This window comes from Canis lupus, chromosome 16, assembly GCF_003254725.2.
Source record: "Canis lupus dingo isolate Sandy chromosome 16, ASM325472v2, whole genome shotgun sequence".
NCBI lineage: Eukaryota > Metazoa > Chordata > Mammalia > Carnivora > Canidae > Canis > Canis lupus.
In genome coordinates this window covers 48,415,841-48,486,803 of record NC_064258.1, presented here as the reverse complement: position 1 = coordinate 48,486,803, position 70,963 = coordinate 48,415,841, and the positions used below count along the sequence as shown (strand labels likewise).

The 70,963-nt window shown below is 47.0% G+C and overlaps 2 protein-coding genes and 1 pseudogene across 6 annotated transcripts; 1 reads left to right on the top strand and 2 right to left on the bottom strand.

Moving 5' to 3' along the window:
- The first annotated feature begins 9,596 nt into the window (after positions 1-9,596).
- Positions 9,597-9,824, top strand: LOC112675256 (NADH dehydrogenase [ubiquinone] 1 subunit C1, mitochondrial-like; annotated as a pseudogene).
- Positions 9,825-12,326: 2,502 nt separating this feature from the next.
- On the bottom strand, positions 12,327-39,603 carry DCTD (dCMP deaminase). Of its 5 annotated transcripts, none has more exons than XM_025471856.3 (7): positions 39,456-39,603; positions 38,024-38,138; positions 37,507-37,642; positions 16,703-16,819; positions 15,225-15,321; positions 13,767-13,872; positions 12,327-13,687 (listed from the first exon to the last, which is right to left on the bottom strand). In XM_025471856.3, exons 2-7 carry the CDS (start codon positions 38,129-38,131, stop codon positions 13,652-13,654), a joined length of 600 nt encoding a protein of 199 aa, XP_025327641.1. In that variant the 5' UTR covers positions 38,132-38,138; positions 39,456-39,603; the 3' UTR covers positions 12,327-13,651. The 5 variants fall into 5 exon arrangements, with proteins under 5 accessions (XP_025327641.1, XP_025327642.1, XP_025327643.1 ...); XM_025471857.3 differs by lacking the exon at positions 39,456-39,603 and adding an exon at positions 38,677-38,845; XM_025471858.3 differs by lacking the exon at positions 13,767-13,872.
- A 19,053-nt stretch (positions 39,604-58,656) lies between these two features.
- On the bottom strand, positions 58,657-62,803 carry LOC112675253 (ral guanine nucleotide dissociation stimulator-like). The gene is made up of 6 exons (XM_025471855.3): positions 62,609-62,803; positions 62,111-62,221; positions 61,381-61,574; positions 60,805-60,864; positions 59,709-59,902; positions 58,657-59,470 (listed from the first exon to the last, which is right to left on the bottom strand). The coding sequence occupies exons 1-6, from the start codon at positions 62,744-62,746 to the stop codon at positions 58,920-58,922; spliced, it is 1,248 nt and encodes a 415-aa protein (XP_025327640.1). The 5' UTR covers positions 62,747-62,803; the 3' UTR covers positions 58,657-58,919.
- Between the last annotated feature and the right edge of the window lie 8,160 nt (positions 62,804-70,963).

Genomic DNA, 70,963 nt, shown 5'->3' with positions numbered 1-70,963 from the left:
CCTGGTAACCACTTTCTACTTCCTGTCGCTATGGATTTTAAGAGACCTTGTATAAGGGCAATCATACGGTGTGTGTCTCCTGGTGACTGGCTTGCTTCACTTAGCCAAATACTCCCGAGGTTCATCCACATTGTAACGTGCATCAGGATAGCCTTCCTTTTTTAGGGCTGAATAATATTCCACTATATATGTATGTATATATGCAGAATATTTTACACTTTGTTTATTTGTAGATGGCCTCTTGGGTGGATTCCATTTCTTGGCCATTGCACATGGCTCTCCTGTATCGAGGACACACATCAGACATTACAGCAGCACCCAGGTGGGTCCATCTGCCCCATCCAGCTCCTCCTAAAAAATTGGCCACTCTCTTCTCCTAAGATTTCCTGTCCTTGACACCTAGCTCCCTACACTCTGATCAGCGTTGTCCTGGCTTCTTACTTTCCAAGACTCCTCTCCCTCCAAATGTCTTCATTTTGCTCTCCTTCTGGCCTTCAAGAATACCTCTTTTTTTTTTTTTCCATTTCTTTCTCAGCCTCAAAACTACCCACCACCCTTAGCTTGTTTCACCACCAAGTCCTTCTGCTGAATTTCACCAAGCACTAGGCTTTCCTCTCCCAAGATTTTCCTCAAATGATCTCAACTGCAAGATCCTCTTCTAAATATACTAGAAAGGTTAGACTTGTCTAACTTTTATCTATTTCATACCCAGGGACAAACGGATCCCAACAGACAAAAAGAAAATAGAATTTCTGGTGACCCTGATATTTATTTTGGTGATTTGGGGATTTCTTTTCAGAAATTTGTAAACCTTATCCCCCTTAGAAGAGTCATAACTCATGATGACTGCCATCCTGCAAAAACATGGAGGCTTTCTCACCTGAGCAAACTTCATCTAAACCTGTGTCCTCCCTAACAATAAAAAGTAGCAAAGTGAGGAGCATGTGGGTTTCTCTCCCACCCCTCTGAACTTTTCTGAGCAGCTTCTGGCTCAAATTGCTCACTGTGGCACCAGCCACATTTTTTTTTTTTTCAGATTTTTCTTTTCTTTTCTTTTCTTTTAATTAGCAGACTTTAGTTTTTAGAGCAGTTTTAAGTTTACAGGAAGTTCCCACATTCTCCCCTGAGTTTTCTACCCCACACCCCCAGAAATTCTATTATTAACATCTTGCATTAGTGTGGTGCATCTGTTACAACTGCTGATCGAATACTGATACGTTAGTATGAACTGAAGCCTAGAGGTTGCGTCAGGGTTCACTCTGTGTTGTACGTGCCATGTGTTGTGACGTATGTATAATGACATGTGTCCCACATTATGCCACGGAATAGTTTCGCGGCCCTGAAAATCAGCCGTGCTCCATATATTCATGCCTCCCTCCCCCTGAAGCCCTGACACCAGGCAAATTTAAAATCACTTTGGACCAATTTTCATGAGAACTGAGAGTCTCTGATATGTTTGGCCTCATGTGTCCTTGCTCAAATCCGAAGGAAGGGAGGGAGCATTGATAGGACGCAGTGAACTCTAGTTCTGCCTGAGAGGCCACACACCGGGAGACTGGAGCAGAGGGCTGACTTACAAAACCTTTCTTCTGTGTCATTGTGCAAAAGATTTTTAATTGCAAAAAAAAGAGGGGGTATGTATTCTTCTGACACACTGTTCCAAAACAATGCAAGGAAATAAATGTTCGTTAAGTGGGAAATGATTGTATTTAAGTTACTAGATGATCTGTTTTTTGTTTTGTTTTGTTTTCTCTGTATAGTTCTCAGTCGTGGTCAGCTCTCTCCGTGCCTTCCTGGGACTTCCTGGGTCCCGAGTCCAAGCCCTGCTGGTTTCTTTCCCCTGAGCGGCAGCTCCATGACACCCTGGCAGGTGTCTCTACCCTGCTACCTTGGGACCAGACCCAGCTCTGGGCCCCAACAAGTTGGGGGTTTACCCTGCCCACTCTCAGTCCTGGCGATCACGTTACCATGGCTCTCCTTCCCATCCATCATTACTGAAACCCAATGACTGGGAGCCCTCACTTACTACCTGATTCTGACTCTGGGGCTGGCCCTGTCTCCAAAGCTGTAGCTGACCTGTCCCCCCCACCACCTACCACCCCCAGCTGTCCCACTCCAGGACAGGATCACAGGCCAGGGTCCAGAACGTCAGTCTGGCTCTGCTGTAACTGGCCTGACCACAATCAGCCCTGCTCTAAGATAAGAAAGCCTCTGAGGAACACGGCAGGGGCATCCTTCATAGAGAAACCATAGGACGGTACTCCCAGGAGCTGCACGATGCCAAGCGGACGCCAAGCAGCCACCGAGGGTGGAATCACAAATGCCTCTCTGGGAAACACATTGTATGTGACAAGCAGAATCCATTTACACCACCCCTCCCACTGTGGTTTCTCCCCTCAGCCCTTACAGGTGGAAAAGAGAGTCTGCCTGAATTACAGAGAGCGGGTCTGACCAAGACTTCCAGAGGCAAGTTCATCCCTTCACTCCATTAGTCATATAATACCTATTCAGAACTGCTCCCCACCCAGGCACCTAGTGCCTGTTCTTGGCACTAGGGAGTCAACAGAGCATAAGAGAGACTTGGCTCCCATCTTGGGGGGAGACAAGGAGAAAACAAAAACATAAACAGAATAGTGACGGTGGAAGGCAACTGGGTGTCCTAATAGAGACCGGGGCCCAGGGGCTGCTGGGAGGGCAGGGAGTCAAGGTAGGCATCTCGGAGGAGGAGGATCTAGAGAAGTGTGGAGATGGGAAGGGCCAGGGAGGGAGCTCCCGTCCAGGAAGGAGAAATATTAAGTGCAGTAGCCTTGACCTACCTGAGAAAAAGTGCTCAAGAAACAAAGCAGCTGGGAGACCTGGTGGCTCAGTCGGTGCCTTTGGCTCAGGTCATGACCCCGGGGTCCTGGGATGAAGCCCCACAGCAGGGTTCTGCTTCTCCCTCTCCCTCTGCCTCTCCTTCTCCACCACGGTGTGCTCTCGCTTACTCTCTCACTCTCAATTAAATAACATCTTTTAAAAAATAGAAAAGAAAAAGAAATGAAACAGCAAGGTTGGAGCATCCAGAACAGGAGGGTAGAGAGGAGGCTGGATCTCCCCCGTGGTGGAAAGCCACAGTGTGGTGCCCTCATGCCCGCTTGAGCTGCAGACCCAGCTTCACCCCACGGTACTTAGCCCTGTGACCCCGTCGGGGCACTGGCCTCCAAGGCGGGACACCTGTGTTCTGGTCCCGATTCTACCTCTCAGGCTGTGGAAGCCTGGGTAAGCCCCTTAACTGCACACCCCTCATCCACAGAGAAAAACCACAAGACCAGCTGGCTGTAAATTCTAATATTCTCCAGGGTCTCTAACATCCTCCGGGGGCTCTAACATTCTCCGGGGTCAGCTGCACCATGCTGCCCACCCACCAATGCGACTCGCAAACAGCACCTGGGCTCCTGATGTGGAGGCGCCGAGCTTGCATTTTAAGAGCCCAGGATCTTCCGTACAAACCCTGCTGCCATTCCTGAGACAGTGGAACCCTGCCAACCCTAGTCCAGGGACTAACAACTCACTTGGCCGGTGAGTGGTGTCACCGTGGTGTCCAAGAGAGGACAGGCAGGACGCCCACTCCTAGACAATGAGCCTCTTCAGAGTCCTGACTGAGCAGGGCTCTAAATGGAAACATCACCCCAGTTGAGCCGAGTGATGGCTCTAAAGCAAGTTGGCAGTACATCGGATGGCAGGGAACGGGGCTGCCTGCGCCCGAGGTTCCAGCTGACTCCCTAACCGGCCGCAGCACCTTGAGGGCCCGAAGCACCCAGTTTGCCTGGCACCGCCACTGGGGCTGAAACAACTAATCCTTTCCTCAATTAAACTGGGCTCCCACGCTTCTCATCTGCTCTGGCCTCGAGACCCACATCCAGGCTGCAAACCCGGGGAGCCCAGGCTTCCACCTGCTTGGCCTGGGCGCCCTGCACCCCCCTACCTACACCGCAGGGGACCAGCTTAACCCGAGTGTCCCGTGCTGGGGGAGGCCCACCCCACAGCCAGTCCTTCCTGTAGCCACTCCTCTAGCACCCAGTGAGAAGGCCCCAGCTGCTCTGAAATCAGGGTGCCCCTGGGTTTGATAAAGAGCCCAGGACACCTGGGTGGCTCAGTTTAGCACCTGCCTTCGGCCCAGGGTGTGACCCCAGGGTCCTGGGATCGAGTCCCGCATCGGGCTCCCTGCAGGGAGCCTGCTTCTCCCTTTGCCTCTCTCTGTGTCTCTCATGAATAAATAAATAAAAGCTTAAAAACTATATTAGTAGTGGCTCCATCAAAATATGCCAGGCAGCACAGGGCTGGATTCGTGCTCATGTGTACTTCTGCACGGCACTTTGCTGGAAGGCAGACTGGACCTTCCACCTGCCCTGGGTGTGACGTGGGGCCAGCCTGCCACGCACGGTCAGCATCCCGGGGATGTGGTACAGGGAGGTGATCCGACACGGAGACCTGGGCATTGGACTGTGGGATCTGCACCATGCCCTTCCCCAGCCCCTGCTTCCCTCTCAGAAGCCAGTGCTTTCCCCTGGGGGAGGTCAGGTGGGGACCCTGAATCCGCTCCCTGCTCCCCTCCGTTTCTGACTCCTCCAATAGTACGAAGGAATCGAGGTCACAAAACATGCTGAGAACACGCTCAGTGTGGAGTTTCTTCCAAGTAATACTTTTCTGATTCATTTCATTAAGAAATTAAATAGTTGATCCATTTGAACTCTCATTAATAGATATTAAATGTTGCTTGTTATAAAAATGCTAATAAATCATTAGGTTTTTTAAAAATTAACCACCAAATGGCTAACAAATTAAATTTGAATAATTAAGTCTGATATTCCTAGAGAGGGATCACAGGGGGTGGTACATTAGAGAACCTGTTTTTTATTTTGTTTGGTTTTTAAACAAAAGGAGTCCGTGCTGACTGCTGGCTGGTGGCTCCCTGGCCCCCTTCCAGAAGGCCATGAGCATCTGCGAGGCAGCTGCCTGGGCGGGGACTGCAGTTTGCAGGGTGGCAGGGCTACCTGGGCTGCCGGGCCGCGTCCGTGACCTCGGCCTCATTAGTCCTCGCTCTAACCAGCCGCGCTAATCAGCGCCGACACGTGTTGTTCAAGTGTTGATGGCTGTGTTGCTTATCGCCTCTTCTCGGGCTGCCAGAGATAATTAAAAGCTCCAACTCTACTATGAAGATGGCCAATCAGCCTCATCTGCAGTTAGAAAGAACAACTCAGTGAAAAGGAAGTAGGAAAGAAGGCCCCACCAGGCGGACCGAGTTTTCATTAGAACTCAGAGCCCGTCTTGCCAACAGCCTGCCTGGGTGGCTGATGTGCCACCGCTGAACACTCCATCCTCTTAAAATATAACGCGGTTACTTGATTCATTCACTGTCTTTTATTAACATTTTAACACAGGGGCATTAAATAAGAAGAGAGTCTGTGATATTCTAATTTGCGAAACCATAATGGACTGTTTCATTTGTTCATCTGCAGCAAGCCAAGCTAGCCTGTATGTATCTATATCTATATATAGACGTACATATATATAGGTTTGGTCTCTTTTTTCTTAAAGTGAAGACATTCATCATACCTTGCACACTCACTATGATATTAGGGGAGATAAAATTACAGGTGAAGGGGGAATGATAAACCCTTTAAAAAAAATCTCAGGCCACATCACCAGGCCACGAAGCACATAAATACAAAGGGGCAGAGCCGACAGTGAACAGACAGCTCCAAGTGCCCGTCAGGCTGGCACCACACTTGTCGAGGGCAGTGGTTCTCAAAGCATGGTCCCTCAGGCTCTTTCAGGGATTCCACATGGTCAAAACTACTTTCATTAAACTACTGAAATGAAATGTGATTTGCCCTTTTCATTGTGTTGATATTTGCATGGATGACAAAGCAAGTGGTGGGTAAAGTGTTGCTGAATCAAGGTGGAGCACCAACTTGTGCTAGTACCATTTACCACTACACACTGGGGGCAAAAGAGAAGAAAACAGACCCATTTCACTTAAAAATGTCCTTGGTGAAGCCTGAAAAAGGCTTGTATTAAATCTTAATTGTATTAAATCTTAACCCTTGAGTCGTTCTAACATTCCCTGGATGAGATGGGGGAACAGACACAAAGCGCCCATAGTGCATACCCAAGAACGGCGATGGTCTCCAGAAAGAGCACTTGCTCAGTTGTTTGAGTTGCAACCCAAACTAGCTTCTTGGCTCATGAAACATGTTCACCAGAAAGAAAGACTAAGAGACTGTGGTTACTCAGGTTTGGGTACATGGCAAACCTTTTCTTGAAAATGAACAAAGTAAGCCTATCACTTCAAGGAAAATGAACTGATAAAACTCAAGCTTTCAAGATAAAAGAGTCTTAGAAAACTTGCCACGGTGAGGTTGACAGTTCCCCAATGCTTAAAGGACTTTTCTAATGAGATCTGCTGTGATATTTATAGAAATGTGATTTGGGGATACTGTATAATGAAATGCGGTCAGCACTTGGAAGAGCTATGTAGCACAGTGAACCGGCATTCTCCAAATGACCAATGTTGTATCACACAAGGGTAAAATATCAATTCAACGTCAAAAGTAAACCACTGGATTTTACTGTAAGATAATAGGAAATGTTCACTGATGTGGTTTCGGATTTCACATAGCAACTCATCTTAAAGAAAGTACCATTTATCAAGTCATGGTGTGGTATCCAAGAATATTTACAATTTTCTGAAAAGGCTATTAAAATACTCCTCCCTTTCCCAGCTATATAGCTGCAAGTAGCCAGATGTTCTTCACATACTTCAGCTAAAATATCCCCCAGACAACAAGCACTCAGAAACGAGAATCTATTTTCTGTTAAAACTTATTTAAAAAGAGTTGTAAGACAATGCTTACAATTTAACATTCTCATTAAATATCTTTCATTGTTTCAGAAAATGGTTATTTTTCAAAGACATATTTATGTTAACATGTAAAGGGTTTATTACTGTTACTTGAAATGAATTGAAACATTAAAAAAATGTGTTTGAATCTCTAACGTGGTACATATTGATAGCTATAACCTACATAGATAGAAGTGCTTTGGAGTAAATTTCTTTTAAAAACAAGGAATATTTTTATTTTCTTCCCTTCTGATAAGAACTCTTAAAATTTACTTTCTTTGCAACTTTCCTATATATCATACAGCAGTGTTACCTGTGGTCATTAGGCTACACATTATATCCTTAGTACTTATTTATCTTGCCCAATAGTTTTTTTTTTTTTTTTTAATCTTGCCTGATAATTTTTAAGAGTAGCAAGTCCCATGTGGGGCTCCCAGCACGGAGCCTGCTTCTCCCTCTGCCTGTGTCTCTGCCTCTCTCTCTCTCCTTCTCATAAATAAATAAAATCTTTTAAAAAATAAAATAAAAATTTAAAAAAGCCTAGCCCTTGCTGACCTCACTGAGCAGCTAGCCAAGGTCCCCGTACGCTTACGTCTGGATCTCTTCGGACGCGAGAGGATGACCTAGGGGCTGGGCCGCCGGGGGTCAGGGGTGGAGAGCGCGGGCGCGGCTGACACCTGCTGATCCGGAGGCCGTGGGGGGCGGCCGTGCCGCACGCCGCTGTGCAGAGAAGTGAAGTCCCAGAGCAACAGACCCATGAGAAACGTGGGCCAAATGGCACTATTAACGATACCAAAGATGTAACAGTTTTCATTAACAAAAGTTCGAAAATAACCCGTGCAGCAGCGGGCGTTCTGTAGTGATGGAAGATCTCAAAAAGGCCAAGACATCCTGTAATCAGATGGGTCTAAGTGGAAACATCATCTCTGGGTGTTCCGCCCGGAGTGTGTATTATGGCCAAGTCCCTAATTCAAAACCATATGTAAGAATGCTTTATCTGAGACACTGAAGTTAAAAATAAGACATTTAAATAGTAATCTCCGTTCTCTCTCGAAAGATAAATGTGCCCATTAACCCTGGATGCTAACAGGAGGATTTCTTACGCTCTCTTTGACTATTTTTTTTTCCCCAAGACCTTCACGAGGAAATCAGTACAGAAAAAAATAATTTAGGAAGTTGGCTCCTGATCAGCTACTTCACTGAATTAAAGTGCAATCAGGCTCATGACTTTGAAAAAGAAATATTAAGCATGCGTATCACATAACTCTGTGAGGTGCGGTGCAAACACGCAGGTGGGATGGGAAGCGGTGGGGCACAAAGGTACACAAGACACAACACCTGCTCTTGTGGAGTTACTCATCTAGTTGGAGCAGGAAGAGAGCAACTTGAAAAGTTAAATGAAGTGTTTCAATAACAGTTCTAGACAGTAGAAGAGATGTCATAAAACAGTGCACGATTCATTGCCAAAAAGATTGTTGCTGACAATAACTGCTGCAGGATTTCAAAGAAAAAGGTCGTTTTGAGCTGAGAAAGGCCTGGGGAGACTTTACTGAGAAGGCAGGATTGCAGCTCAATGTGAGAGACGTAGAGGAGGCTGTGGGTGGGTAAAGGAGGCACATTATGAGCCTCTTAGAAAGACTTTTTAAAAAATGTATATATATATATATAGAGACAGAGACATATACATATATATAAATATAAATACACTCTTCCAGGATGTTTAGGTGACTAGTCTAGGAAGGGAGGCATTCAGGGACCCAGGTGGATGGTGCCTGGTTGTAAAGAAATACTGGGACATTCAAAAGAAAATTTGGCCAAAAGCCAGAAACAATACAAATGTCCAACAAATGAATGCACAAAATATGGTGTATGGTGGAATATTATTCAGCCTTCAAAAGGAAGGTTCTGACACACACTACAACATGGACAAATGCTGAAGGCATTATTGGCTAAAGGAAATAAGCCAGTCACAAAGAAAAAATTCTGTATGACTCCACTTTGATGACATACCTAAGGGAGTTGAATTCACAAAGACAGAGAGTGGAATGATGGTTGCCAGGGGCTGAGAGGAGGGAGGAATGGGGTTAGCTGGTTAATGGGGACAGAACTTCAGTGTTGCAAAAGGAAAAGAGTTCTGCAGATGGAGGGTGGTGTTTGTTGCCAGACACGAATGTACTTAAAACAGTGAACTGTACACTTTAAAATGGTGAAGATGGTAACTTTTATGTGCATTATACATTAAGAAGTCTATTTAAAAGTGGAAAGAGAGAACAGCAGCAAGCAAAGGTACAGACTGGGGCTCAAGGGGCACAGAGTGAGAGAGAAGAGACTTGGCAGTTGGCCACCACAAGCAAGGGCAGCACCTTTCCCAGGCTCTAGACCCATAAGCCCCATCGGCTCCACCTAGGAATTCAACTGAGTGGTGAGCAAGTGGTACAGAGAACCCCTCTCCCAATTTTCTTTGGAAATATTGAACTCAATTTAATGAAGGGCCTTTAAAATCTCTTAAAATTTCTGACCTTGGAAATGGACACCTGCAGACATTCACCTCCGCCCCCTGCCTGTTCCCCACTAGCCTTTACACAGAGGATGTGGACACTAAAAGTAGACAATTCAATCCCAGAGAAAGTGCAGGTGGCCTCTGCAGGGCACCAGCACACGGACAGTGTTTTATTAAGCTTAGCAAAGAGGTAGGCAGAGCCAGCTCGGCATGATGGCTCCATCCGTCCGCACTATGCACCTGTTGGGGCTGCGGCCTGTCAGGGTCCTGAGTGGCTCCTCAATAAGGTCAATGTTCTGTATTTGAGAGTCACCACATGACAAACCTGACCGGCTGGAAGTTGGACTGACCTTGGGTACCTCTGTCTTCTTGTGGATCCATCTCATCAAACAACATAATGAAGATGTCTCAGAGTATAAAAGAAGAAATGGGTTGGAATAAACTTTGGCAATACTAATCTAGTATGCTCCATAAAGTCATTATAGCAGTTCCTTTGGATTCACCAATAATTTGAGCTAAACGAGAGAGAAAAAAATTTTGTATGAATGTATGTCAAGTCAGCATTTTGTGTTTCTCATCATTACATGAAAAAAATAAAAATATTTCTATATTCTTCAGATTGTGTATATTGGGGACAAGGTGTAGAAAATGTCAATCCTGAGGCTCATTATGATAATTATTTCAATGTGGAAGTTGCCATCTGGTAACAAGGGCCAGTGGTAATTAAGGACACATTGATAAGAAAACTCTTTAGGAGATAGATTTTTTTTTTCAATCACTGCTTAAGGATTTACTCCTTTTATCAACTCTTAATTTCTACTCAAAATAGTCTGTAGTGGATCAGGGTGTAGAACTACTTTATTTCTTAAAACGCATACTTTTTTCTTCTAGAGGAGCCATTTTGGTAAGTCAGAAAGTAATGACAAATCCAATTATCAGACCAAAAAAAAAAAAATAAAAAGTTGGCAAAACTGAGCTTTACAAAAGAACAATTCTATTACCTAGCCATCTAGGTCACCTCTAGCTGAAAACTAGGAAGCAACAGAGAATCCACCTGATGCACAGCAGACATTCAATAATTATTTGGAGATGCATATACTCTCACGGTGAAATGGCTTGAGATCCCTCCAACAGTTACAAAGGGGAAATTGGGCTAGCTCTAGGTCTTTTCAGAATTCATGGGAACCCATCAGTTGGTCTAAACGTGACAAGGTTTTTCCTGTAAATGTGATCCTGGATCCCAAATGCCCTGGGCCTGGGGATCTTTTGCCTGCCCCCACGAACGGTGGCCTGTAATTCTATACTCATCAGGGGACGCTGGCCCCTTGAACTCTGGTCCTCCCACCGAGTCTTAGGCAAGGTCTCCTGGCTAATGACTTGCCGAAACTGCCATTTTTTAAGTGGCCTACTTCAAAAACAGAAACAACTGAGTATTAAACCTTCTTACCAGTGTCACAAATAGAACTACCTCCTCTGCATCCTTGGGCCCTTCTGCAACCATCTATTCTTGGACCTAAATATTTTTCATCGGCAGGTGGATAAAGATGTTGGAAGATCTGAAATTACGCCTGGCCCACGGGAAGTTTAGATCACTGGTCGTACAAGCCTACGTTTTTATTCAAGCTCCTTTTAGTTTTTATTTTCTTCATTTGTAATTTAGGAAGAGATGAAAGATGGCTAATACATGGGTCTAGTTGGGCTTCGGGAGTCTTTAAGGACAGATTTGTAAAAACAAAATAAAACAAAAAAAAAAAAACAAAAAGAAGAAACGCATAAAATGTGTCAGGGAAATGGAGTTCCTATCATTTCACTCACAAATTTTGCCTTTTAAATGTAGTTCTCCTGCCAACAGTTCAGTGAAAGATGGTTTCCTTATTGTCATTTATTAGCCGTGACAGGTAGCAACACTGCTCTCAGATAGAGTCTCCCTTTGCCACAATTATCTAGTAATGCCTGCAAGGCAGACGACTGCTCAAAACTCCTTCCTTCTGGAATGCTGCTCCCAAAGGCAACAGTTCAAAGCAAACCTCTATTAACTGGAACACTGGCTTCTGCAAAATCCTCTGGACAGGAAGATCCCACCACTCCTGTAGCGATACCAGAAACTAAGACATGATTGCCTACACGCCAGTCCCAGAAAATCAAGTTCAGCAACCGCTCTGTACATGGAAGCCCCAGATACCCGCACGGCGAGGATCACCACCGCCACATCAAGCACCCAACCACAGGCTGTCGGTAGAGGTGCTTCCTTCTCAGCAAGGATCTTTCCATTAACCTCCTCCCAACAGGGAAAAGAATACCCCCCCCCGATAAAATTCAATATAACCAATGGAATAGAATGTAAGATGGTACCAACATGAAATAAATGAGATGCACTACTGGCTTATTAGCCCCTAGACGTATTTACAAACGTGACATCAAAATTACACAGTCCTTGCTAACAGGGCTCGTGACTCATAATGTGCAGCCACATAAAAATCTGATATATTTTTTATCTTTAAGTATCTTTACTGATTTCTTCCTTCTATAGTCCTTTTGTTTCTATGCATCTTAGAGCAGGGGGCAAGTGGTGGGGAGGGCAGATAAGAGAGGGGGGGAAAAGAGAGATTTAGAAAGAGAGTAAGGTGACGGAGCAGTAGGAGAAGCCAGACCCAGAGTGTCACTGGGGCCCATCGGATGGCCGAGATGACCCAACAGATGGCCCGCACCTGTCACATGCGCAGGGCACGTGGAAGTTAGAGACCCTTCCTTACCCCCTCAACCCTTCCACAGAGAAGCATCACCGCCCATCAGCCCTGCGGAAAGCGCACGGCCCCCATCCCTCAAACTGTTCTCTGAGCCTGAAAACACATGTAACGTGTTTCACAGACAATACAGAAATGACAGAAATGGAGAGTTAAGCATACAATTAGGATATAAAAAAAAGAACACACTTCACTGTGGTAGATTTTAATAAGGTTTTAATAATCTTGGTAAGGAGCCACATTACAAAACGCCCCAGAATACGGAGTACAAAACCGCGAGGAAAAAAATAAAAAGGATTCATGAAAATGTTAAGAGCACTTTAAAACGGTAATCATCTTTAGGATAAAGAACCCATTTTCTTCTCAACAAAGCTACTGAGCGTGTTTAATAAAAATGAGAGGCGATGAGCGACGAGGTGCACAGGCGCGTCCCCCGTCGCAGTGACTGGGAGGCAGGTGAGCTCCGCCGCGCTGAGGCACAGCGCCAGGAGCACAGATGAGCCCCGTTACCGACAGATCTGGAATAAACCACCTCGAGGCAGGCTGGATTTCCTCACATTGCACGTACAAGGGAGGAATTAATTTACTCCCCGGTTGCAGAGCGGCCTTGGACGTGAACCATGCTGGCACATGGAGGAGCGGCGACTCCTCGACACGGGAGCAGAAGCAGGTGCGTGTGCCCCCTCCGTCCACACGGCCCTGCGGCCCCAGCAGGCAGGGTCTTGGGGGTGACAAGGGGACACAGGCTGTCTCCTCTGGAAACAACTCATTACTCAGATGAACGGAAAAGCTCCCTGTGAGGCACAAACCAGAAGGAAGAGGCGAAACCAACAGGGGTCCCCACTCCTGGAAGGACAATGTGCCACCGCCCCTGGGGGCGGGGGGGGGGGGGGCAGCAGGCCGGCAGATGCAGAGAAAATGCTCCCAGTTCACCTGTGCCATCCCGTTTAGGATTTGGGGGTGGCTGGGTGGGGGTTCCCCTCAACTCCCTAAAGCAAACACTTCTGCATTAGCTACTGTCATGTGGGCCCTATTTTTCTCTTTCCAAGGGCACTACACATTATGCTTCACTTGGGCCAGATGTTCACATCAGTGTGTCTGTTCATCCTGCCAGAAACACAGCGACAATTATTTATTTGTCCTTTCAGCACCTGTAGCAGCGAGGAGCGGCTGTCTAAAGCAGCAGAGCCACCAGCATCCCAGCAAACCCGGAGACCAAGGGGGAGGCGCCCCACTCCAGCCCTGTGCAACAGGCCATCCACAGACTCCTTTATTTTAAACCCTAAATCAATAGTTTAAACAGATGCAGATTCCATGTGACAAGAGAGACAGTGAGGAAGATTTGAGGCTTTACATTCTTTAGATGTCTACTTTTGCTGTACTGGCTATTAAAAAGTTATGTGTAACTGCAAGATGAAAGGCATTAGCAGCTTCTTAGAAGAGGATAATCCCAATCTTTTGGAGATTTAATGAGATGTAACTCACTGAAGCTTCTGGCTTGGCATGTTGTTAATTGAATCAAAGTCAATGACAATCTTGCTGCACTTTGGTGTGAATTTCCTAAACATAAGGAACAAAATATATCAAGATATTATCCAGCGAGTAGTTAAAGCAATTTGTTTACTTTGGCTTAACCTACATTTTCCGTGGGGAGGAAAAAAATTTCCCGGGATTCACTTGATATCTTATCTCTATAGGAGCCAATTATAGTGCACCATACCGAGAGGAACAGGAACCAGAAACGACTAAGACAAAAAAAAAAAAAAAAAAAAAAAAGATGCATGGGGTGGCTCGGTTTGTATGTTCTCCAGCGAGCTGAGTTCATGAATTATCAGGGAGTCAAAGGATTTCTAACAAGTTAGCTGCACAACATGACACTCGATTACTAGTTTTCCCACCAGATTTATCTTCCTTCCTAAGAAATTTCTGCAGCCAACTTGAAATCGCTGGAAAGCAAGAGTAAATTTTCTTTTGCTTTTTGTACACGCCGCAAAAAACAAAACAAAACAAAAACAAACAAAAAAAACCAGCAAACTAGCTTTAGCAAGGAGTAATTTTTAAAGTCACATTCTAAGAATGCAGACATAAAATAAACCCATCATGTATTTTTACTCATTAGGGTACCTTCTGCAAACAGTTAAAAGGACAATACCTGGGGACTAATGGTATTCTTTTAAAAATAAGTAAAAGTTAATATCTAATTATTATTATTATTATGTAAACAATCTGGATTTGGAAGTCTCATAAGACACAAGAGCTCAAGAGATTCATTACACGTAACCTCTATCCCCGGGGGTGAACACGAGGGGCTGGGTGCGTCGCCAATTGCAGAACCCCACTGCTGACTGCAAATACCGTCAACAAATTGCTTTGAAAGCTTTCAGTCCCCAAAGAAGTTTCCACCATGAATCGAAGTGGCTGAACGTACCTGCAAGTAAACATACCTCCCAACCTTGGCCTGGCAAAGATAATCATAAAGGTCGCAATGGCTTCAAATCTCAATCTAAAACGTTGCTGTCGAAAGAATTCCTGGTGTCTCAACCTAGCAGGTTTCATCCTAAATTCTCAATGCCTGGCTTGTTGTACGTTTGCAAAATTCACAAAGGCTTAATGTTAATAGTACAGAACTTGTGAATTTTACTATTTCTCGCGACCAGAATCATTTAGTCCCAGCCCCCGGAAAGCTTCTAATATTTAAGTACAACATCATCAGTCAGACTGTCTTCAGGTACTTCTGTCCCTGCTATTAAAAACCCACCCCCCACATCATCTTGAGATCCCGTCACATGTAAAAAGATGCTTCCGAGTGTGGGAGTCAGATATCACGAGTAGAAATTAGACATCAGGGATCCCTGGGTGGCGCAGCGGTTTGGCGCCTGCCTTTGGCCCAGGGCGTGATCCTGGAGACCCAGGATCGAATCCCACATCAGGCTCCCGGTGCATGGGGCCTGCTTCTCCCTCTGCCTATGTCTCTGCCTCTCTCTCTCTCTGTGACTATCATAAAAAAAAAAAAAAAAAGAAATTAGACATCAGCCAAGGTCAAGGACGCTTCTTCATAGGCCTTCACCCGCCTTCTCCCGACGCTGCCCCTGCTTACCTGAAGGCCACCCCAGCCATATCGAACAAGAGCCTTGCAGCCGTCATCTCGTCACTATCGTGGTATTTATCAGACATGAAAATAACTTCTTTTATACCTTCAAAGGCAACAACAGGAGCAGCCCCATTAGTGTACACACATAGCTACGGCAACAGACGCACAGGAGCAGATGGAGCCTGTAGTGTCCGCGATTCATCACCTCTTCCGAGTGCGCTCGCACACAACGTCCACTTGCTGAAATACATATCTGCCCCTTCCGATACAGCAGACGATGGATTATATTTAATCTGCCCTCCAGTCTTTATGGATTTCTTTTTTAACAAATGCAAAGTGAAAACATGTCAAGTAGTCAAGCCTTGATCCGATTAACAATTTTTTTTTTTTTTTTTTACTGCAGGCAATCAAATTTCTTTATTCATAAGGCACACAAGGCAACTACTCTTCACTTAAGAGGCTGATGGTTGGGAGGGAAGGTGCGGGGCGAGCGGCGTGTGCTGGGGAAAATCACAGGTAAGTGCCACCATGCTTCCAAAAATGGCTCTGCGGACCCATGCAGCCGGCTGCAGGGCCAGCGGGACAGCAGATCTGTTTTCTTCTCCTGTCCCACGGGCCGTGTTATCTGGAGGGCCAGGAGTCTGGAGGGCACTTGATACACCACCTTGCTCCTCCACCAGCCTCCAAAGGGTCTACAGGACGCTGGGGTCCGACCTGGCCAAGGAAGACTCCTGGAGGGCCACGCACCACCGGGGAGGGAGCCCACGACCTCCTTCGACAGGAGCCTACCCTGGATTCAGATCCACCCGACCTCTTCCCCTCCGAGACCCATGGGCTCGTGATAAACAGCCCCTTTAAACCACACATCTGGCTAACATGGTAAGTCTTTAAATCTCAAGCTGAGAGTTTTATGGAGATAAAGTGTAGCTGAATCTTAGATGTGACAGTATGAAAAAGGTGAAATATTCAGAATACAATGGTGTAGATTTATGGTAACTGTAACGTAAGGAAAACTTAAAGTGGTACCATTCGAGTCTCATGACATTTATATGCAAAGATATGTTTAGGTCCTCAAACACCTACCATATATTAATACAAATTAAAATTTCATATACGGACTCCCAGCTGACCTTGCCTCTGACAGAAGTTCATTTCTCTCCCTCTCCCCCTAATCTATGCACAGTATGTCAGAGAATAGTAAATTGACAGTAATTATATGCAATGCCTGTGTTGTTTTTTGGCAGCTTGCAGTTTAAGAAGTTGCAAACTAAATTAAAAACATGCTAGGAATCACGGAGGATGCAATTAGTCTTAGAATACCTGGCAGCATTCAAAACCAAAACACAGGAAATCTCTTGCAAAGTTGATAGTGCAATTAATTTAGATCTAAACAATAGCAATTTCGGATCAAGCACTTCTGCAATGAGCTGCTGATGGGCAGGCAGCAATGCAAATGTGACAAATGGAACCGGCCCAGCTCCTACCTGCCTGGATGATGAGCTTCGCACATTCATTACACGGGAACAAGGCGACATACATAGTACAGCCTTTCACATCGGCTGAGTTTTTGTTCATGATGGCATTCAGCTCGGCGTGGCACACTGTGGGTTTGGAAGAGAGAAAGAGAGAGAAACTTGCATCACAACTCATAAGGAGTAAGGCTGCTAAAGCATGCCACCCCCACCCCAAAACATACATAACATAGACTCAATTTTTTTACAAATTTATTAAAACAGAGAAAGTACTGGGGATACCAGATGAGGGCCATGTGGTCTGAGAGGTTGGCGATTTAGCAGCAAAACAGTTCGGCGGCCGCGGCCCTCCCTCTGTAAGCACCTGGAGCAGCCAGCAGAGGCCAAGGTCAAGTATCTTCACCCACCCTGAGCACACAAATAGCTCAGGGTTTCACCAGCCCTGGGGGTGTGGAAGCGAGCACATTAAATGGCTCATCTGTGCGTTGACATGCACACGCAGGGATATTTGCTCTGACCGTTAAGAGCGCAGGGTGCGATGTGAAGAGCAAGAGAATGAGGAAGTGGGGGGATCCCTGGTTGGGTCAGCTGTTTAGCGCCTGCCTTCGGCCCAGGGCATCGCCCTGGAGTCTGGGGATCGAGTCCCACGTCAAGCTCCCTGTGTGGAGCCTGCTTTTCCCTCTGCCTGTGTCTCTGCCCCTCTCTCTCTCATGAATTAATAAGTAAAATCTTAAAAAAAAAAAAAAAAAAAAAAAAAAAAAAAAAGAATGAGGAAGTGAAGCTGAGCACTTCTATCTCGAGGGATTTCCTTCACTGCATGGTTCTGGGCCCACATTCACACCAGGAAGATGCTGACAGAGGACCAGTGGTTTGTTTTATGTAAGGAACACCTTCATCCACTTAAACAAAAGTCATGTTCTTCTTATACGGGCCCATCCCACCAACGGTCCCCAAACAGTGATCCAAGATCGTGCCCAGACTTGCTTGAATTCACAGTTAAAGGGAGCACCCTCCTGGCCACCCCTGCAAACCTGTAAGCCCAGCCAACTTCCCAGGGGTTGGGTGGGTGTCCCACCACCTAAGCCCTCAAGGAAGTAGAATCCCCTACCTGTCCGGGAGGCCCCTATATTGCTCTCTTACACTGTTATTTAAGTGTCTGGGTGTGTTGCTAACACTATAGTATAACCTCTCCCGGGGGGTGGGGGGGGGGGCAGTGATTTGCAGACTTGTCTGCACTTGTCTGGGGTGTGGCCTGGGATTAAGAGATGCCCCACATGATTCTAAGGCGCACACACATTTCACAAACACATTTCCTCTGGAAACTCCTAGGGGACCCAACACACACTAAACACACAAGTGCTAAAGCAAATGTTTGTTGAACAAATTAATGACAATCTGGCCGTGGTCCCAATCATACAGAACTGCCAGAATTATAAATATGGGGCCCTCAGGGGGACTCCCCACCCTCTCCAACCCACCAACCTCCTGCACTCATGTGGCCGTATGAAAGTATGGAAGCCTTAAATGAAGAGCAGCCTAAACTCCCAGCTCACGTACATTGTAGCCATGACATAGGCCCTGATCACTCTCTTTCGGTGCCCAGGCCTCCCATTTTCAGAACTGTAACTGTGATGCTGCAGGCAGAAAGCTGACCTGGGGGCCCTGCCAGGACATGTGGGGGAGTGCTCCCTCCAGCCCATGAATGCAATGACTGAGGAGGTCTTCGCTGTGTGTGGGAATGAACAGAGCCCTGGTATTGTAAGGAAATCTAAAAAAAAAAAAAAAAAAAAAAAAGTGCTCTGCTTAATCAGATCAGAGCCCATCAGAGAATAATCCCCGCCCGCCAGCCTCAGACGGACCCGAGCCACCATCCCAGAGAGGATGGGAGAGAGACAAGACAGGCTCTCTGGCTTGGAGGCCTTGGGGACACTGGCCTCAGAGAGGCCCCCCTGGTTCCGTCTACTTCCCTGGTGACCAAGATGTTCCCAAGCTGGGATTAACACTGCTCGGTGTTAAAAACAATTAGATGTAACTGTTTCTTTTATTTCCCCCTTGAGGGCAGAGACCAGTCGTCGAGGTTCTCTAACTCCCCCAGAGTCTAATGCGATGCCATGAACATAATGGGTGTTAAATATTTATTGAATGAATAAAGGAGGAAAAGCAGATTCCAATTATTGATGGTGACTTTGGGAAATACAGAAAGTCCTCTTAAATTCAAATGTCAAGAGTATGCTTTCCCATCTAATAAATATTTTTTGATGGTGTTGGTATTAATCTTCAGAACTGCAGAGTTTCTAAGTCTGTTCGGGAACAGTTACACCGTCGTCTTTTCAATCTCTAAAAATGGTCACATGGACAGCAACCATCGTCCTCCAATTCATCTGAGGCCATTTGGGATAAAATTTAACATCATAAGGTCTGGATTCATTAATGAAAATTACCACATGAAATAGAATTCTCTTGGGCCGCATCCGCCATCCCTGTATAAAGGGTGGTTGATAGAAATAATACATGGGGTCATAAACAGAATTCCTTCCTCTTAGCCACAAAATCACAAGAAGAAAAATACAAAGCTTCTTGTCAGAAACATGAGGTCTACTGGGCTGTATGAACAATTGAGGGTCAGGCACTCAAGAGACTCTTTTTTTTTTTTTTTTTTTTGGTTTATCCCTTTGATCTTTAATTTTGTTTAAATTCAATTAACATAGAGTGTATTACTGGTTTCAAAGGTAGAGTTCAGAGACTCATGAGCTGCATATAACACCCACTGCTCATCGTATCACGTGCCCACCTTAATGCCCATCACCCAGTGACCTCATCCCCCCACCCCACCCCCTTCCAGCAGCCCTGTTTGTTTGCTAGGGTTAATAGTCTCTTATGGTTTGTCTCCCTCTCTGATTTCATCTGGTTTCATTTTTCCCTCCTTTCCCCTATGATCCTGTTTTGTTGCTTAAATTCCACATGAGTGAGATCACAGGAATAATGTCTTTCTCTGACTGACTTATTTCACTTAGCATAATACCCTCTAGCTCCATCCATGTCCTTGTAAATGGCAAGATTTCAATATTTTTTTTTTTTTTTTTTTTGATGGCTGAGAAACAGTCCATTGGTTTGGAGTCTTCCAAGACTCCTTAAAAGGGACCATTCAGTCCCCAATTCTACAGATCCCAAACTAGTCAGTGACCAAAACAAAGCTCAAGTTTTCTATCCACATTTGACTTCTCCTCATCTCTGCGCCTTCAACTTGTCATCACAAACACGCCCATCCAGCCTTCCCCAGACCCCCCTGGCCCACCAAACCCCATCTGATTAACACCAGCTTCCTTCCTCGGCCTACACCTAAGAGTCTGAGGAGAGAAAGCCCAGCAGGAGAAGCCCCTGCCACCTCAGCTTGGCCCCTGCCTAGGTCCATCTGTCTGATCCTGAGGCCTGAGAGGTTTCTGGCCGCTCCCCACAGCCTCCACAGCTCCTACCCGTGGTCTCCCGTCCAAAAGCATCCTGCCTTTCTCCTCAGGACTGACCCACGAGGGAGGCACCATCCCGTCAGCCTGACCTCCCTCCACACTGTGCTCCGCTGGGTTGGTTTCTGGTAGGTCAGCCAGAGTGGAGCCTGGGGACTCCTTTACCAGGACTTGCCAACCACACTATCAGATGACAGGTGACTGCCAAATCTGCTTCAGGCCAGAGGCTAAGAACCTTCCCCGTACTCCCCACCTCCCAGGCAAGGAGGGAGGAAGAGCTTTGCGGCAAGTCAGCACCAGGTTCAGGGCCCAGTTGCCACTGGACGCTATGTGGCCCTTGATGAGGTGTGTCCTTTGGGTGGGCAGGAGTAAGAGACTGAGAAAGTACATTTCCAACTAACTAAATAAAAGTGAGTTTTGAAACATCAAGTAATCTAATTTCTAGCTTTTTCCTATCGTGTGTCCAGTTGCCTCCCTCCTTCCTCTAGAACAGCTGATCTTCTCCAAGACAGGCTCTCAACAGCAAATCAGGAGCCTTCTCTCCTAAGGCCAAGGGCACCTGCAGCCTTGGCCCGGCTCCCCTGGGGACCGTCCCAGACGGCTCCTCCCTCTCCCATCCTCTCCATCAGAGGGTTTACTTGGTCTCCACTCTCCATCTTCTCAGCACTTCAGATCTCTTTTCTTCCTTTAGAGATGAAACTGTCCTGCCTACAACTGCAAGACTAATTTATTTTTTAAATAATCATTTCTTGACTTCATAATGTATATACAAACCTCTGTTTTTTGCTAAACCAATACTTTACAAACTGTAGGTCAAGAAATCAGTGTAGTGAGTTACAAACAGCTTTTCTCCCCCTTTTTAACGAAAAGGATGAAAACAGAAGAATCAGAATGGGTCCCCTATGGCAAAGGTTAAGTCCCGTTCCTAAAAACTCTAAGGGTGTGTGTTGTGTCTCAGGCATGAACTAAGTTTGCTGGGCTGCCATGTAAAAAGTGTGTAAAGATGGGGGCGCCTGGGTGGCTCAGGAGGTTAAACCTCTAACTCTTGGTTTCACCTTGGGTCATGACCTTGGGGTCGTGGGATCAAGCCCTGAGTCAGGCTCCACGCTCAGTGTGGCGTCTCCTTAAGACTCCTCCTCCTTCTCAAAATAAATAAATACATCTTAAAAAAAAAAAAAAGTGTGTAACTATGGAAACCTGTTGACTTCTGTAATATGTTCCTAGTAATATTTACAACCACTGGAGAAAAAAAGGCTGTGATTTGTAGAACCTCCCGATTTCAGTGTTGTGACTACTCGCATTTGGCCAACTTCAAGCTCCCGGCATGACAGAGTTGGGAAGAGAGATGCAGGAGCTGCTCAGGTGAGCTGGCAAGAGCTAGCTCCCACACACATCCCTGGATGGCCTTATCTACACCAAAACCCAAGGCCTTTCTGGTGGCAGTCTGCAACAGCTCTCCACTTGAAACCCTCTCAGGCACCAGATCCTGTGGAGCCTTCTACTTCTCTGTGGGTCCTTTTCATTTTCTTGCCTTTTGGGGGGCATTTCCCAAGGTTTGATCCTGCTCTTCCCTTTTTCTCCTGTAGTCACTAAGAATTCATGCATTTGTAGGTTCTCAGATGGCAGATCTATTTAGGAGAGCCCTGGAATCTACAACTCCCACCCAGTGTCCCATCTTCTCCTCAGGCCCTTGCTTTGGATGGTCTGAGGTTTCTCTGTAACTTTTCTCACTATGATCAACACTTTGCAGATACCTGACAGCAATAAATGAAAGAATAAATCAATCTTTTTCTAGTGCTACTATTTTTATTCTGTTGCCTGGCAAGAACTGCAAGAAAAGCTGCAAATATATGAGAGCAAAAACCAACCAATGAGGAGTGCTTCTGTTCATGACCTTGAGATGCACAGTTTTTATACCTGTAGTAAGAACAGGACCAAGTATCCCAAACATACACAGTCCCTAGGAAATATTCATAAGATAACGAAATTGTCCAAAAAAAAAAAAAAAAAAAGACAAAATTTCCAACTATCTACCTAAAATTATGCATCTATGACTAAGCAATAAGCAAAAGAAATCTCTAAATACTGCAAGTATATTTGATAAGCATGAAGAGAGACACAAAACCTTTCCATTATTCTCAACATTGTTTAAAAGGAAAAGACTCAAATGCTGAAAATAATCAGATTAATGCTTATAAAGTTCTTGACTGCCAGAAGGAGAACCTCTGTTTCAGGTAATTATAAAACAATTCATATGCTTTGGTCTTTTTTTTTTTCTTTTCTATTACTAACTGTCAGAATTCAGAACTGCATTAACCTTGGACCACTGAGAAGAGATTGTATAATTAGAAAACTGTATTTTTCAAATTCCCTCTTACTAGGGCTTGATTAATCCTCACTGTCTCAGGTAGGCGGTTCCCTAGAAGTTTGACAAATTAACAGGATATATTCCATCCTGGCTAGATTTAAGAGATTCAACATTTTATAGATTTGACTTTCATCTCAGTTAATACAAGACTAAGACAACTAAGACAACATCTCTTTTAGAGAGTACTATTATTACAGTTACTTAAATAGGTTTTTTAAAGTCTTGAATGATGCTAAACAAAGGCTAACTGTGGCACAATAATTTGGTGGTAACAGTGTGGCTCTACCCTCACCTCCTCTGTGTGTGCTACCGGGCCAGGATGGCAAATACTGGGCCTCACAAAATTTGGAGTCAGGAAAACTAAGTTTCTCTTCTGGTTAAAGAAACTCTACGGATTGGTTAAAACTCCCCATTTTTAGTGGTACAGAATGTGACCTGAAGAAAATGAGGGGTTTCCTGCTAAGGCTGACCTGAAACGGGGTGGAGGGAGGGCAGGCTGGTGCAGCAGCTCCCTTAGGGGCGGCCTGGAGGGTCACACGTGGAGCACCTGCTGCCCCTCCACTGGTTCCTGCACCACCTTCCGCCAACTCTCTCCAGGCTGGACCGGACGAGCCTTGGCAAGTCACCGGGGAAACAGGCCTCTGCCCAGACCTCGAAGATGGAAGGACAGTTCACTCGCTGACAAGCCAGAGGGACAGGACTCAAGGACCAACAAGCGTCTGCTTCTGGCCTTCCAGAATCAAAAGGTGGGAGGCTTCACCCTGCAATTAATAATTGACATGACATGGAGCCTGCTTCTCCCTCTGCCTGTGTCTCTGTCTCTCTATCTCTCTGTGTCTCTCATGAATAAATAAATAAAATCTTTAAAAAAAAAAATTGACATGACATGGGGTACCTGAGTTCAAAGTTGACCTGTGCATTTTTTAAAAATAGCTCAAATGTTCATTTTTACGAGATATTCCACTTCTATTCTGCTGACAAAGCTTGTTATCATTACCTCTTGAAATAAGGACGCAAGTGCTTTCATTCCAGGGGTCCCGTCGCTGCCAGAGTCCCTGCACCCCCACACATCTCTCTGCCGGGGCTCAGTCACCCTGTTTCCTGTGCTCAAAGCCCCACGGGCGTGCAAAGTCCACTGAGGGGTGGCTCATGTACTTGCTTCTCTAACAGATCCATTTAGGGAACTGGGGCTTCTGGAGCTAAAATGGAATTTCAACTACTTATTTCTTAATTATTGAAAGATATCCTGACAGGGCCTCATACATCACTGCCAGCCTCCAAAGTACCTATCCTTCAAGTCAATAATTTAACAATAGAGTAGCCGCTACATGTAAGCCCCCCGCCAACCTACCACCACCCCCTAGAGCACCACCCCAGATGTCACCGGTGTTCACTTATTACGGCAACCTGAAATCCCAAACAAACATTCCTAGAATTTAGCCTCCAGGCGAGGCCAACGCTCTACCTTGGATCTTCCCTTCATGAAGCTTCCATATCTAGAAAGAAGTAACCAGACTTGGTATCAGAGTTTTCAAAGGATTTGAGCTAAAGGCGGCGTAGGGAGGAGGAACACCTTGGATACGACAGCTGCATCATGTCCTGAAGACAACTCCAACCACACAGGCCCAGGGACCACCTGCAGCCTCTGCTCAACTGCCCTAGGGGTGCCCCCCCCACCCGTAGTCTTCCTCGCTGACACCTCCTGGCATGCTCTGAAGCATATCTCACTATCTGGGCTTCTCAGACGGAGCCAGGGGAGCATCCTTCTCTGTACTGGGCGGCAGCAGGGAGGGGAGACAGGTTTCAACTGGAGGCATTTCCCGCAGGCGCGTAGGGATGTGTTCTGGCGGCAGGTGGAGGGCTCACAGGGCTGGGCGCAGCGGCTACAGGAGCAAGTGAGCCCAGTCCAGGAGCACGGAGAGAGTGAAGTAGTGGGAAGAGGAGGAAGCGAGGGGCTAAACGCACCGTTGGTAGGTAGATGGGGCACTGGATCTTCCAGGGAATGGTGTTTCTGTGGAAGAAAGGATCTGGGTTGCAAACGGCTTTTCAGAACAAGGAGGGTCTACATCGTGGGCCTGGCCCACACAAGCGTGCAAGTCCCAGCCTCGCTCAAGGACGAACAGGAATCCCTTCCTATCTCACAGGCTCACGATGAAAGCCACACGGGGGAAGTGGCGGGAAAAACCTCTGTGACCTATCAAGAACCGTGCAAATAACGCCCGTACGACCAAGGGTCGGAACTGGACTCATTGCCGGAGAATGGACAGCCTCACCCCTGCCTGGTCCTCGCCGTCATGAAGACGCGGGGGTGCCAGGTGCCAGGTGTGCCAGGTGCCAGCACTTCCGCCTCACCTGGCCACGCCGCAGCTGCTCGCTCCCCGAGCTTGGGACCAGGCCCCCCTGCCGCCGGGTCTTTCTGCCCAGAAGGTGGGGCCACTGGGCCTCACAACCTTCTGTGGCTCTGAGGGCCACACAGTTCCAGTACAGGGACCATTCTTATTGCAGCGTTAAGTTTGCGGGTGAGAATAAGAACAGGCAGAGGTGAAAAGGCAGAGGAGCCAGCCCGCGCCCGAAGACACCTGGAGTCTGTTCTCTAACCGCAGGTGCCCAGACAGGGGTCTCTAGTGGGGGGACGGCCGGTCACTCACTTGCAAGTCGCAAGGAGCCTGATCGGCAAGTCTCGGGGCCCGCGGGGGGCAGCCTTGCCTTCCCCCCACTCATCCTACGTGCCCCTCGGTAGACCAAGGCACCCGGTTCTGGGGCCCAGCGGATGGCTCTTGCGGCCCCTGGCTTGTGCCCTGCGGGTCCCCTCGGCTGGCTACTCCTCCCAGGCCCGGGCTCCTCCACCCACTGCCCCTGGACCAGACCCCGCGGTGGAGCCTCAGCCCCTGGCCTGGGAAATGGGCAGAAAAAGACCCATGGTCGTGACCAAGGCCCGTGGAGAGCACAGCCCAGAGGAGCGCCCCGGGGGAAGCCCGCGCTCCCTCAGCCCTCCTGCCCCCCTCCTGCCCTCCTCCTGCCCGGCTGCTCAATCGGAGAGAACATGTGTCCTTTCCTCTCCCTGCTGCCCCGGCCCGGCCCCTGCCCCCTTCCCTACCGCCTGTCGCTAAGGCTGCTGGCAGCAGCTCATGCCACCCAGGGGAGCCACTTAGCCCCAATGGTAGTGCTTAGGGCTAAAGAGATTTCTGACTGTGGTGTTTCCATTATTGACAATAAAGCCCCCAGAACTCTAATTACATTGCTTCCCCATGTGCTAAGGGCACACAATCAGGTCAGAGGGAGGAGGGGCTGGAAGTGCTGCAGGTCCCCGACGGGCAAGCCGGCCCCCTCCCTTCCTACTGTTCCCCAGAAATACCTGTTTGATGCAGAAAAATGTACTTGAGAAACATGAATAGAAACACAACACTCATCGCCGCGTGACAGCTTTGTGATGCAAATGCACACTGCGGATTCGGGGCTTCCCCCACCCCCTGGCGCTAATCGCTTTCAAAGGGTACGCTGGGACCGAGCACTGGAAGAGGAGTCAGGACGCGCAGTCTAATTAATTCCGGCTCTGCGAGGCCCGCCTCAGGCAACTCGCTGATCCTGTTGCGGCAGCAGAAAATGGGGCTTCACCGACCTGACTCAGGCCTTCGGAGACGAGGCAGGAGCTGGTGACCCTGCCCTACTTTTCCAGGATGTGACTCGGGCAGGCCCTGCACACTGCGCTGGGCTCCCGCCCCCTGTGGCCGTCCCCTGTGGCCGTGGCCGGGCCCTCATGCTGCCCCCTCCCCACGATCCTAAGCCCAGGGGCTGTAAGGGATCACAGTCGCCCCTGCACCCCCACGGGCCCCAGTGTGGGCGGCCACCCCCGCTCCCCAGGGCCCCTCTTGTACCACTCATCAGGGAGCCTGCGAGGCCACCCCCTCCCACCCTCGCAGACCTTCCTCCTTTGCCCTTTCTGGATTCATCCATCTCCTCGTGCAGACGCAGAAAGCCTTCTCTGGGTCCATCTCCCAAGCCGGCCACCGCCCTCTGTCCCCCGCTGTCTTCACAAACAGCCCGAACTCACCCCTGCACACCATCCCCTCCCCTGCTGTCCCTCTCCAGCTGGCTTCCACCCCCCTGCCCACGCTGGCTCTCCATCAGAGCTGCTCTCGGCAGCGACAACAGCGACCTCCAGGTCGCTGAACACCGAAGACGTCTGTGACCCTTCCTAAACCTCTCAGCAGCCTTTACCGTGGCTGACGGCTCTCCCCTCTCCCTGCCCTCCTCCACCTGAGTGCACCCTCCTTCCCTTCCTCCTCCACCCAACCTCTGAGGGTCGTGGTTCTCAGAAACCAGGCCCAGGCCCAGCCTTTGCACCCTCTCCCCACACCCCTTTACCCATTTCCAAGGCACAATGTCACCCGGATGCCAAACATGGCCACACTGCAACCCAGACCTCTGTCCCCACTCAATGCCCAACTGACTACATGACTCCTGAGATCTCACAGACATATCAGCCTCCAAGGTCCAAATCTTCCCCGCACACCGAGGTGCTCAGGCTGGAACTCCCTGGGGAGCCAGGTTTCCCTCTGTGACCCCCTGTCACCCAGCCCTCTTGATGCTGCCTCCAAAATACACCCTAGATTCACCCATTTGTCTCCATCTCCAACACCCCCACCCCTGTCACCACAGTGACACACGTGCCACAGTCACCTCAGGGCTGGCATCCTCATTTCCACTCCTGCTCTGAACCATCCCCTCGTCCCCCACACACCAACTTAATCTTGTAATAACTCCTTACCCCATGGCCCTCAACCTCACCTCATTACTCTGACCTTGACCTTCACCACGAAGTGTGGGCCAAATTCTTTCCCTCCCACAGGAAGCTGCAAGCACCTTCCCACCCCAGAGCTTGCACCCAGCACTCTCTCAGTGAGGAATGTCCTTCCCAGCCCCAAACACTGACTAGCCTACCTTGACCTTGGGAATCCAGCAAATCCTTCAGCTATTCGCCTCCAGAAGTCACTTCCTCAGAAAGGAATATTCAACAACATCCGATTATTTCAGTAAGGTCTATCCCCACCACTGTTAGTCTGCGAAGTCCTTGAAGACACGGGGCTCGTACATTTTATTTACTACTGCAGCGTGCCTGGCGTGGATGGAACATGCTGAGTGAATGACCACGGGTGAACATCCTCTGAAAACTGTCTCACGATTATAAAATAAGTCATGATTCTTAAAAAGGAAGGGACTCGGGAAGCCCACCCATCACCGACGACTTAAACAAGAGAACAGATGAGTCATTAGTATTTATCTCAGTTCCTAAAAAGTTGTAACTCACTTGCAGAAGGAAGAATGACACTGAGGAATTTTGCTTTTTCACCTAAACTCAAAATTAATGGCGTTTTGAACAAAGCCTTTTAATTGCAGAATTAAAAAATTCATGCTCAGTTATCATATTCAATATTTTAAATTTACCATGGCATCTATCATTTGGAAGAGGCACAGAGATAAAACTTACACCTCCACTAATGAGCTAGGGCCGACCCTCTGGAGAGGAGAGCGGGAGCAGAGGGAAGAGCGGTCCGACTCCCTTGCTCCCACCAAGGAGCTGCAGAGCTCCATCCATCTCGGGATTTCCCAGTGCCCTGTTGCAGGAAACAGTCAGGCTGATTCACAAAAAGATTTCTGAAGTCCTTCCTTTCCCTTTGGCCTTAGAATAACTTCTTGTGTCAGAGAGTTCTAAACCTGCCTCCTTGATTCACAGATTTCCTTGCACTTTGATGTGGGGTCTTTTTCTATCCTCCAACCTTTTTCCATCTAATGCCTTCGAATCCCAACGTTTGTGGGGTGACCTGTACTCTCCAACCATCCCCTCCCGCCTGTGCGCTCTGTCTCTGTGGGATTCAGAGTCATCTTAGAACTGGGGCAGAGTTCCACCGCTGGAAGGACAGAGCGAATGAAGCCTGCTTCTCTCCTTGCTAATGGGTCCACTCACACAGATGCGTATCCTCTGTGTGTCACTGCCACCAAGGGCTTTTTACAGCTCTGCAGCTTTCACCCAGTAAAGCTGCAGAGCCCCCTTCAGTCCTGCAAGCAGAGAGCAATGGCACCCTAATCTAATGCAATCAAAGCTATACTGCTTGATTGTTCCTTAGAATTCTATCACTGAGGGGAGTCCTCGGGGATCATTTCTTTCATAAAGATATTGAGGAGTAAGTGTCAATTTATTAACAACCCCACAATGTCTGGGTGTAAACCCACCACACCTGAAGCCTGAGGTCTGGGTTTTTGTTTTAAGCACTGTGCAGGCTTTCTTAGCTAATGTGTATATTAAAGACATATAGGTAATCTCATCCAAATATTTTTTAAAAAGGTCCTAAGGAAGAAAAACAAAAGCAATATAAATGTCTGCAAAAATCTTCAGGAACCTGGTTGTATTGCCTATGTCCAAGAGCAACCAATATACACCTATTTTTTCTTTCTTTTTAAGACTTTATTTATTTTGAGAAAGAGACCAGGAGCAGGGGGAGGGGCAGAGGAAGAGGGAGAAGCAGACTCCCCACTGAGCAAGGAGCCTGAAATGGGATTAATCCCAGGACCCCGAGATCATGACCTGAGCTTAAGGCAGATGCTTAACTTACTGAGCCACTCAGGTGCCCCAATATACACATATTCTACTTTAATACCAGTATTAATAAAGTATACAAAACAGAGATTCTTCCTTGATGGAAAAAAACTCAAAATAAGACCTTAGTCATTCAGGCTGATTTCAGAGAAGATGAGCCCAAATCAGCAAAAACAGATCTATAATAAATCAACAGAACAAAGGCTAAGGAAGCCCATTACTGGCAGGTGCCCCCTGCATCCCCTTTGCATGGTAGCCCAAAGTTCAGAGCCAAGACTTATCAAAATTAAAAAATTAAAGAAGTTCTGTTTACCACAAGGAATATCCACTTGCGCGCAGAAAATTAATGTGCTCACATACTTAAAATCTAAAATGGGCTGAATGCTGGGACGCCTGGGTGGCTCAGTGGTTGAGCGTCTGCCTTTGGCTCAGGGCGTGATCCTGGGGTTCCAGGATGGAGTCCCACATCAGGCTCCCTGCATGGAGCCTGCTTCTCCCTCTGCTTGTGTCTCTGCCTCTCTCTGTGTGTGTCTCATGAATAAATAAACAAAATTTTAAAAATAAATAAATAAAATGGGTTGAATGTAACCTTGAAATTGTATTGATAGTATTAAATTTCTCAACAAAACTTTTATTTTTAGAGACAGTACAAAGATAAACTTTAGTTCACTTCCTGTTCACTAATTTGGAAATCACTACCCTTGGATTATTGAATTAAGGTTTATTCCAAATTTCCATTAAGTAAACTGACTCTTTATAAAATACACACAAATGTGTGTATTTTTTTTTTTTAAATGTGTGTATTTTTATGAGTAGGATGGATCCCTATGGATGAGCATTTTTGGTTTTCCTACATATGCTTTTCTACATATGCTTTTCAAAACTTATTACTATCTATACATGCTTTGTAGATATTCCTAGTAAAATAGTAACCTCTAGCTCTTCAAAAATAATTAACCCTGAATCTATAGATTAAAATATACAGACAAAAGGGTGCCTGGCTGGCCAAGTTGGTGGAGTATGACTCTTGATCTAGAGGTCATGAGTTCAAGCCCCACAGTGGGCATAGACATTACTTAAAAAATAATAACCAATAATAAAATAAAAAAATACATAGATAAAAATCAAATAAATTAACCCTCCAAAAATCATGATTTACTCTTAAGACTTTATGAACAGTTATACCTGAACATGAAATATCCTTAAAATTAAGCTGATGAATTTCCAGGGGGAGCCTCAGACATAGGCTGTTGTATTTCCCCATTTGTCTAAAGCATCACACAATGAAACCTGAGTTTGTCCCTCGATTCATAAAAATAATCTTTATTTCTTTCCAGGGTAAACTTGCTCAAAGGTTCCCCGTTGATTACATTAGTTATTTTGTACGAAAGGTCCTCCTTAGGCACACTGTCAGGGCCATGACCGCTCAGAGGCCGAGCAGCGGAGGGACGGTGGGAATCTGCAAGGGAAATTAGAATTCTGTAGGAAAAGAAACAGCAAGTCATCAAATCCACGGATCTGCCTAACACAACCGGAGGGCGTTCAATTTCAGCTAGCTGAAGGAACAAATTTGATCTTAATTACGAAGAAGCTTCTACAAGTTTTGAGGAAGTCACAGCTTAAGAAGGATCAGTCGCCTAACTTCTTGATAAATTAGTTTCTCAAGACTAACCTTTTGGATGCCAAAGAAATATATCACATGCATGGCAGTCAGGAAAATGTCAGTGTTCAAGGGGGTAAGGTAAATGGCTAAGTAATCACGAAAATGACATCTATGCATGCTTAACAATATGCTAACTCTCAAACATAAAGATTACATTTAAATATAAAATATAAAGAAGCACCGCCACACTCTGGCGAAATTGTTGAGAGTTGCTGTGCTCCACAATGCTGTTATTAATGCCAGCACTGTCCTCCCCAGCATCGTATGGTTTTTTTGAGATTTCCTGCAGAAACATGAACTGACCCTGGTTGGAGCCCCACATCTCCATTTCTGCCTGATGGATGCATCTAGAGCCTGGCTGCCACCCACTCTCCAGACATCAGGACCACGATCCTTCCATGATGAACAAGTGCGGTGCAGCAGGCAAAGAAAGCAACTCCGGGCTTCCTGATTGATCGGGACAGAAGAGGAGGCCAGGCAAAGAGGCAGGCTCGCCCACACGTCTATCACCGACAGGACACAGCATGACAGGCACACGCAGGCACGCTTCATGGGCATAGGGAACACGGTTTTAAAAATGCCAAGTTTTGAACAAGGCCTCTCAAGGATGAAGGATGTCGATCCCACTCCAACTCTCCGGTCTGTAAACTATGTCACCAAAATGTGTTATGAAAACTCAAGGAGAGCATGATACCTGAATTAGCACGAGTGTTTTACCTCCACTTAATAAAATTGGTATTTTGATTAAATGTGCTCCATTCTAATGAATTTCACAAAGAGAAAGGAGCTTAAAAAAATGTCAGCTGAATACTTCATCCTCCGTTTAGCAACCACTCCCTTCCTAAAAATAAAAATCTTCCAAAGCTTTTTTATATGGTTAAATTAGATCAATCTGCTGCTTCCCAGTTTTTTAATTGTCATTCGTGTGAAAAGGTGTCACTTTTAACGCTGACTTCTTCCTGCCACTTAATGTTACCGACAGCATTACTCTCTTTTGGATTTTTCAGGAAAAGAATGAGATAAAAAGCAGTTTCCGTGGCAGGGGCGGGAGGGGGGGATCTTCATTTTCCATATTAATACTACATTATAATCAAATAGTTTCATGAAGTTATGATCCTCAGGTTGGAAGAACAAAAAAACACCCTTTAAAAATGCCTCTCCAGAGACACAGCCCGGAAAAAGCTCCATCTTCCTATTATGTTACAAGTATTCTATGCTTCCCTCCTTTCCACACTGTGTCAATCAAGACTAATGAGTCTAAACCTACAGAATTAACACGGAGAATTGAGTTGTATATGTTATGGGTAAACCCAAACTTAACACAGAAATGTGAAAAGCAAGCCCCGTGCATTTGGCGCAGGCCATCACCACGAGAGCCTTCGACCTGCTGGGTGTCACTTCTTCAACTAAGCCTCTGCAAGCTCAAGTGCTCGGCGAAAAGGAGCAAATGCGTGGTCCACTGTGCTTCGAGCTAAGCAACCTTCCAGAAAAGCTGAATTTCCAGGCCCCACAGGAGAAACAGCTGACCTCAGAATTGGGACCCGCCTCCCCGCCTGTGTGGCATTACAAAGGATACTTAACGTTTCTGGGCCTTTCCTTTCCCCTCCATAAAAGAAATGGACAGGCTTAGACTCTGTAGGCACCAATTCGGAGGCACTGCTATAGCTGGGTAAGGAGCACAGACCACACACACTGCGGGAACTTCATGCCCAGCACACACATGTGCCTTATCTACACACACAAAAATGCGGCTTGATAAAGTTCAGAGTAATGCAAAGCGTTACGGGCATCAAGTAGCTCTTGTCATCCACGGCTTTTCTCACTCAAAGATGCCAATGGGGGCGCCTGGGTGGCTCAGTTGGTGAGGCCTCAGACAACTGATTCCAGCTCAAGTCCTGATCTCAGGGTCATGAGATCGAGCCCTGAATGGGGCACCATGCTGGGCACAGAACCTGCTTAAGATTCTCTCTCTCCTCCCCCACACAGGGGAGGACTCTCTCTCTCTCTCTCTCAAAAAAAAAAAAAAAAAAAAAAAGATGCTAATGATCTCACTTATGTGTGGAATCTTGAAAACAAAATAAACAAACAAAAAAAGCTCACTGATGCAGAGAACAGATTGGTGGTTGCCAGAGTTAGGACCCAGGGTAGGAGTGGTGAAATGACTGAACGGGGTCAGAAGGTACAAACTTCCAGTTATAAAAAAAGTAAGTCTTGGGGAATGTGACATACAGCATGGGGACTACAGTGAGTAACACTGTATTGCATGTTTGAAGGTTGCAGGTAAGGTAGGTCTTAAAAGTCGTGGGGTTTTTTTTTAAGGTTTTTTTTGAGAGAGAGGGAGCGAGCATGAGCAGGGGGAGAAGCACAGGGAGACGCAGACTCCTCTCTGAGCAGGGAGCCCAATGCAGGTCTGGATCCCAGAACCCTGAGATCACGACCTGAGCTGAAGGCAGGCGCTTAATGGACTAAACCACCCATGTATCCCGATTTTAAAAGTTCTCACACACATGAAATTTTTTTGTAACAATGTAAGGTGACAGATGTTAACTGGACTTACTGTGGTGATCATTTTGCCATGTATACAAATAATAAGTCATTACGTTGTATATATGAAACCTAATATTATGCTACATGTCAACTGTACTTCAAAGAAATACAGGGATACTTTAACTGGCATTATATTGGGGTCCTGGAAGGGTTGTTGATATTAAAAGAGGGTCCTCACCTATTTAAAAGAACTAGGAAATCACTGGTCTAGAACTCTAGATGCTTCCTAAAGCTCCTTTACAGGGATTAGCACATAATCTATCTTTCCTCAGCAGCTCAACCACCGTTCATGTCGGTGAGGAAAGGAAGAGTTAAAATTAAGCCTACTCAGTTCCAGACATCATAGCTGATTTTTTAAATTATGACTTAAAAACGGAAGTTAAAAAAAAAGAAAGAAAAAAACCCCTGCATTTTGGCCAATTATCACCAAACATTTCTATTACATCCAAGGCTATCCAAACATTTATTTCTCTGTGGCCCAAAATCCTTTGAGAAAACAAGACTGAGGGCACAGTTTATATAGCTAGTCATCGTTATTTAGACTTAAAGCCCATCTTTACGTGTATTATGACGGCAGTAACACTAGATGCCTTTTAAAAAGCATTTAATACCTTCTACGACTTCTTTGCTACATCAAAGTACAAGTCTATTCTTGTGAAAGAAAACCGTCATTCTAGCACAGCTGCATGTAAAATGAATAATTGATAAGCAAGGGCAAAGAGCTTTGAAAACCTAGAAGTAGCATATGGATAGTACAAAATAATGCAGAAAGACAACCAGTGTCCTGAAACTCAGCAACTATTCATAAAACAAAACATAACAAAACAGAAAAATAAAGGTGCCTGGGTGGCTCAGTCGGTCAGGTGTCTGGCTTCGGCTCAGGTCATGATTCTGGGGTCCTGGGATGGAGCCCCGTGGCTGGTGGGGGGCAGGAAGGTTGTCTGTCCCTGCTCAGTGGGAGGTGTGCTTCTCCCTCTCCCCCTCCCCTGCCTCCCGTTTATGCTCTCTCTCTAATATATAAAATCTTAAAAAAAAAAAAAAAATCAGTGAGGTTGGACAAATGCCTATATGAGGTTTGTATTTTTTAAATTCCATTAGAAAGGAGCTCTGAAAGTACTGCCTCCAAGTTGGGCAAAAGCCAATGTGTAAGAACAAACACAATCAGCTATTGCAGAAGTTTCGGAGCACTGCGAAGTCAGAGGCTGCCCATGGGCAGCAAAGCCTTTGGCCTCTCAGTCATTGCCACCCATCTGCCCGGGGCTCACAGTGACCCAAGAAGGTGGTCCAGGTCCTGCCAGGACAGTCACTCAGGAACAGAGGAGGACTCCTCTGCCCCCGTCCAACCACCAGCACCTTTTTACTGGGTAAAGAGGCCTCAGTGGGGCAGCTGGGCAGCCACAAACTCCTCCATTGGGCAGGAGGCCCGAGGCTTCTGCACGTGAAATAAGAATAAGCATCGTGGTTTTCACACCTCCTGGTGCAGACCTTAAACATGTGGCCCTTTGCACTCTTGAACTCCTACATGGGACAGTGACCCGTACTGTGAAAAATCACGCTCACATGTCCCTCCGAACAACTGATGATTTCCCTTCTTTCTAACCATGGAAAGCTTACAGAGTCACAACCAGGAAGATGACAGAAAGTCTCTAAAATGGGGCACCTGGGTGGCTCAGTGGTTGAGCATCTGCCTTTGGCTCAGGCCATGATCCCCGGGTCTTGGGACCAAGTCCCACATTGGGCTCCACACAGGGAGCCTGCTTCTCTCTCGGCCTGTGTGTCTGCCTCTCTCTGTGGGTCTCTCATGAATAAATAAATAAATAAAAATCTTAAAAAAAAAAAAGGTCTCTAAAATGAGTTAGCACGCGATGCATTTGATGCACTCCACGCAGCTGCCCCGCAAAGGCAGAGAAGTCAGTTCTACTCTCTCCCGTCTGGGACGGATCCTTCCTTCTCCCGCCAGCGATGGAGTTAAAAGGACTGACGATGGAACCCCCCAATCACGGAGCTCTGCTTTATTCCTGGAAAACCCAGAGCGCTAGGCAGCCGCCCACCCCAACCCTGCCCTCAGGTCACCAGGCCTTCCTCACCTCCAGGCAGTCTTCTTTTTCTTTGGAAAACACAGCAGTTGCCCTGAGGCAATTTAAAAACTCATGGGGCTTATTGAACATGATTAAAACATTAGTAAAAATATTAGTACACAGTAGTAAAAATATATAAATTCGGCTAAATGTAGACTTGGAATTCTTGAGAAACCCCCAGAGGACAGCCTACCATGGAAGAGTCAACAAAGCAGAAAGGTCTTACATCACTCCGCGACGCTTGCTTCCTAAAGGCATGATATTTCCCATCTGGATGGCCTTAATCTACTTTACTCCCAGCAGAGGCGGTTGGTTCATTCCCAGACATAAACACAGGTCCTCACAATACGAAAAAGCCAGCAACTAGCGTAGGCAGCTCCGTTTGCCTCTTTTAGAGCATCGGTTGCATATTCTCCAGGGAATTAAAGTGAGGCTATGGCTTGTCCCTCCCGGCCTCTGAAGTGGTTCTCCTGAGAGTTCAGATATTCAGCAAGTTATAAGAAGCATCCTTCCCTAATTTAAATTCGCAAATCAGAGGGGCTAGTGGGTGGCTCAGTGGTTGAGCCTAGGCCTTTGGCTCTGGGTGTGATCCTGGGGTCCTAGGATTCCCACATCGGGCTCCCCACGGCGAAGCTGCTTCTCCTTTTGCCTGTGTCTCTGCCTCTCTCTGTGTGTCTCACGAATAAATAAAATCTTATTAAAAAAAAAAAAAAGTTGAAAACCAGAGCTGGCCAGGCAAAAGGTTTTGGGTTCCACGCATCTGGGTTATGGTCTGACTACCGTTTAGCCCCTGCAGCAGGAGGAAGATACGGAATCATCCATTTCCATTTGGAAAGCAGTTAAGGGGACGCCTGGGTGGCTCAGTGGCTGGGCACCTGCCTTTGGCTCAGATCGTGATCCTGGGATCCAGGATCGAGTCTTGTATCCGGCTCCCTGCATGGAGCCTGCCTCTCTCTCTCTCTCTCTCTCTCTCTCTCTCTCTGTTTCTCATGAATAAATAAATAAATATTTTTTAAAAAAAAAAAAAGGAAAGAAGTTAGGGTTCGAAGCCAACAGCCAAGAAATAATTCTTGATATGTCTTTGGTGTAAAAAGGTGGTTTTATTAAAGCATGGAGACAAGACCCGGGGACAGAAAGAGCTGCCCTGGGGTCATGAGGAGCAGCCTGTAATATACTTTCAAGTAGAGAGGAGATTAGGGATATTACGGATAGGGTAAGTCTCTGAGGAATTTTGGAAGCAAGGTTTCCAGGACCTTGAGGGGGCTGGCTATTGTTGGGGAAAGGTCATTTATTACCGTGTAATAAAACCCGAGTCATGAGCCCCTTCAGATGCGTATCGGAGGGCCATGTGCTTGGAGATGACTGCTAACCTATATCTTGGTGGGTAGAGATAAAGGAAATTTCTAAAGGAATTTTTATATGTTAGGGTAGACTTACAGGATCCTGAGAGTTGCGCTAAGATCACCTTTTGCCCTTAGCCAAGTATCACCATGGAGGCAGCTGAGTCCCTAGAAGAATGTCACTCTGCCTGTTTTGAGGACTTGTCAACAGGCTGTAGGTAGTGAGGAAATTTAATAATGTTTCTTCTGCCTTAGTTTCCCACATCATAGCTCACAGCTGTTTCCTACTCCTAGGAGATGAGCTTGAGACTTCCTCAGTAGGCAGAGGGGCTGAATGAACCCTGCTTCTCATCAGAGCAGAGCCCTGGCCAGTACTCGGTTAGCCAGCTTTGCTTCCAAGTAGCCAAGAAACCACCGGCACAGCCACCGAGCACATCCTCAGCTACCTCCACCAGGCGCCGGGGCCTCTGCAGAGAAGGCCACCATCCATGCTCTGCAGGTGCACGGCCTGGCAGGTGCCAGGGAAACACAGCAGGCCCCCACAGGCAGCAGATCCCTGGTGCTCAGGGCCAGGCTGTGTGACCACTAACACGCTTCCATTTGTGGACTCTCCTTGACACGTAAGCATCAAGGGCAGGAAATGGATTTTTCTTTTGTCCGGCTATTGAGGACTAAAAAGATACGATACCTTCTGACCAACTACCTTATCTAAGCACCGTGAAGGCTATGCCACGAAGCAGAAGGAAACACGGAACAGGCCCTACCGTAAGGGTATTTGGTATCCAGCTTACTCGCTGCCGTCCTCTCCCAAGGCAAGTGGTCATCGCTGCACCCATTTGGCATTCCGTTATACCCGATGCCGACAATCTTGTTTTCTGCATTCACGATGCAGGCTCCGACCTACAGGGAAACGTGCCCAAAGGCTTGGTGACTTTGAGCGGCTGGTCTGCCCCTGGACACCAGAAGCTTGCAGAGCTCCAGAGTGAGCATGCGGCTTTCAGCAGTGTGTTAAGTGCTCCGTGTCTCCTTGCTTGCTTTCTGTGGCAGCCCCCACAAGCCAAGGAGAGCAGAACCCTTCACCCCAGAGGGGGTACAAGAAGTCGAGAGCGGTGGCATGTGAAAAAAGGCAAGCACACAAGGGAGGCAGCACAAAAGACAGATTTACTACTCTGCCTTTGAGTCGCCAGGCAGCCACCGAGCGCTTTCCTTCTGTAATGTGTTCGTTTCCAGGTATCTCTGTGTCTGTGAGTGTCCTAAGATCCTCCTACAAAAGTCACTTACCTGTGAATTTGGATCTTTGCTTCTCTGCGCAGCTAAGAAGGCCACTGCCATGAAATACTCAGGCCATTCCAAATAGTCATCACGTTTCTTGCAGGGAACTTCACTCATGCTGGGTCTAGAAGGAAAACAGTGCTTGAGAGAAGCAGCATTTTGGTCCACCGGCTTCCCAGCTCAACGCAACCACATCTAAACTCTGGATCTGCAAAGCCAGACAGTTTCAGTTACATTTAGAAATCACAGATCACGGGGCCCCAGAGAGCGTCTGGCCTTGAGCAAAAATATTAAATTATGTCACTATGTCAGAAGTTCGGATTTGGCACGTCGTTTCACATTCCCAAATATTACATCTCTGTGCTTTCTCGTAGGATTCTTTTTTCCCCAATTATTTACACATGCCTGCCCCGCACACTGTTGTCACCTGTCGCCTCTTTCTCTTTTAGGAAAGGGAGTCAGCGGGAGAGGGAGGGAGAGAGGAAGAACATTTATTGGTCACGTACTGCCCACACTGTGAAGGGTCATACACATCGTCTGACCCAAGCCTCATTCCTGGCAAAGGAAGGAACATCCCATCCTACGGGGAGTCCCCGGAGTCCCACAGGATCGGCATCCACGCCGGTCAATTCCGCCGGAGTCGTCTCAACTCTGATACTAACCAGATAATCTGTCCCCTTAGCTTCGAGTCCGGTTACTGAATCAAACCAGGAGAAACCATGAGAAGAAGCGTCAAGGGCTCTTCCTAAGGCCAAGTCTCAGCGAGCGGGATCTAGTCCCTCGGTCCGGGCGGGCGCAGCCTCCAAGGGGCCTCCGACCCGCAGGGCGACCCGCAGGGCGGGCGGGGTCCTGTCCCGGGGGAGGCCCCGGCACCTGGGCGGAGGCGGGGAGGGCGGGCGGCGGTGCCCGGGGCGGCGGGGCGGGCGGGAGCCCTCGGTGCCCCCCTGCGTGCCCCCCTGCGTGCGCCCCGCGCCCCGCCCGCGCCCCCTGCGCCCCGCCCCCCCGCGCCCCGCCCCCGCGCGCCCGCAGGCCTCTCGGCGCCCGCCCCGGCTCGACCGCGCGGGTCCACCCCCGGCCCGAGGCCCGCAGCCGCCGTCGCTGTGCGGCGCCCGCTCGGCGGCCCCTAGACGGGAGGGGGGAGGGGGAGGACCCGCGGGGGCCGGCGGGGTTCCCCGGTCTGCGCGCACCCCCGCCCCGAGGCCCGGGGCCCGGCTGCTCCGGGGGACACGTGTCGGCTCACCCGGCCCCGGCCCCGGCCCCCGCCCCCCGCCCCGGGAGACCCCGCGCCGCAGCCCCACGTGGCCCAGGAAGCGCCCGCGTCTCCGCCTCCGGCACCGGCCTGGGTCGGCTGCCCCGAGCGAGCGGGGCTCCGGGGAGGGCGCCCGGCCCGTCCGCGCCCCGCCGCCCCCGCCCCCGCCCCCGCCCCCATCAGGCCGCGTACCCGCCGGGCTGCTCCTCCGCTCGGTCCGCTCCAGGCCCCGCCGCCGCCGCCGCCGCCGCCCCGGGGAGGAAGTCGGGAGAAGAGGCGGGGCCGCGCGGGGCCGGAAGGTGCTGCAGCCCGCGGCCGGCGCTCCGCGGAGGGCCCGGGGGGGGGGGGGCGGGGGGTTCCGCCGTCGGGGCAGTTTGTGTTCCGCCCCGCCCCGCCCCCGCCCCCACCCCGGCGCGCCCCGCCCCCTCAGCCCTCGCTCTGAATCTGAGTTTTCCATGAAAGGCGACGCGAAGGGGCCCAGGGCAAGGAAAACTGAAAAGGGCAGGAAGCAAGGGGACCCGCGTGGGGTCTCCGGCATGCGCCGGCCGGGTCAGCGCCCTGGGGCCCGCGGGCGGCGGTGTCAATGTCCTGGGGCCGGCGGACGGCGGGTGTACGGATTCCTGCCCAGGCCCGAGCTGGGCCGGACGCGGTGCGTCGAGGCACAGATGTCTCGAAGGTGCATTTGCATTTGCGCTTTGCATGGCTCGCTCCGTCTCCCCCACACGGGGTGGAAGGGCCGGAGATGTGCGCTGAAGCCTGCCACCACGCCTTCCCAACCCCACCACGGAGCACACACCTCGCAGACAACCCCCCTCCCGCCCCCCCCGGGTTGGCCGCGTATAAAATTGTGCACACTGTAGTGTGACAACTGACTTAAAGATCAGAGGAAATGGGCCGTCGGTGAGCTTTCTGAAGCCATAGGCCCCAAGGAAGTAAATCAGATTTTCTAGAACTTCATTACTCTGTTCAAACGTGTGGCCCCTCATCCTGGGGGGACATGAGCTCCAGCACAGAGAATGACAATAGAACCCTTCTGTCCTACACACAGGGCTTGAGGATCCCGTCGGCGCCCCATAAATAATAGCTACCGTAATAATCATGAGTTCTGATCGGCGCATCCCAGATCTGAGCCACTAATCCAAACAAAAGCTTGTTAACTATATTAATTTAGCCTAACGGGGGAAGAATGATGAGAATAAACAGTGGGTTCTATCTAATTTCTCACTACCGCAGACACATCATTCTTCATCTCCATGGTCCAGCCTGTAGATTCAATAATTAAATTATGTACTGCGTTTGGTGGATGCCGGGAAAGCAAAGAGAAAAATACTTCATCACTAACTATAGATTTTTTTTTTTTTTTTTTGCTTTGATAAGAGTCAGGCTTGAAAGAGCTACATAGATTAAGATGATGATTTTTAATGTCAAGTTAACTTTACTTGGCTGGCGTGTTGCCACTGAAACATATTATATATACTGAGCCCTCGATTCCCCTTGCCCCCCCCCCCCCCCATCCTCTGCTTGGTCTCTGTCACACTCATCTATAGTCTTTGAGTCTTCATAGATCCATTTCTCTTCTTACCAATCTCCAGCCAATACATCACCAATTGCGGCTGGTCCTTCAACCACAACATCATTAAGCTTGCTTCCTTCCTCCGCTCTGTAAAGACTGTCATACATAATTTAGTTACTTCTCATCAGTCTCCATTTTGGTCAGCTCACACACTCCCCTCTGCAATAAATTCAGGATCCTGCTTGCTGCAAACACATTACCCTGAATGTTCCTGCATTTCGCTACAAGTCTCTCATCTTACAGGATGACATCATTCATAATACAGGAAACCCTCCTGATTCATAGTCTTAGAACTTGAGGTTTCAATTATTCTGCACCAACAGCCAACCCAGGCAGCCCACGAGGAAGAAAAATGCATTCCTTGGTTTATCTTGCTCATTAACACCTTGTAACTCCAAGTGTGACTGTTAAGTGTTAAATCTCTCTTGCTAATACCTTGTATTTTGGTTTATAATTGAGGATCTTTCTCCACCTACCATGGGCACAGAGGCTCACTATGTTTTCAGCCATATCAAGAGCAAGGACAGAGGGCTTCACAGCGGGGTGAAGACAGACATTTGTAAGGATCATTGTCCCAAGCTTGGCCTGACTCTTCTGTTTACAACACTGTGGGTTATCTATGCCTGATCTGTAGCATAACCTGGAACATATTGCAGGATTTCAAAGGTGGGGGATCCCGATTAAAAAGATGAAAGACAAGGTGGAACTCTTTGGGGACTCCTTCAAATGGAGCTTTGATGGCAATGATGCATGTGTGCTCTACCATGATACCGCTTACCCCTTCCTCCACCGCCTCTTCTTGCCCAAGAGAAACCCGGGAACAGGCAGGGAGTCTGGAAAACAGCCGGTCGGTGCATCAGGGTTGTCATGGGAGAAGGGCACAGGCCTTGGATGCAAACCAGAGTTTGAACTTTAGTCCCATTTCTTATTACCCAAATGACCTTCAGAAAGGACTCACATTCTTGGAGACTGTTTCCTCATCTGCAAAATCAGTGACATTCAATCATTCAATCATGTTTTATTAATTTTCCATGCGCTCAGTGCTTCAAATACCAACAATGGACAAGATAGGCCAGCCCTTCCCTCACAGGGCCTACCACCCTCTCTCTAACAAAAGCTGAATAAATGAACCTCATTGTTGACTTGGTTAACACAATAAATGTTACAAAAGTTTCCTGTTAGAATATCTTGGTTCTTTAAAAACAAAACAAAAAAAAAAGATTTTATTTGTTCATGAAAGACGCACAGAGAGAGGCAGAGACACAGGCAGAGGGATAAGCAGGCTCCATGCAGGGAGTCTCGATCCCAGGACCCCAGGATTGCAACCTGAGTCAAAGGCAGATGCTTAACCACTGAGCTACCCAGGTGCCCCACGGTTCCTGTTTTTCAAAAGAATAATTGTTTATATTTCCAAGAAGCTGTCCAAACTACAGAGAACTGTTTAAACCTTAAGTATGAGAATGACTGGAATATCTGCCAAACCAGAAAAGAAGTCAATGAAAATTCTAGAAAAGAAATTCCATATGTGTTCTTGTCAATATATACATTTTTATATGTATGTTAGAACATGAGGTCAGTTGTTCGTGTTCAATGGAAGACATGTATGTCTTCCACAGATTGATATATCAGAATATTAATATAAAAGAAATCAAGATTCCTAAATAAGATTTTTGTTATGAGGTGATGCCCCGGTTATCTTTATTGTCACACATCTTCAAAATTACAATGAAGATCAATGAGGAAAACGTTAACTTGGCGTATGCACAGAACTGGGTGCTTTGCTATTGTCTGTCGGTAAATGTTGGTTGACCAAATTAAGGGATAGACAATAATTGCTTTATTCCAAAAATTTTGGAGCATCCAACACATAAAGAGCAATCTTCATCTGTAAACTCTAGTCATACTTCTCTATCTGCTTCCTTTTTCTCTTTGCATCTATTAGACCTGGAAAGACATTTGATAAATGATGTCTTGGGGCTGGTGGATCAAGAAGCAAGGTGGAGCAGAACTGTTTTCAAGACTTGTAGTGTCTCAGTCTTAGGATTTCGGTCTTAACCTGCAAATAACCATCTCTAGAACCAGAGCAAAAGGCAGCTGGGAAGGCTGTCTGCTTTTTCATGGTTATGTCAACTCTCCCCACGACTTGCTTTTCCTCTACAGAGCTGAACTTGTAGCCTCTTTCATACATAACTGGTTGAAGTTGATGGAAATTACATGTCTTATCACTCCCTAAAAGAAAAAAAATACATAAAATGTAAATCTAAAAGAAATGGGCAATTTTCTTGTACCACTTTATATTTCTGTGTAAGTTACCAAGTGCCAATCACTCTTACTTTTTAAAATTCAAATTTGTCAAGCAGCATGTAAGCTTTCAGTGTTGTACAAGAAAAGATAATGCTTCATGTGGAACAGTCACTTACGCTAGTTCTGCAAAAGCGCCTACCAAAAGAGAATTTATCAGATTGCTGGTTTTATGGAAATATTAATGACCTCATTAAATTGTCCCTCTACTCGGGGGTCACCGTGAAGTCTACTGAAAGGTAATCATCAAGGTATTATGGTCCTGGATATAGAATTCTTTATTGCCATCACAGTCATCACTCATTTTGTAGTGTATATTCTAACTAATGCAACAAGGTGAGTGCCCGAGAACCATTGTAAGTGAAGGCTGCTGTTAAACTGTTTTCGGAAGTTAATGGCTATCATAACCTGCCTGACATGTTGTGTCTTCCTTTAGCTAACTGGAGAGCTCATGGAGGCTAAACTTCTAAAATGAGAAAGCAAGAGTTAAATTAATATTTTAGTATTGCAGCTCACTATGTGCATGCATATCAAAGGTAATGTCTGGGGTCCTGCCACGACAACGATCGATGCCACGAGGTGAAACATTATCTTCTACATGCGTGAACAAACAAAATAGGGAAGGAAGCCTATCTTAGGTGAATAGGTATCGACACTGTTCACAGTAAGAAGTTCTAAGCTTCGACGCAGGAGGCGATGGGGAAGCAACATGGCAGGAACCAGGTCAGAGGCCTCCAAAAGTCCCATTTTTTATCAACCTCTGCCTGCTAGCGTGTTCGATCGACAACCTGGAGGTGAGGAAAGGTAGAGAGCTGTCAGCCATGGAATGTTTTGAGATAGTTTGATAGTAATGCTATCTTTAAATTAGCCCTGGACTGCGTTAAATATCAAACAAAAGGAGTAGAGCGACACTCGTGAAGTCATCCTTATGAGAAGGAGAGAGATTTAATAGTTTGGTGGTTACAGTAACCACTATCCTGCAAGAAAAATCAATAACTACACAGTGTTAGAATCACACCAAGAGCTCCTGGAGCTGAGCCATTTCACTGAAGAATAAACCCAGGTTCATTAAAGTAGAAAGTCAGGATGTGGTAGGAGGTCAAGCACAAACGCACCCTGGGCTCTTTTGTCCGGAAACCCAAGAAGATGTTCTTCTTTCAGGATCCAAGTATTTTTTTAAAACATAGAATTTACAGGGCTGGATGTGACCTTAGCAATCACTGAGTCCAGCCCCTTCTTTTTACAGATAAGGAAATAGTAACCCAGAAAGATTACTTGGTGTGCTCCCATTCACACAGCTGATCCGGTACGATTTCCTCCACGATGGACTGTTTGTCCCTCGTCCTGGAGCCTATGAATCAAACCACAAGTGTTTATTGAGAGCCTCTGTGGAAGGCACTCTGCTAAAAAAAAGAAAAGAAAAAGAAAAAGAAAAGAAAAACGCTGAACGAGCTTTCTCTGATTCTTTGCCAGAGCAAAGATAAAACTCCATAGCAGGTTAACCAACATTACTGGTTAAGCAGCAATGGAAAACAGCAATAAAAGAGCTGTCCCCAAGTAGAACGTGATTTGTCGCGTGTGTCTTCTGCCTCAAGGAAAGTCCTCCCTGCCCATTTAAGATGTAGGTTATGGACACAAGGGTACCCCTGCTCCCCTCATTATTACTTCAATTTAGTACAATAGTCTCTTTATAACCAGGTTTGTTTGTTTTTTCACAAGAAATGCAAGATCCACAGGATGCAAAAAAAAAAAAAAAAGAAAAGAAAAAAGAAAAAGAAAAAGAGAGCCTGCACACATGTAGAGAAGCACCTGCACCTCACCCTTGAATATAAGAGGTTGCCCTAACTGTACTCCTGGACAACCAAGGGAAAAGATCCCATCAGGGGAAATCTGAATTTCTTTCCAGATCTGTGGTGAAGCCCAGACAAGGAAGAGGGAGCGTCATCTCTTTGAATTCACTAAGTATTAAATGTGAATGTGTCCCCCAACAGAATCGTAGCCCCCAAAACCAAGGAGTTCCAAGCAAATGAAAATATGTACGTACACACGAATACATGATCTTTCTGCTTTGTACCACTTAATTCAATCCTTGTTGAAATCCCAGGGATAACATTACCTTTTAGATAGAGTTCTACTATCTCCCACGTACACAAAAAGCATCACATGAAGTAAATCAGCGCATGCAGGATGAAGACCCTCTAGGATTGCCGAGCCAGGTGCCTGGAATCTGACTAAGAGACCGATGGCTCAAAACGAAGCCTGGCTGCTGAGAACCAACAATATCTACACAATAATGCTTACGCCCCCATGTAAACTCCTTATCTTTGCCTTCCACTCCTTTATGTTGTTGTATTCATGGCTCCCTGTGAAACCCAGAGGAATCTATTTCTCGAAAGTCTTTAATAGCCTATTCATTCCCTTGCTATTCTCGTGTCACATCGCAAACGGTATGTGTTGGCAAAGGGGGTGATAGCAAGTTTACATTGTAGAGGGTAATTTCCTTATAAAGGCATCCATTTGTTTGTTAACGGTCTGCTGCTGTTCTGGGGGGGGGGGGGGTATTCATGAGCCAGGTACCTGGATAGAGCCGAGAACTTCTTATTGTAAAAATAAATAAATAAATAAATAGAATAAAAAAAAAAAACGGTGGCAAATTCTATTAGTGATTTCAGTGGTGCATTAAGCAGGCTATTATTAGAACTGACATTTCACATGCAGAAATATTCTTTACTTGAAAGTCAAGTAAAGGAGGGAGGGATTATTTAGAATTTTGAAAACATCAAAGAAGTCCCCTGCAAACCTATCCTCATAAACACCTCAACGGGGTTTAAGAAACGGGGTCAGAACCGATGCCTGTGATGCAAACGATAACACCAAAAATGGGATGGCTTTGCGAAGTGCTCATAGGCAGTGGCTGGGGAAGTCGATCCTTCTGTGTCCACAGCCAGACCCCAACGCTGGTGGGCTGGAGCCCAGCTGAAGGTTGGTGTTACTCACTCACAAGCCACAAGCCACTCCACAAAGAGCTCCACCGGTCAGACTCTCCTCCTGCTGCTGCCTAGACAGGTATCACAGCAGTCCCCGAGATGCTTGAAGAGTCTTTCACTGCATCTGCCTTTGGAGATACACAGTTGGCTCCGCAGAAGCTAAACATTTTTAAGAGCACAGCAAGAAGTAGGCCAGAAAGCATCAAAGCTTTATCGCTTTTTAGAAAACTTGATGGTCTTGCCGGTACAGCTCCCTGTGATATGGTTCAGTTGTAATGACAATGGAGAGTCTATCAGTGCAAACTGCTGATGAGACGTCGGAAAATGTAGCCAAGGGTCTTCCAAGCACGTTTAAGCACTGCTCTTCGGAGCTGCGCCTCTTAGCCTTGGAGAACCTGTTGGAGACTTTAAACAGGGCTTCGGCCCAGTGGCCGAGGGAGAACCTGAAATTACCTTGTGCGCTGGAATCAATATCGAGCAATAGTTTCTCTTTGAGAGAGATTCAATCTGGCAGAAAAGAGGCCGAGCAAGAAGGAAAGTGGGACCCTGGCTAAAACGCGCGCCTTAGAAATACGCTGCAAAGCAGCACCAATTAGGTGATGTCACCAGAGGCAGAAACCCAGAGAGACAGAATAAAATGTTAGCTGGGCTGCAGCGTGCTTCATTAGCACTCCCACAGGTCACTAAGCTTCAGGGCGAGCGTCCATCAGCCTGCGTGGCCCTGCGAGCCTGCACAGCCCCTGGGCCCGGCCCGCCTTGGTTGGTCTCCAAGTGCTCTCTAGTGGCCAGATGAACACCACATCTCCCCTGCACAGGAAGTAGGTGGGGACGGGATTTAGCCACAGACCTGTCCTCTTGGAAAGGCAACCTTGAGACCCTTTCTGTTGCAGTTAGCATCTCCTGGCCCCGTGGGAGCATTTTACAAGCAAACTTTGGCTTTTCCAGCTATTGTGTTGCAACCCATGCAACGCTCAGAAGTTATTAAACCCCGCCGTGTGATTTGTATCCTGTGTATTAGAGGCTTATCGAATTAACAGGGAAGCGTTCAGGTTCAAATTAATCCTCGCACGCTTCTGGGAGGTTCGTTAATGAAAGGTGTTTCTACACGGAATACAAAGTATGTTTCGTCTGTCCCTTGATCCGGCGACGCAAACACTCTGTACTGTGCTTCCAAACCACCTTGAACGCGAAAGTCACTGCGTTAGGGAAGGTGATAAGGTTACAGTATCAGGCTTGGTGGAAGGGGATCATTTCTTGAGCACCTGCATAGTCCAGGTGCAGCCCCAAATTTTATTTCTAGCATTCATGTAATCCTCGCACACAAAAATAACCCTCTGACATAGGAATCATTTTGTTCTCCCAGCCGGATAAGGCAGAGGTTGACGCACAGTTTTATAAAGGGCCAGAGAGTAAATCCCACCTGTGCATCTATACACGCCCCCCCCCGCCCCCATTAGAGCGTGGAAGCGGTCACAGACAATATGCAACCAAATGAGAGTGGTTGTATTCCAACAGAACTCTATTTATGGACACTGACATGTGAATTTTATGTAATTCTCACAGGTCTCAAATATTGTGGGTTTGTTTTTTGTTTTGGTTTTGGTTTCATTTCTGCCATTTAAAAAGGTAAAAACCATGGTTAGCGCACGGGCCGTACAAAAACAGGTGGCATCCGAAGACAGTGAGCTGCCCTGTGCACCGGCCAGGGTTCACCGAGTCCTGTGGTCAGGAAACTGAGTCTCAATCTACAAGTGTGTGAGTGGTGGTATCCGTAGCCAAACGAGTCTGTCTGTAGGCTGTGATGAACTGGGTATCATGGGCTATGCCTCCGTTTCTACTACCTCAGACCTCTTCTGCCATCAACAGCAGAGTGAAATTTATTGTTTTGTTTGCTTGCTTAAGAAAAAGAAGAATCAAAAGAAAGCTCCAAGAAACGCCAAGACAAAGAGAAAGGAAGGATAAAATCATTGAGGGAAGCCAAATAGGCATTAAGAAGCATGTCTGGTGCCTTCTTGGAAGACCACTATGTAAGACTTTATGGAAGATTTTCAAATCACAAAGAAGGCAAAAGAACACATTAGAAATTCATGGAAACATGAACAAAAAACTCAAAGGTGTATATCTAATCGCCTTCAGCAGTAAAATACACGTAGCAAGAGTTGCTTCTAGGAGAGAGACCCCTGCCACCCGGCACCCGCCCCAGAAGCACAGGTCTCTTGCCTTCAAAGGTGTCAGGCCTTAACTCATTTGTAGTCTGAACAACAATTTCAAGCCACAAAATCCAGGTAAATAAAATAAAAAGGTACAGTTTCTGGTATTTCTAGAATTTAGATTAAATTCTACCTTGAGGGATCCCTGGGTTGCTCAGCAGTTGAGCACCTGCTTTTGGCCCAGAGCGTGATCCTGGAGTCCCGGGATCGAGTCCTGCATCAGGCTCCCTGCATGGAGCCTGCTTCTCCCTCTGCCTGTGTCTCTGCCTCTCTCTGTGTCTCTCATGAATAAAAAAATAAGATAAAATAAAATAAAATAAAATAAAATAAAATAAAATAAAATAAAATAAAATAAAATAAAGAAACCCAGGTGGGATAAGGAATGCACCCATGAGGAGGGGGAAGGGGGCTAACAGTGACAATGGGAGATTTGTTACTTACTGAACAATTGATCAAATAAGTAAATATATTAAAAATTCTAGGAGCCCGGTTTCTGTTAGAGAAAGGGATGACAAATATGCAGGGAGGAAACTAGATGGACCCTGAATAGCAATTAAAGATGTCACTGTGAACTCATTATTTTAAATCTATAAACAGATAAATTAACACAACAGGAGCCCAGAGTCTGGTGCTTATCACGACCGGGGGGTCCCCACTCCCCGAATCGCCCAGATGACAAAGCTTGAGAATACATGCACACACTGACACCCAGCATTCACCTTTACATCTCTATTAATTTCTACATCCAGTCAAATCAGCGATAATTTAAACATCAAAATAAGTAACGATGGTAACATAGTCCAGCACATTGAGTACAACAGGAAACCATCGGTTCCTACTGCTATAAACCCTTCCATCCATCCTTCCGTTCATTCGTTCATTCATTCATTGAAAGCATGTAGAGATAGAAGGTACTCACATAACTTCAAAGTTATCTTCCCCAAGAATATTTAATCCAAGGGAGGGAAAATGTAACTTTTTTTTTTTTTTTTTTTTTTATGGTGGAGAAGCCCGGCAGACGCCACCTCCCCACGTGTTCCAAGTTAGTATGATCAACAATGGCACAAACCAAATTCACACACTGCTTGAGAAGATTCAAGGATAACATGGCATCACCACTGTGATACTTTTGCCAAAGACGCAGGACCCAGATCTAATAATGATCAAACGCGAACAAACCCAGACAGGGGAACATTCTACAAAGTAAATGGCCTATAATCTTCAGAAAGTGTCAAAGGCACAACATTCCAGGAAAGTCTGAGAAATGTTCTAGATTGATAAAGACGAAAGAGATGTACACTGAATGCAGGGCATAGCTCTGGACTAAATCCTTGGGGCGACTTGAATGGGGTCTAAAGTTTAAATGGGGGATGCCTGGATGGCTCAGTGGTTGAGCATCTGCCTTCGGCCCGGGCGTGATCCCAGAGCCTCAGGATCGAGTCCCACATTGGGCTCCCTGCATGGCACCTGCTTCTCCCTCTGCCTGTGTCTCTGCCTCTCTCTCTTTCTGTGTGTCTCTCATGAATAAACGGGTTAAATCCTTAAGGAAAAAAAAAGTTCAAATATTAAAACTGTCCATGTTAATTTGCTGGCTTAGAGGCTTGATTCTATAGGGGGATGTCTTTGAAGAAATAGACTGAAGTGTTCGAGGGTGGTAGGGCAAAACCTACCCTCAAATGCTTCAGCTTCAGAAAAGAATAATCCTCTGTTCTGTGCTTGAAACTTTTCTGTGAGGTTGAGATTAATCTTAAAAGAGAAAAATAAATAAGATAAAAGTATGCATGGAAACGTAAACGTTTATGTTACGAATAGCCAAGACATTGCTGGAGAAGAACAAGCTGAGAGAAGTTGCTTTACCAGATGTCAACACATATTTAAGTATGGTGATTAAGCTCATGTGATACTTATCAGCACAAAGGGAGATAAATGGGTTAATGGGACAGAAGAGAGAATCCATAAACAGGCTCACTGATAAATAGAGACTTCATAAATTACTAAGTTAGCCCCTGCAAGGGCAGTGGAGGGGGGGGGGCGGAGATAAATAGTGCTGGAATAACTGGAAATCCATGTGGAAAAAATTAAAACTTACGACTACCAAACACATACACAAAGATTAATTCCAGGTGGATTGCAGAACCAAATGTGAAAAGTAAACAATAAAACTTCTAGATCAGTGCTATCCGAAAGAACTTTCTACACTGTCCAGTACATTAGCCACTTGAAACATGATTAGTGCAGCTGGGAAACTGTCTTTAATTTAATTTAATTAAATAATCATATATGGTCAGTGGCTACCATATTAGCACGGATCTAGAAGATAATTCAAGATAATACATTAATAACCCTGTGTCAGAAAAAAAAAATGTCTTAAATAAGATGTGAAGAGTACGAAACGGTTAAGAGAAAGTGATACATTCATTGTACTTAATTAAAACTAAGAACTTCTGGGACATCATGCTAAGTGAAATAAGTCAGTCACAAAAGGGCAAATGCTGTATGATCCCATTCACATGAAGTATCTAAAGTCCTCAAAACCACAGAAACACACAGTAGAGAGGTTGTTGCCAAGAGCTGGGTGGAAAAGAGAGGGTTAGTGTTTAGTGGTTATAGAGTTTCGGTTCTAGACTATGAAAGAGTTCTATTGCACAACAATGTAAATATGCTTAGCACTACTGAACTGTACACTTAAAAATGGTTAAGATGGTAAGTTTAATATTATGTGTTTTTTTTACCACCGTAAAAAAAAAATTAAAAACCTCTGTTCTTCATCAACAGACTGGGAAAGGTAAATTATAGCCAAGAAAAAGCATATTATATAAGTGATAGAGGACTTATATTTAGTATATACAAAGAATTCCTATAAGCCTCTAAGAAAACAATAGTCCAATAGTGAAATGTGCACGAGACTTGCACATTTCACAGAAGATTACACCAAAATGGCTGATGGATCTATATAGCATGTACTCAACCTCATTAGTCATCAGGGAAGTGAAAAGTAAAACTATAATGACAGTGCAGAACTAGGACTCTCACGTGCCCGGTGGTGGGAGTGTCCACTGGTAGAGCCTCTTTAGACAACTGTTTGGCCTTATCTATGAGGTTGAGCATGACCCGGCAAGGCCACTACCAGGCACACACCCACAGAAGCCTGTGCACATGTGCGCCAATAAGCGAGCCTAAGATGTTCATTCTCAGGACACTTGGGTGGCTCAGTGGGTTACCCATCTGCCTTCAGCTTAGGTCATGATGCCTGGGTCCTGGGATACAGCCCCCAGTCGAATCTGCTTCTCCCTCCCACCCCTGCTTGTGTGCTCTGTCTCTCTCTCTCTGTCTCCAATAAATAAATAAAATCTTAAAAGAGATATATAAATAAAATGTTCATCCCCATTCTCATTTGTAATAGTCAAAAAATAGAACACCCCAAGTATCCACCCACAACAAAATGGTAAATAAATCGTGGTCTATTCATACAGCCAAATAAAAATAAATGAGCTGTTGATGCCCATAACCCGGACTGATCTCACAAACATCATCTTGAGCTAAAGGATCTCTGCCGGTTATTCAACTGGCTCCCCACCAGGCTCTGCTACTAGGGGGCACTAGAGGAGGCCCCAAAGGCTGGAAGGTGAAATGCACCTGCTCCCCATACCTCGCCCCTCCACCCCCTCAGGCAGGATCAAGGGTTTCCCCTTTTTGTGTTTAACTGCTCACGGGAAAAGCATCACCTGGCCTCATGGGTGTGAGCTTCACTCCACAGCACCCCACCTCTTGGTCTTCTAAATGGTAATAATAATTCCAACCTGTTTTCTTTGCTCCCCGGTCCTAGAGATGGTAATTGCATCCTGAGGTTGCTTGCTACCTGCGGGCTACCTGGTGTCCCTTTTTGCCTCTTCAAGTCTCCATGCCAGCAATTCTTCTATTAAATGAGATGATCTCTGTTAACATAACTGGTGTAGCTTCTATAATCTGATGCTACCAAACACAAAATAATAGTCTTTCATTCAATTTGTATAGGGTTCAGAAACAGGTAAAACTAGTGGTGTCTTTATAGAGACAGGATGGAGTCGTCCAGGGAGGGGTGTTTCTGGGGAGGTTGACAGCTTTCTGTCCACTAACCTGGATGGTGCTCACACAAGTGTGCTCCCATGTGATAAGTCACTGAGCTATTCATTTACATCCTTGCCTCTTTCTCTGTGTGGCTTGTGCTTCAATAACATTTTTTAAAATTAAACTTCTTTATGTGTAAGAAGAGAGATTCCGGAAATGGGAAAGTGCCAGCCTCTATAGCATTCTTCCTCCTTGTGTGGACCACTGGCAGGCATCAGGACTAAACGAGATTGTCATTTAAAATGCAGAGGACAGGATCCCACCCTCAGAGGCTCTAAGTCAGTAGGTCTGGGATGCCATTCAGAAGCCAGAGCTTCAACTGGCTCTCTGGGAGTGTCTTACACATATGCCAAAGTTGGAGAAGCCTCTTCCTGGAGATCTGATCTGTCTACCAGACGCAGCAACTCCCGCTAAACCTCTAAGAGGCCAAGCATTGGCTTTATTTTATCTCCAAATTCCTGTTCACTGGGAATTTCTCATGTATTTATTTTAATAAGGTTGCAGTGCAAAGGAACAACTCATATATTTGAAATAATGGGACTTCACTAATAACCTGCTTCTTCTGCTGAAGAAAAGACCAGAAGTCTGGAAACCCTCAAGAGATTTAGGTGTAAGATTGATCCAGATGATGGATGATTTGATGGGCCCTTTGAGAATCTGCTATGGAGACTCAAAGCTCACATTTATATGAATTTTATTTCAGAAGTAAGACCTGGCGACGTCTAGGAGAGAGTGATATGCCCCAAATTCTTACTGATCTGTTTAGGATGCTTCGGAATGAGAAGAAGCTAGCAAAAGAGAAGTCAGCAAGAATCAAATTCTTGCACCATTCCTAACAACTCTGGGAACCTGTTCCCATTTCTTCATTTCTGTTCCAATTTCTTCTCTTGAAAAATGACACTAGTATTTGCCCTGCTTTCTTCACAGGGCTGTTCTGAGGCTCAGACAAGACATGGAAAAGCCCATGTGCTTTGAAAAGCATGAACATCATGTATGTTTATTGAACACCTGACGTGGGTTCTGTGTGTAAACAGTCGTCAAATATTTACACAAATACAAGCCATTATTCATAGTCTACGTACAAGGGGTATGAAGCCTGCCTCTTCAGTTGTGACAATAGAAGAAAACAGGTGAAACCAAAAAATACAGAACAACTGAGACTTTTTTTTTTTAAGAGAAAAAAACTTCACAGATAAAAATCATAGACCCCTGGGTATCCCTGGGTAGCTCAGCGGATTTAGCACCTGCCTTTGGCCCAGGGCGTGATCCTGGAGTCCCGGGATCGAGTCCCATGTCGGGCTCCCTGCATGGAGCCTGCTTCTCTCTCTGCCTGTGTCTCTGCCCCTCTCTCTGTGGGTCTCTCATGAATAAGTAAAATCTTAAAAAAAAAAAAAATCACAGACCCATGGGGCAACAAAATGTACAGTAACCACTGTTGCAAGGGCATTTAAGCATTTAAACTCTCCAAGGGGGACTCTGCAGAGAAGAGCTCTGTCAGCAAGCCCCCCTTCTTCCCCCAGGAATGCCAATCCAGGGTCCCTGACCTCTTTGGGCTCCATCCTGTGGTCAACAGCTGCACATTCATACTCACTCTCCTGTCCCTGTGTTTGCTGCTCCCACCACCCGGAAACGTACTCTTATTTCAGCTAATGCATTGGATCTCAATTTAGCTATTGAAAGGCTATTTTGTAATCGATCATTACCAATGATGTCTTTACTACTCTAGATTATTATAAACCATTGTCTACATAATGTGAAAAATCCATTCCAATTCCTCACCTCATGTAGACACAGGCTTCATCGTTAGGCACCAATCCTTTCCATCAAGAGATAGAGCATCATGTACTCCCTCACCCCCCAATTTAGCGCCAACAATTGGCTGACAGGTAGCAATTTTAAATATCTTCATTGCATTGTTCTTGACCAGATTCTGCTTTCCACTATTTTTGGTACTTCTGAGTCTATAATTTTAATATGCTTGAAACTTTGTTTGAAAAACTTAGAGTAAGTTTTCTTCTAAAATGTTCGTATGCTGTTATGGGAAGTATTATTTTAACATAGCCAAAGCTAATTGCTTCGTGCATTGAACAGAAGGTGAAGCAAACAGATCTCACACAGCTTCAAAAGAATTTGAATAACATTTTTGAATTCAGACCTGCATGATCAACTGAGATATTAACGAAAACTCTACCAGGATTTTTCTCTGATAATAACAGATATTGTATCGAATTCATTAGCACTTGAGTCATCAAATAGAAGATTATGTCGGGGAAAATAATGAGTTTAGTGATCACATGAAAACCAGTTTGACATATGCTAGGTCTTATTTTTAGTATCAAGGCTCGAAGGCAAAGAGAATATTAATAGACGTGTGTGTACTTTTATTCATCATAAAGTGATATAATTGTTGAGCTCACCAAAGCTTTCTGTTTCCAGAAGAGAGTAAATATTCTAGGTGCGACTCAAAAATAATAAGATTGATTGTTGTGGAGTCTGTCTCATTATGTTAAAATAAAATTCTATGTCCTCTTAAAGTGGTTGATCTTTTTCTATGATTCAACAGCCTTACAAAAAAAAATGACATATTAGTTGTTACCATACAAGTTTTACTTTATTTTCACCATTTGGAATCTTGAAATATATTTTGTCCATTGGCCAACCAGAGCTCCCTTGTTTCTCCCCCACACTGGCCAACCATAGGCTCTACATTTTTTCAGTTAAACCTGCTCTCTAGAAATTATAAAATGAATAATGCAATTGGCATATATTAGAAACATCTTAAATATTTGGAAACCCCTTACATATTTGGAAACACTACCACACCACCACCACCATCGTCATCATCGCTAAGATTTACTGCCTACTTCACATATATTGTATCAGTTAAATATCATAACAACTCAGGACAAATATATCCATTTCACTGGTTAGAAAACTGAGATTATAGAAATTAAGTAACTCACCCAAAGTCATACAGATAGTTAATCGTGAAGTCAGAAGCTAAACCCAAGCATTTTGACTCTGGAGCCTGCCATGATGCTAGGCTGCCTTGGTTTCTACATTATGCTGTGATCAAAAAGGGATGGACATAGAATACATAAATATATTGGGATACTAATGGGAAAGAATCCGGTATTTCAACAATATTTAATAGAATGAGAAGTTTTCATCATATCTTAAAGAGAAGAGAAAATTTCTTGAATACTCACACTTTGCCTAACATTGTGGTAAATTGCTATATATTCATTATCTCACTTAATCCTCATGTGAACATTCCATCTACTCTTATCTCCATGTTAAGAATGTGGAGACTGAGGGATGCCTGGGTGTTCAGTGGTTGGGTGTCTGCCTTAGGCCCAGGGCGTCATCCTGCAGTTTCAGGAGTCCCATATCCAGCTCCCTGTGTGGAGCCTGCCTCTCCTTCTGCCTCATTCTCTACCTCTCTGTCTCTCTCTGTGTCTCTCATGAATAAATAAATAAAATCTTAAAAAAAAAAAAAAAGAATGTGGCTCCAGAGTCCATGTACACAAGCACTGTGCCATGCTGATTTTAGGACAGAAAATCATATAAGCTGTATGATGTCTGTTTGGGTGATGAATGCACATACACATATATATGTATGTACACAAGTAGGAAGAAAAAAAAGACCAGAAGATATACACAAAATATTTAAAAGTGATTATCACCAAGAGTTGGTTTCTTTGCTGTTGAGTTTAATAAGTTCTTTATAGATATAGATCTTGGGTACTAGTCCTTTATCTGATACGTCATTTGCAAATATCTTCTCCCATTCTGTAGGTTGTCTTTTAGTTTTGTTGACTGTTTCCTTTGCGGTGCAAAAGCTTCTAATCTTGATGAAGTCCCAATAGTTCATTTTTGCTTTTGTTTCTTTTGCCTTCGTGGATGTATCTTATAAGAAGTTACTGTGGCCAAGTTCAAAAAGGGTGTTGCCTGTGTTGTCCTCTAGGATTTTGATGGAATCTTGTCTCACATTTAGATCCTTCATCCATTTTGAGTTTTTCTTTGTGTTTGGTGTAAGAGAATGGTCCAGTTTCATTCTTCTGCATGTGGATGTCCAATTTTCCCAGCACCATTTATTGAAGAGATTGTCCTTTTTCCAGTGGATAGTCTTTCCTGATTTGTTGAATATTAGTTGACCATAGAGTTGAGGGTCCACTTCTGGATTCTCTATTCTGTTCCATTGATCTATGAGTCTGTTTTTGTGCCAGGACCACACTGTCTTCATGACCACAGCTTTGTAGTACCACCTGAAATCTGGCATTGTGATGCCCCCTGCTATGGTTTTCTTTTTAAATATTCCCCTGGCTATTTGGGGTCTTTTCTGAATCCACACAAATCTTAAGATGGTTTGTTCCAACTCTCTGAAGAAAGTCCATGATATTTTGATAGGGATTGCATTGAGCGTGTAAATTGCCCGAGGTAGCATTGACATTTTCACAATATTAATTCTTCCAATCAATGAGCATGGAGTATTTTTCCATCTCTTTGTGTCTTCCTCAATTTCCTTCAGAAGTGTTCTGTAGTTTTTAGGGTATAGATCCTTTACCTCTTTGGTTAGGTTGATTCCTAGGTATCTTTTGCTTTTGGGTGCAATTGTAAATGGGATTGATTCCTTAATTTCTCTTTCTTCAGTCCCATTTTTAGTGTATAGAAATGCCACTGACTTCTGAGCATTGATTTTGTCTGCTGCCACACTGCTGAATTGCTGTATGAGTTCTAGCAATCTTGGTGTGGAGTCTTTTAGGTTTTCTATGCACAGTATCATGTCACCTGCGAAGAGGGAGAGTTTGACTTCTTTGCCGATTTGAATGCCTTTTATTTCTTCTTGTTGCCCGATTGCTGAGGCTAGGGCTTCTAGTACTATGTTGAATAGCAGTGGTGAGAGTGGACATCCCTGTCTTGTTCCTGATCTCAGGGGAAAGGCTCCCAGTGTTTCCCCATTGAGAATGATATTTGCTGTGGGCTACTCGTAGATGGCTTTTAAGATGTTGAGGAATGTTCCTTATCCCTACATTCTCAAGAGTTTTTTTTTTAATATTTTATTTATTTATTCATGAGAGACACACAGAGAGAGAGGCAAAGACACAGGCAGCGGGAGGAGCAGGCTCCATGAAGGAAGCCCGATGTGGGACTTGATCCCAGGACTCCAGGATCACGCCCTGGGACGAAGGCAGGTGCCAAACCGCTGAGCCACCCAGGGATCCCCCATTCTCAAGAGTTTTGATCAGCAACGGATACTGTATTTTGTCAAATGCTTTCTGCATCTATTGAGAGGATCCTATGGTTCTTGTTTTTTCTCTTGCTGACCTGATGAATCACATTGATTGCTTTAGGAGTGTTGAACCAGCCTTGCATCCCGGGGATAAATCCCACTTGTTCATGGTGAATAATCTTTATTTACTGTTGTATCCTATTGGCTAGTATCTTGTTGAGAACGTAAGTCTGTGGGAGAGAGGACTGTTTCTGATTCTTTCTTTTGAGGTGACATTTTCCTTCTAGTCATTTTGCTCAATACGGAGTGGCCAAAAACAAGTTGTACTGGAAAAAGGAGAAAAAGAGAGAAAAAAAAAAGATGAAGAAAAAAGAAGAGAAAAGGGGGTGGGGAAACAACAGATACAGAAAAAAACAAAAAACAAAAAACAAAAAACAAGGGAGAGTATCGTTGATTCTATATACTATAAATCCCTCCACTTCCCCCTGGAACTTTCCAGTGCTGCTTGGTCAATTACTTGCTTTTCCCCTGGCCTTGTAGGTGGCCTCTGGGGGAGGGGCCTGCTGTGCTGATTCTCAGGTGTGTGCACCTGGGGGGGCTGCCCAGCCCTCTGCCAGGTGCACGTCTCAGTGGGATTGTTTATCCTGTGAGGCCCCTGCTCAGTCCCAGGTACAGGGTGACACCAGGGGGGACAACCACAGTGGCGGTGGCCAGCTGTCCAGCCCTGGACTCAGCTCCCGCAGTAACCACCCCAGCTCCCGTACAGGGGCCTGGGTGCTCCGGGGTGGGGCTGCCGGTCTGCACAGCTCGGGGCTACCCGGCAGCAGGAGCGACCTGGCTGTCCTGTGTCCTCCCGGCCTCTGCCTGGCCCGGGGGGCACCAGACCCTCAGCTGTGTCCCCCGATGCCCTGGGCTCCGGGCCTGCGACACTGTGAATGGACCTAAAGTACCACGATGTATCATTTAAAAGCATCAGAGTCAATTTTGTGTGAAGCTAACTTATCCTTTATTACAATAAAACTCTATAAGCCATTATACAGGTTAAAGAAAAACTCAAAATATAGAAACAGTAAAATGACAGGGGAGGGCAAGTCTCCACTGGGCTGCAGCCATCACCAGCCCCGCGGTGGGAGCTGGGGCGGGCTCCCGAGGTGGTCAGGGGGCTGCGCAGGGGTCGAAGCCAGTTGTTCCGGAGTCAGGTGGCAGCTCTGGCCCTCTGGGGACCCCGAATGCAGGCGCCGGGGCCTACTCCTCCGGGGTGGCCGCGGGTGCAGGGGGCTCCTCCTCATCGGGGCGGGGAATCATAGGTTCGACCAGCACGTGCACCACCTTCGCCTCAGGAGCCAGCATCTCGGCCTTGACCAGGTCCTCCTCTCCGGCACCCAGGTCCAGCTCGATTAGCTCAGGCCCTGAAGCAGCAGGCCACACAGCCAGAGCTGGGGCGGGCTCCTGGGGTGGCTCAACGGGTGGCTCCGGCCCCGAGGCCGGTTGCTCCATCGAGTTAGGAGGCGGCTCGGGCACATCCACGACCTCCAGAGCAGGGGCTGGCGCCTGCTCCTCCCCCAGGGCTCCCAGGGGTGCAGGCGGCTCCCCCAGGGCGGAGCGGTGAACTTCAGCAGTGACCACTACCTGCAGGGGCTCCGCCTCCCCAGCGGGCACCGCAGCGCGGGCCGAGCCCTCAGCCCAGGCAGCCAGGACGGCCTCGATGCCCCCAGGCCCCGACGGGGCAGCAGGCCCCGCGGTCGGAGCTGGGGCGGCCTCCAGGGCGGATTCAGGGTGTTTTGCTCCGGCCGAAGCTGTGGATCCAAGAAGACAAAAAGTAGCACCACCAGGACGGACTGTCCACGTCCCTCCCAAGTCAAGGCCACTCTTCCCACCGCTCCCCGTGTGTGAGGGCAGGAGCCCTGGGAGGTGTCCCCAGGCTGCAGCCCGTGGGTGGGGTGTGAGCCCACCCCCTGCTCCCGGCCCAGCTGCACGTTGGCTGGATCCGCGGGCACCCCTGTCCCCAGCTCGGCCACCCCCAGGCCTCCTCACCCCCAGCCTCTGGCTCTGCTGCATGGAGGCGTCTGAACTGCCTCAGGTGACGCAGGGCCCGGACTTCCACGTCTGAGCCTGGCATGTGCTGTCTTAGGAATTCCAGAAGCTTCCTCAGGGAGGGAAATTCTGGGAGCTGACAAAAGTCCTCCCGGTAGTAATCCAGCCATATTTTCAACATGTAGCAGATGGCCCTGGGGAGGGACAGGCGGGCACAGGCGTCAGAAGACAGGGCTCTGTCACATGCAGGTGTCCCGGGGAAGCCCTGCAGGACCCGGGGCCTGGGCCTCCCGCGCGGGGTGTAGGCGGCCAGTCCTGCTCCTCATCCCCCTGCCACCTGGCGGTCCTGCCTGCCACAGGCCTGCTCCCCGAGGAGGGGCTGGCACGTAGCCTCTGTGCGGGGAGCCCAGGCCCAGCGGGGTGACCATCAGCGTCTCTCCTGGGGAAGCCGGGCTCCCTCCTCAGCCTGGTCACTGCCCACCTGCCCCTTGAGTCCACCGGCAGGCGTCGGGGGACTGGGGGCGTCTGGCCTGTCATTGCCCTCACTGCACACACTGTCACTCTGGGAAGCTCCAAGCCAGGAGGGCTCGGGCTCTGTGTCCTGCCAGGCCTTGCCAGGAGCCACCCGGGACCGCCACCTTCCCTCCTGTGGCTCTGTGCTGCCTCCCTCCCGAGGGGCCCCCGGGGGTGTCCTTCCACTGACTCTAATCTCGCTTCTCCCACGGGGCGGGGGCCACCTGGTCCGGGAGCCCTCACCGGCCCTCCTGAGCACCTGCTGTGCCCCCGGGTCCAGGTGCCACCAGATTGGGGAGTGCGATGCTCCCCACCCCCTCTGCTCTGGGCCCCAGGTGTGGGGCAGAGAGAGGGTTGGGGGGGGATGGAGGTCTCCTTAGGGGTCCCAGTGCTCTCCCACCAAGCCCGCACCCCATCTACCGCTCTCCTTCAGTCTTTTCCTGAAGGGCCCTTAGACCTTTACTGTGTCATGGGAATTGCAGATGTGTGGGGTGAGGGTGCAGCCCCCCCCCCCCCGCCCCACAGCCCCCTCGCTGCCCTCCTGGAGAGGGAAGGCCCTCCTGCAGGAGCCGGAGTCACTCACAGTTTCCAGCGCTGCAGGTCCGCGTCGTTATCACCACATGCAGCTACGATGCACCCATATCTAGAGGAGGGCGGGGGCATCCCATGAATCGTGCTGGGGACGCGCCTTCTCATCATGGGGGCTGTCACCCTCTGACCCCGACTAGGCCGGAGCCCCGGGGGCCGTCAGCTCTTGCGTGGGGCCACGGGCAGATCCCGGAGAAGCGCCCGCACCTGCCGGGTCCTCCTGAAGGCTTGAGCATGAAAGGGCTCCAGCCAGGCCCATGGCCCATATCCGAGTGGTCCTGGGGCGTCCCGGGTCCCCCCAGGCTGGTTGCCCCAGGACACAGACCCCCGATGGACTCTCAAACCTCCCTTTCAATGGGGAAACAGGCCGCTCAGGACCCTGGTGACGGGGGGAGGAGGCCCAGGCCTCGTCACGGGGAGGAGTGACATAGCTGCCCTCCAGGACCCTGCTAGGCCCTGGGGGACCCTGCTCCAGGTGGGGGAGCAGCCCGAGGCCGGGAAGCTCACGCCATCCCCAGCCTCCCCAGCAGCAGGTGGCCCAGCCCTGGGCTGCGGAGGGGCAGGTGCTCACTCGGTGAACAGCAGGTCCAGCACCTCGTCTGTGGTGGCAAATCCACGGTAATCATACAAAAAGGTGAAAATGGAGATGACCTCCCTGCGCTGCAAGGCGGGCAGCAGTTGTCGGACTTCGAGCTCCAGCAGGTCCGTCCGGCTGAGATTGGCCGGGACGATCCGATGCCCCATCCAGGCAGAGGCCACTGCACCCTGAGGTGGGACAGAGGGGACGTGCAGCCTGCAGGGAGCCGCCCGGAGGCCTGGGATCCCGCCCTGGCAGGCCCCGCGCTGGGGGCCCCGTGGGTTTGAGGAGCTGGGGCTCCCTCTCCCGCTCAAGCTCCCTGCCTGTCTCTTACACAAACAGGACTAACTATCCAATAAAGAAACAATCTCAGAGGATAAATGTTCAAAATATTTGGGTCAATCCAAGGACCTCAAGAGACACAGAGAGACAGAGACCGAGAGAGGCAGCCGCACAGACAGAGGGAGAAGCAGCCCCGTGCAGGGAGCCCAGGCGGGGCTCGATCCCGGGCCTGCGGGGTCAGGGCCTGGGGGAAGGCAGGCGCTAACCCCCGGGCGACCAGGCCTCCCCTGAGGGCTCTATTCTGATGTTCCCACACATCTGTGCGCAGGGACTCTGCATCTGGCCCAGGCAGAGGCAGGGCCATGGGGGCAGGTGTGGGGAGGGGGGGATCCAGACTCATGTGGGAGCAGGAGTGTAGGGGGAGCCCAGCCCCTGCACTCACCCTGAGCCCGCGCTGGCCTCCGTTAGCTGCGCAGGGCACCTCCCTGCTCCTGGAGGCGGTGGGGCAGATGACCCCTTCCTCCTGCTCGCACCCCACGACCCGGGTGCAGCTCTGTGGAGACAGTGCCCGGCAGCCAGGCAGGAGGCCTCAGCGCCCGGTCTGGCCCCCTCGGCTGGGCCGCACCCCCAGCTGCCTCCACCCAGACACACCACAGTGCAGGCGGCACCCACCGCCCCCGGGGACACCAAAGGGATGTGGCTGCAGGGCCTTGGGGTGACTCCGGGGCGAGTAGAGGACCTCAGGAACCCTGTTTGCCCCCTGCCCACCATGACATCAGGGTGACCCTGAAGGGATCCCCGGGAAACCTGCCGCCCTGCAGGGTCCCCCAGCCTGCATGGGACCTGCTCACACATCCCTGGTTCCCTGAACCTGAGGAGGAGGGGATGGGGCTCCCAGGATGGTGGCACAGGGGGCCTGCCCTGGCCTGCGCTGTGTTACCGGAAGGCGCCTCCTGATAAAGGCCCAGATGCGTTGGTATTTATTCTGGAGCCAATGCCTACAGCATTGGAACAAGCCGCACCCCTGGGGTTCCTGGGAGCCAGAGCCCCCAGAGGTGAGAAGGCAGCAAGAGAACATCTTCTAGTAGCAGATGTCTCCAGCCAAGTGAGCCTGAGCTGGGGCTGCACTGGATGCGGGTGCCTGGTTACGGGGGTTCCAAGTATTGTTGGGCTCTGTGACACGGCAGTGACCTCACTCCCTGGGACCCCCTCCCTGACCCACTCCTGGAGGAAGCTGCAGGGGCAGGGCTCGGGGCTGCAGACGCCCCCCCGCCTCCCTGCAGGCAATGGCCTGTGCACACAGTGACACACCCGCACCCCCATCCACAGGCCCCAGGGAAGGTCTCTGTGCAGCCAGGGACCCAGCCTGGACACACGCCTGGGTTCAGACACAACTTTCCATTCTTCCCCGGTTTGACCCCAGAGAAGCCGTTGTGCCCATTGGGGATGGTGTGCGTCTTGCCTGTGGGACTGGGATTATGCTAGTGGGTGCTTCACCCAGACGTCCCCAGGCCACTGTGGCATCATATGTATGACCTTGGAGGTGGGTGTCACATGCAGGAAATACCTCCAACCACACGTTCTTCCTTGTTGTGTACATGTGTTCCAGGTCCACGGTTCCTGTGTGCACACACGTGGGCACTGGTACTCTCATTCTAGAAGCCCAGAAGTGACAGTCCCCCCGGGGGAGGGATGAGCAATAGCTCCCCACGGTCCTAGGCTCCTGAATCCAAGGCAAACCCTACAGAAGGTGTCAGAATCTTGGCCTAGAAGGTGTGAGGCCGTCCTTATCCTGAACCCCTGCCTTCGTGCGTTCCGGGCCCTTCCCTCGTTTCCACTGGGTGAGCTGTGGACAGCGGTGCACCCAGTGGGTTGCCTTGACCTTGGGCATTTGAAACCTGCCATCAGTCGCAGAACTGAACGTAGACAGGAGGCCCTGACTCTCCAGCCTGACCCCTGACTGAACTGAAATCATGTTGTGTGTCCACGTACACTGACCGAGAAACAGAGACACGGACACACATGCAGACCATGTGCAGAACTAGGAAGTTAGCAGAGGAGAAGCAACATCATTGAAGATCATTAAATAAAAAAAGAAAGAAAGCTGAATGTCGAATGGACAAAATGGAGAACTTAAAATAGAATCATGAAAAAATAATTCATCAAACCAAAAAGCAGAAAGAGGGATAAAGAGGCAGGAGCACATCGGTGACACAAAGAAAGCGGCAAGCCTCGACTGTGAGGATGATCGTGCCTCACGGACTCCACGGAACACAAGTCGAGCAACAAGCAGCACCTTCCAGCAAAGGCCTAAGCGAATTATTTTGTGTTGTTTGTTTTGATTTAAAGATTTTTATTTATTTATTCATGAGAGTGACAGAGAGAGAGAGAGGCAGAGACACAGGCAGAGGGAGAAGCAGGCTCCATGCAGGGAGCCCGACGCAGGACTCCATCCTGGGTCCCCAGGATCAGGCCCTGGGCCGAAGGTGGCGCTAAACCGCTGAGCCACCCGGGCTGCCCTCTCTTTCTTAGGAAAGAGAAATTTTACCACATTACAAACAGCGTAGGACACAATCACTTGTACGTTTTAAATAGCTTAGTGTAGGACCCCCAGGTGACTCAGGGGCTGAGCGTCCACCTTCGGCCCAGGGCCTGATGTGGCCAGTGACCACCGTATTAGTGCTACAGTTTGGATCCTGGGATCCTTCTAGGTGGCCTTCTAGGTGGTCTTCTGAGGGAGGGGCCTGCCCCTTGCTTTTTCTTTTCTGTTTGTGTCTGTTGTTTCCCCACCCTCCTTTTTTCTTCTTTTTTATTCGTCTGTTTTTTCTCTCTCTTTTTCTCCTTTTTCCAGTACAACTTGTTTTTGGCCACTCCGTATTGAGCAAAATGACTAGAAGGAAAAAGTCACCTCAAAAGGAAGAATCAGAAACAGTCCTCTCTCCCACAGAGTTACAAAATTTGGATTACAATTCAATATCAAAAAGCCAATTCATAAGCGCAATTATAAAGCTACTGGTGGCTCTAGAAAAAAGCAGAAAGGATTCAAGAGACTTCATGACTGCAGAATTTAGATCTAATCTGGCCAAAATTAAAAATTAATTAAGTGAGATGCAATCCAAACTGGAGGTCCTAAGGACGAGGGTTAACGAGGTAGATGAACGAATGAGTGACATAGAAGACAAGTTGATGGCAAGGACGGAAACTGAGGATAAAAGAGAAAAACAATTAAAAGACAATGAGGATAGGTTAACGGAAATAAGAGACAGCCTCTGAAGGAAAAAATCTACATTTAATTGGGGTTAACGAGGGTGCCAAAAGGGACAGAGTTCCAGAGACTGTATTTGAACAAATCATAGCTGAGACCTTCCCTAACTTGGCAAGGGAAACAGGCATTCAGATCCAGGAGATAGAAGACCCCCCCCTAAAATCAATAAAATCTGCTCAACACTTCAACATTTAATACTAAAACTTGCAAATTCCAAAGATAAAGAGAAGATCCTTAAAGCAGCAAGAGACAAGAAATCATAGCTTTTATGGGGAGAAGCATTAGGACAATAGCAGACCTCTCCATAGAGACCTGGGAGGTGAGAAAGGGCCGGCAGGATATAGTCAGGGTCCTAAATGAGAAGAACCTGCAGCCAAGAATACTTTATCCAGCAAGGCGCTCATTCAGAATAGCAGGAGAGATAAAGAGCTTCCAAGATAGGCAGAAACTGAAAGAATATGTGACCACCAAGCTGGCTCTGCCAGAAATATTAAGGGGGGGGGGGCCTGTAAAAGAAAGAGGAAGTCCAAGGGAACAATCCACAAAAACAGGGACTGAATAGGTATCATGATGACACTAAATTCCTACCTTTCAATAGTAACTCTGAACATGAATGGGCTTAATGACCCCATCAAAAGGCTCAGGGTTTCAGACTGGATAAAAAAGCAAGACTCATCTATTTGCTGTCTTCAAGAGACTCATTTTAGACATAAGGACACCTACAGCCTGAAAATAAAAGGTTGGAGAACCATGGACCATTCGAATGGTCCTCAAAAGAAAACAGGGGTGGTCATCCTTATATCAGATAAACTAAAGTTTATCCCGAAGACTGTAGTGAGAGATGAAGAGGGACACTCTGTCATACTTAAAGGATCTATCCAACAAGAGGACCTAACATTCATGAATATTTATGCCCCGAATGCGGAAACTAGGAAATTAGGGAAGAATTAAAAAGATTCATGCAAACTAATGAGAATGACGATACAACCATTCCAAATCTTTGGGATACAGCAAAAGCAGTAATGAGGGGGGAAATCCATTGCAATACAAGCATCCATCCAAAAAGTGGAAAGAACCCAAATACAAAAGCTAACCTTGCACCTAAAGGAGCTGGGGACAAAACAGCAAATGGATCCTACACCCAGCAGAAGAAGAGAATTAATAAAGATTCAAGCAGAACTCAATGAATTGGAGACCAGAAGAACTGTGGAACAGATCCACAAAACCAGGAGTTGGTTCTTGAAAGAATTAATAAGATAGATAAACCATTAGCCAACCTTATTAAATAAAAAGAAGACAGAAAAGACTCAAATTAATAAAATCATGAATGAGAAAGGAGAGATCAGCACCAACACCAAGGAAATACAAATGATTTTTAAAACTTAGTATGAGCAGCTATACGCCAATAAATTAGGCAATCTAGAAGAAAAGGACACATGTCTGGAAAACCACAAACTACCAAAACTGGAACAGGAAGAAATAGAAAACCTGAACAGGCCAATAACCAGGGAGGAAATTGAAGCAGTCATCAAAAACCTCAAAACCATCAAAAACACAAAAGTTCAGAGCCAGATGGTTTCCCAGGGGAATTCTATCAAACGTTTAAAGAAGAAGCCATACCTATTTTACTAAAGCTGTGCCGAAGATAAAAAGAGATGGAGTACTTCCAAACTCGTTCAATGAGGCCAGCATCACCTTAATTCCAAAACCAGACAAAGACCCCACCAAAAAGGAGAATTATAGTCCAATATCCCTAATGAACACAGATGCAAGCATTCTCAATAAAATACTGGCCAATAGGATCCAACAGTACATTAGAAGATTATTCACCATGACCAAGTGGGATTTATCCCCGGATGCAAGACTGGTTCAACACTCATAAAACAATCAATGTGATTGATCAGGTCAGCAAGAGAAAAAACAAGAACCATAGGATACTCTCATTAGATGTAGAGAAAGCATTTGACAAAATACAGCATCCGTTCCTGATCAAAACTCTTGAGAGTGTAGGGTTAGAGGGAACATTCTTCAGCATCTTAAAAGCCATCTATGAGAGGCCCACAGCAAATATCATTCTCAATGGGGAAACACTGGGAGCCTTTCCCCTCACAGGATAAACAACCCACTGAGCCATACACCTGGCAAGGGGCTGGGCAGCTCCTGCAGGTACACACACCTGAGAATCAGCACAGCAGGCCCCTCCCCCAGAAAACCACCTAGAAGGCCAGGGGGAAAGCAAGTAATTGACCAAGCAGCACTGGAAAATTCCAGGGGAAGTGGAGGGATTTACCGTATATAGCATCAGACGATACTCCCCCTTGTTTTTCCTTTTCTGTTTGTATCTGTTGTTTCCCCACACCCTTTTCTCTTCTTTTTTCTTCGTCTTTTTTTTTTTCTCTCTTTTTCTCCTTTTTCCAGTACAACTTGTTTTTGGCCACTCCGTATTGAGCAAAATGACTAGAAGGAAAAACTCATCTCAAAAGAAAGAATCAGAAACAGTCCTCTCTCCCACAGACTTACATTCTCAACAAGATACTAGCCAATAGGATCCAACAGTAAATAAAGTTTATTCACCATGAGCAAGTGGTATTTATCCCCGGGATGCAAGGCTGGTTCAACACTCGTAAAACAATCAATGTGATTGATCAGGTCATCAAGAGAAAAAACAAGAACCATAGGATCCTCTCATAGATGCAGAGAAAGCATTTGACAAAATACAGCATCCGTTCCTGATCAAAACTCTTGAGAGTGTAGGGATAGAAGGAACATTCCTCAGCATCTTAAAAGCCATCTACGAGAAGCCCACAGCAAATATCATTCTCAATGGGGAAACACTGGGAGCCTTTCCCCTGAGATCAGGAAAAGACAGGGATGTCCACTCTCACCACTGCTATTCAACATAGTACTGGAAGTCCTAGCCTCAGCAATCGGGCAACAAGAAGATATAAAAGGCATTCAAATCGGCAAAGAAGAAGTCAAACTCTCCCTCTTCACAGATGGCATGATACTGTGCATAGAAAACCCAAAAGACTCCACCCCAAGATTGCTAGAACTCATAAAGCAATTCGGCAGTGTGGCAGGATACAAAGTCAATGCCCTGAAGTCAGTGGCATTTCTGTACACTAACAGCGACTCTGAAGAAAGAGAAATTCAGGAGTCAATCCCATTACAATTGCACCCAAAAGCATAAGATACCTAGGAATCAACCTAACCAAAGAGGTAAAGGATCTATACCCTAAAAACTACAGAAGGGTTCTGAAACAGATTGAGGAAGACACAAAGAGATGGAAAAATACTCCATGCTCATGGATTAGAAGAATTAATATTGTGAAAATGTCCATGTTCCTCTGGGCAATGTACACGTTCAATGCAATCCCTATCAAAATTCCATAGACTTTCTTCAGAGAGTTGGAACAAATCCTCTTAAGATTTGTGTAGAATCAGAAAGGACCCCGAATAACCAGGGGAATATTTAAAAAGAAAACCATACCTGCGGTCATCAAGACAGTGTGGTCCTGGCACAAAAACAGACACATAGATCAATGGAACAGAATAGAGGATCCACAAGTGGACCCTCAACTCTATGGTCAACTAATATTCAGCAAAGCAGGAAAGACTATCCACTGGAAAAAAAGACAGTCTCTTCAATAAATGGTGGTGCTGGGAACATTGGACATCCACATGCAGAAAATGAAACTAGACCATTCTCTTACTCCATACACAAACATAGACTCGAAATGGATGAAGGATATAAATGTGGGACAAGATTCCATCCAAATCCTAGAGGAGAACACAGGCAACACCCTTTTTGAACTTGGCCGCAGTAACTTCTTGCAAGATACATGTACGAAGGCAAGGGAAACCAAAGCAAAAATGAACTACTGGGACTTCACCCAGATGAAAAGCTTCTGCACAGCAAAGGAAACAATCAACAAGACTAAAAGGCAACCTCCAGAATGGGGGAAGATGTTTGCAAATGACCTATCAGATAAAGGGCTCTTATCCAAAATCTACAAAGAACTTCTCAAACTCAACAGCCAAAAATCAAATAATCCATTTAAGAAATGGGCTGAAGACAGAATGGACGTTCTTCCCAAGAAGACCTACAAACGGCCAACAGGCACACGGGAAGAAGCTCAACATCACTCATCATCAGGGAAATACAAACCAAAATCAGGATGAGATGCCTTCTCACACCTATCAGAATCTCTAAAATGAACAACACAGAAAACAACAGATGGCGGCAAGGTTACAGAGAAAGGGGAACCCTCTCATACTCTTGGGGGAATGCAAGCCGGTGCAGCCACTCTGGAAAACAGTATGGAGGTTCCTCAAGAAGTTAAAAATAAAACTATCGTAGGTGTGACCTAGCAACAGCACTATTGAGTATTTACCCAGAGGATACAAGAATATTCTCTGACGGGGCACAGGCACCCTAATATTTACAGCAACATTATGAACATTAGACAAACTATGAAAAGAGCCCAAATGTCCATGGACTGATGAACAGGCAAAGAAGATGTCGTACATAGACAGACAGATAAACAGACAGACAGACAATGGAAACATTACTCAGTCATCAAAAGATGATATTCTCTTTTGCAATGATATGGAAGGACCTAGAGTGTATTGTGTATGTTAAGCAAAGTCAGTCAGAGAAAGTACCAGATGATTTCACTCATATGTGGAATTAAAAAAAAAAAAAAAAAGAAAGAAAGAAAAAACAGACGAATATAGGGGAAGGAAGCAAGAGAGCGGGAGGTATACCATAAGAGGTTCTTTAGTATAGAAAATAGCCAGGCTTCCTGGAGGGAAGGTGGGCAGGGGATTGGCATGGTGGTTGGCATTGAGGAGGGCACTTGTTGTGATGAGCACTGGGTGTTATAGGTAAGTGATGAATCACTAAATTCTAGGCTTGAACCAATATTCCAGTATATGTTAACTAACTAGAATTTAAGTAAAAACTTGAAAAAAATAAAGAAAGAAGACTCATGGAATGGTAAAGCTTGCAGGGACCATGGTAGTCCAGTAGCAAGCACCTTGTGCATTAAAAGATGAGGAACAGGCGCCTGGATGGCACAGTCAGTTATGTGACCAACTGTTGGTTTCAGCTTGGATCCTGATCTCGGGGTCATGAGGTTGAGTCCCACATCGGGCTCCATGCTCCATCTGGAGCATGTTCTCCCTCTCTCTCTAGCCCTCCCACTTGTGCTCTTTCTTTCTCTCTCTCTCTCTCTCAATAAAATAAATAAATCTTTTAAAAACAAAGATGAGAAAAACAAATCACATTTTCAGACACAGTGTAGACCCTGGAGCTACAAAGCCTCACGCATACCACATACACTACCCTGCCTGCCTCATCTTTCCTCAATCTCCCTATTCTGCTCTCTCTTCCTCCTTTTTCTTTCCTAGACACCATATGCTTAGTGAGGCCAGCAGGACCAAGAGTTAAAACTGTCCTGGCCGTGGCCTTTCATAAAGGCTTTCCTCAAAGGCACTTACCTTGAAGTTGAAGCCATGATGAGCCAGGAACAGAGACTTGTCTGTATGTGCAGAGTCAAAGAATCTGTAAGACAGCAGAGGTCAATTTTTAAAAATTGTATGCTAATTAGCAAGGCAATAGGACCTTCTCCACCATTTAAGTGAAAGAACATGTTTAGCTTAAAGTTCACCAGCTGTAAGCAGAGGATGGATTGAGTACACACAGCAGAGGGGGTCTAGTCAACTGGCCCATCAGAGGGAAAAACAACGAGCCCTCCACCTCCTGCCAAAACGTATTACAGGGCAAAGGCTTTCACCGTCAAATCTACCGACATGTGGGCCAGATGAACCTTTGTTGGGGGGCTGTCCTGTGAATTACGGGATTTTAACAGCTTTCCGGAACTCTACCCACTAGATGCCAGTAAAACACGGATCCCCTACCTGTGAAATCAAACATGTTTCCAGACATTGCCATACGTCCCATGGGAGACAAAATTACACCTGGTTGACAACTTTCATTCTATATCAAGACTACCAATAGATCCTACT

Excerpts from the sequence above, each read along its gene's own strand:
- LOC112675253 (XM_025471855.3), bottom strand. The coding sequence starts at position 62,746 with ATGTTCTCTTGCTGCCTTCTCACCTCTGGGGGCTCTGGCTCCCAGGAA. Across the intron at positions 60,865-61,380 it reads CTGGACCTGCTGTTCACCGA|ATATGGGTGCATCGTAGCTG; the intron begins GTGAGCACCTGC and ends GCCCTCCTCTAG. Across the intron at positions 59,471-59,708 it reads AGCAGAGCCAGAGGCTGGGG|CTTCGGCCGGAGCAAAACAC; the intron begins GTGAGGAGGCCT and ends TTGGATCCACAG.
- DCTD (XM_025471856.3), bottom strand. The coding sequence starts at position 38,131 with ATGAGTGAAGTTCCCTGCAAGAAACGTGATGACTATTTGGAATGGCCT. Across the intron at positions 16,820-37,506 it reads GGATACCAAATACCCTTACG|TGTGCCACGCCGAGCTGAAT; the intron begins GTAGGGCCTGTT and ends CCAAACCCACAG. Across the intron at positions 13,873-15,224 it reads ATGGCTGGGGTGGCCTTCAG|TCGTTTCTGGTTCCTGTTCC; the intron begins GTAAGCAGGGGC and ends TTTTTGTCTTAG.